The sequence below is a fragment of the Anomaloglossus baeobatrachus genome, chromosome 1 (assembly GCF_048569485.1).
Source record: "Anomaloglossus baeobatrachus isolate aAnoBae1 chromosome 1, aAnoBae1.hap1, whole genome shotgun sequence".
Taxonomy (NCBI): domain Eukaryota; kingdom Metazoa; phylum Chordata; class Amphibia; order Anura; family Aromobatidae; genus Anomaloglossus; species Anomaloglossus baeobatrachus.
The window spans coordinates 945604990-945666553 of record NC_134353.1 but is presented as its reverse complement, the minus strand read 5'-3'; the positions used below and the strand labels follow the sequence as shown (position 1 = coordinate 945666553).

Below are 61564 nucleotides of genomic sequence, written 5' to 3'. Positions count from 1 at the left end.
TTCCTTCTAGAGAAGCCCGCAGCACTTAATTTAGGCAGCGCTTACAGATGCAGCCAGTCCGGGGTTTTGTAAATAACAATCCCATTATGCTCGGCACAATCCCGCAGAACGCATTTACCGATGGGAATCCTGCTGTACACATGATGTGATTTTTCTCTCCCGCTGCTGTAACATCTGCTACATTTTTATTCTGTGGCGCCCCTGAGGCTTCCGTCGCCACAGGAACATTGCACCCCATCCAGGGGTGTGGTGTCCCATCCTGGGTAAGGAAAGGGGTGAACGCCGGTCCACAGGCAAATTTCCACTACACCATTATTAGGTACACACAGGGACCAGGGACAGTGGCAGCTACCCTCCCATGCTGCATGCTGGGAGGGGCCGTAAGACCCATCCATGCTCCCGTAGGGTGGTAGTTTAGCAACTGGGGGGTGGGAGGAGCTACCCGAGAGCAGAGTAGAAAGGAAGGTCAGAGTTTAGGCAGATGAAGTTGGAGAGAGAAGGAAGGAGTGTGAGGAGGTCTGCGGGAGGCAGAGGAGAAGGAGAGACAGTAGGAAAGAGCTCTAGTCAGTCAGGAGCAAGAGAAAGAAAGCGACGCTTCCTGGTGAAGACCCTGGGGCCCAGTAGGTCCAGGTGACACCAAGCACGACAGAAGGGATTCCAGGGCCACAGACAGCTTTCAGGCTAGTGGCCCGTTCCACAAAGTAAACAGGTGGAGGGATCAGGCCGCACACAGGGGACGGTCCCTAGAAGCTGGAGGACACAAAGTCAGATCCAAAGGCAAAAACCACGGCCCAGGGTAGCTGCACGTGCCCAGGGCTACAGCCTACAGCAGAACCTCTAGAAAGGGGGTAGACTACCCACTAGGTGAGCCCCCGGCCCGGAGGCTGTAGTGGAGGCCAAGCCAGGTTCAGCCATTAAAGGCGAGGCTTAGAAGACGACCGGGAAAGAGACACAAAAGAGGGGTGTACCGGCTTTTGCCCCCAGATTTACCCAGGATCGGCGGAGGTCCCTGACAGTGGGTCTCAGCAGTCCAGAAGCACCAGTGTGCACCTACCAGGAACTGTGAGTAAACACCTTGAAATTGCACCCTCTGGAGTTGCCTCAGTTATTCCGCCGGCACTACATCGACACTTACAAGCACCAACAGTTGCCCCGGGGTACCGCTCCACCTGTGGGGAGCAGAACCATACAGCAGCGGCGGCTTAATAGCCGCAAACCACAGGTGGCGTCACCAATATAAACTTTAATAATCACCCCCACTGAAGCTGTATTAATTGACTCCTGCCAGGGTCACGGAGTCGGGCCCCGCCACCACTGACGACCCCCAGACTAGTCCGCCCGGCACCGGGTGTCCCATAGCCCTGGGGTGGGCGAGTCAACTTCCTTAGGACGTATCCTAAGGGCTTATTCACACAGATGTAATGGCCCTGTTATGATGGAGATGCCTGGTCCGACCGCTGGTCTCTTGGACAGCCTCGTAGGCACACCTAAGACCATTAGGTGAGGGCTGAATACTTGTGGCCGGGCGCCTGTTCCCGGGACCATGAAATACAACTGTGTGATTGCACCCCAGGGCGTCCATGTTTTTTTTAGGTCAAAAACAGAATTAATGAACAGATGGAAGAATGAAAGTTTTCCAAACTGATTGAGGTTTTAATCCATAACCATGGCCGTCCTGCATTGTAGTCAGTGGTGAGCGGCTTCACAGACACGTGTGGTACGTGATGGCGGCGGGTGCAATGTGCCCCCATCTCCGTGTATCTCCATATTAATGGTCCGGGCCCTGCACACCATCACACGGCCCCTTTCAGATACTGCAGGATCTTCTTGGCGTTATCGGTGCTCCATCCTTGTCCCCGCAGGGGCCCCTCACATACAGCCACATACGTGTCCAGAACCTTCTGCCCGATTTCTCTAAAGTGAAAACCTTTACTTGAAGTCTCCGGATCCTCTCTGCGCTGTGACGTCTGCGCTGCTTCCCTGCAATATCTCTGCGCCCAGTAACACATCTCCCCGCAGTACATCAGAGCCAGCACGTGGACGTCACTGAAGATCCCTGCACGTCACATGGAAGACAAGACACACAATCACTGCTGCGCGCAACGTCACCCACAATAATGAATCTGTGTTATCCTATGAGAACCGCTTTACCTTTCTCCAGCAGAGCGGCTGTGTTTACGTCCTGACATATAACCTTGTCATCCAGCTGGACAGGACTCCGCGTGTGCAGCAATTTCAGCAGGTAATGGACGCCATCTTCAAGACACTTGAGTAAGGGTAACAAAAAAAGAAAAAGTTATCACAGCAATTCCTTAAAGGGAAGCATCATCAGAGAGTGAGCTATCTGTAGGTTGCCCCCCCCCCTCTGGTGTTAGCCCCTCTCTCTGGGCTCAGATGTGACCGCTGTGGACAGGGATTCTCTTACTTCCGGTGATGTCAGAGGCTTCTCCTCCACTTAAAATCGTCTTGCCTGACAGCCGGCTCCCCACTGCCTATCTCCGTTATAGGAAGGTACACTGCATGAGCGGCGTGAGGAGCAGCCTCCAGTGACAGTGAATTCCCCCAAGTGCTCGGCCCTAAACCCCGGGACCTATTATGATTTATACTTTCCCTTGCTGTGGGGAGAGGAGCCGGACCATCCTGCAGAGGAGGACGAGCGCCGTCCAGCGAGCAGAGCTGCCTATAATTGTCAGCTCAGGACGGAGCAGAGCAAATATTGCAGGATCAGGCAAGGAAGCTGGGATCTGCCAGAAGCATCATCATCTACTACCCTGATGAAGGGTCACACTGAAACGTGCGTTGGGGCTTGGCGCTGAACCAGCAGGCTGTGTGTATGCTTTATATACTCTATTCATACACTTTGTTCGCTCTTGCACATATACTTAACATGTTCGTGCTGTCACCAGACTCTCGGTGTCTTTCCTGCCCGTGTGTGCGTAATTTCTGGAATTTGCCATATATTTGACTTCTACTATTGCATTCTCCTGCTGGATTGTGTCGCCCTCTAGTGTCTCTTCCACACATATACGTTTCTATTTTAATACCAATTTTTTGTGTTTGATATCCATTAATAAACTATAATCGTATTTAACCGTTGTGGCTTTATAGGTTTATTCAGCATCACTGACCCCAGTAGATTAGTGTTGTGTTTGGAGGTGACGGTTCCGGTCAGAGTCGTATCGTGACACAGTGACCATGAACGGGGACAAGTCACAAACTCCAGATAATGGCGTGTCTGTGCCCCTGCCTCTCACTGCTTGTGTCCCGAGTGGTAATACCTGGTGGAAGGTTTCGGGGTGCTGCAGCGCCCAGCTCTCCCGCTCCCCCACGGTGTGGCAGTACATGTAGAGCAGCGCTCCTCGCCTCCAGTGCAGACACTCCTGAACTTCTGGGTCAAGAACCACGTTCTGGAAAAAGGAGAATTCATTCTCTGGTCACACACAGGACGTGATGACCTCAGATACAGGAGGACGGGCTCCGGTGCTGCCGCCATTACTGGCATACGGCGCTGTGCCCGGTGTCAGTGCAGGACCGCAGCTCTGCATTAACCTGTGCAGCTGTTGTCACACTACAACTCCCATCATGCCCAGCGGGGAGTGGTCCACAGATCACAGCACTTAGATAACATATGTCTACAAATGACCTGCTGGGGGTGCTCCAGCTCTGACAACAGCCGCTCCAGGTCTCTCACTGTCTGCAGGGAATCATCTCCGGGGAATTCTGCCTCCACCAGACGGCTCTCTTCACAATAAGTGACGTCCAATAAGGCCTGAAAAAAAAAGCCAAAATCAGCACCAGGATTGTGTCATGAACGGGTCACACAACACGCGGCCACCACCCGGGGTCACACGCGGCTGTCCCCCCTGGAGTCACATGCAACCATCACCCAGGCTAACTCACGGCCGCCCACCGGGGTCACGCGGCCACCACCGCGGGATAACAGGCAAACTACGGGGCTGTTCACACCCAGCAGAATAACTGCAGGAATTTTATACTGATCTGTTCTGAGCTTCCAGAAATCCATTCTCCATGGTGGAAGATTGTGCAATGTGAATGAGCATCTGTGCGGACCACTCAGACCTCTCCTGTGCGGACCACTTAGACCTCTCCTGTGCGGAACCGATGTACCTCTTCAGTGCAGATCTCCCCTGTTCGGACCCTCCTGGACCTGTACACCACTCGGACCCCCACGAACCTGTCCTACTTGGAGCCCCCCTGAACTTGTTCTGCTCGGACCCCCCTGGACCTGTCCTGCTCAGAACCCCCCAGGACCTTTCCTGCTCGAACCCCCCCCCCCCCCAGGACCTTTCCAGCTTGGACCCCCCCAGACCTGTCCTGCTCGGACCCCCCCCGGACCTGTCCTGCTCGGATCTCCCGGACCTGTCCTACTCGGAGCCCCCCAGGATCTGTCCTGCCTGGATCCCCTGGACCTGTCCTACTCAGAGCCCCCCAGGACCTTTCCTGCTCGGACCCCCCTGGACCTGTCCTACTCGGAGCACCCAGGATCTATCCTGCCCGGATCCCCTGGACCTGTCCTACTCAGAGCCCCCCCAGGACCTTTCCAGCTCGGACCCCCCCAGACCTGTCCTGCTCGGACCCCCCCGGACCTGTCCTGCTCGGATCCCCCGGACCTGTCCTACTCGGAGCCCCCCAGGATCTGTCCTGCCCGGATCCCCTGGACCTGTCCTACTCAGAGCCCCCCAGGACCTTTCCTGCTCGGACCCCCCTGGACCTGTCCTACTCGAAGCCCCCCAGGATCTATCCTGCCCGGACCCCTGGACCTCTCCTGCTCGGACCCCCCCAGACCTGTCCTGTTTGAACCCCCCGGACCTGTCCTACTTGGACCCCCTTGACCTGTCCTATTTGAAGCCCCCCTGGACCTGTCCTGCTCAGAACCCCCCAGACCTGTCCTGCTCGGACCCCCCCATTATCTAGACCTGCCCGGCCCCCCCCGGACCTGTCCTACTCAGAGGCCCCCAAGGACCTATCCTGCTCACAACCACTCCCCCTCCCTGTCCTGCTTGGACCCCCCCAGACCTGTCCTACTTGAAGCCCCCAGGATCTATCCTGTCCGGATCCCCTGGATCTATCCTGCCCGGACCTGTACCACTCAGAGCCCCCCGAGGACCTATCCTGCTCGGACCCCCATTGTTCGGACTTCCCCCCTGTTCGGGACCTTTCCTTTGCAGATTTTACTGTTCATCCTGGCTGAGAAGCATTAACCCCCTGTGCCACTGACAGAAAAGGGCCCTGTGCAGGAACAATATATGGACCTTTAAAGTCCAATATCTCATCAACAATTCCACTTGTTTTGGGGGTAGAAATGACCCCTGACATATTGGGCCCCTGTAAGGCTGCACCAATGATATGTCCGCCCTGCCCTGGGGTACTACCTGGGTGTACAGCGCCAGACACTCCGCCTCCTCCGCGCTCGGCCACGCCTCCTGCTCTGGCCCCACCTCCTCCGCGCTCGGCCCCGCCTCCTGCTTTGGCCCCGCCTCCTCGCACCGCTCGCTCAGTCTCTGCAGGGCAGTGAGGGCCTTAAGTAAAGCGGCATCTAAAGAGGAAACACAGAGGACGCCGTGAGCTGCGCCCACAAACACCTGCGGGGTCACGTGATGCAGGCGGGTGTAGCGCTGTGTGTACACAGTGACCCCGGTATTTCCGGCTCCGACCCTCCCCCAGCTCGGGGGTCTCACCGTCCCCTCCTCCATGTTGCAGCCCCTCCAGTCTCCGCCGCAGCCGCCCCGCTCTGATCCTGCACTCCCGACTGCAGCAGGAGGACGCCATAGAGACAGCAGGGTCACATGACAGATGGGCGGAGTTATCCCTCCTTTCCTCCTGTTTTCACTGGTGTCACTGGCCCTATACTGGTGTCACTGACCCTATACTGGTGTCACTGGCCCCATACTGGTGTCACTGGCCCTATACTGGTGTCACTGGCCCTATACTGGTGTCACTGGCCCTATACTGGTGTCACTGATCCTATACTGGTGTCACTGGCCCTATACTGGTGTCACTGATCCTCTACTGGTGTCACTGATCCTATACTGGTGTCACTGGCCCTATACTGGTGTCACTGGCCCTATACTGGTGTCACTGATCCTATACTGGTGTCACTGGCCCTATACTGGTGTCACTGATCCTATACTGGTGTCACTGACCCTATACTGGTGTCACTGATCCTATACTGGTGTCACTGATCCTATACTGGTGTCACTGATCCTATACTGGTGTCACTGGCCCTATACTGGTGTCACTGATCCTATACTGGTGTCACTGGCCCTATACTGGTGTCACTGATCCTATACTGGTGTCACTGGCCCTATACTGGTGTCACTGGCCCTATACTGGTGTCACTGATCCTATACTGGTGTCACTGATCCTATACTGGTGTCACTGGCCCTATACTGGTGTCACTGGTCCTATACTGGTGTCACTGGTCCTATACTGGTGTCACTGGCCCTATACTGGTGTCACTGATCCTATACTGGTGTCACTGACCCTATACTGGTGTCACTGATCCTATACTGGTGTCACTGATCCTATACTGGTGTCACTGATCCTATACTGGTGTCACTGGCCCTATACTGGTGTCACTGATCCTATACTGGTGTCACTGGCCCTATACTGGTGTCACTGGCCCTATACTGGTGTCACTGGCCCTATACTGGTGTCACTGGCCCTATACTGGTGTCACTGATCCTATACTGGTGTCACTGACCCTATACTGGTGTCACTGATCCTATACTGGTGTCACTGATCCTATACTGGTGTCACTGATCCTATACTGGTGTCACTGGCCCTATACTGGTGTCACTGATCCTATACTGGTGTCACTGATCCTATACTGGTGTCACTGATCCTATACTGGTGTCACTGGTTCTATACTGGTGTCACTGATCCTATACTGGTGTCACTGATCCTATACTGGTGTCACTGGTTCTATACTGGTGTCACTGATCCTATACTGGTGTCACTGGCCCTATACTGGTGTCACTGATCCTATACTGGTGTCACTGGCCCTATACTGGTGTCACTGATCCTATACTGGTGTCACTGACCCTATACTGGTGTCACTGATCCTATACTGGTGTCACTGATCCTATACTGGTGTCACTGATCCTATACTGGTGTCACTGACCCTATACTGGTGTCACTGATCCTATACTGGTGTCACTGATCCTATACTGGTGTCACTGATCCTATACTGGTGTCACTGGTTCTATACTGGTGTCACTAGCCCTATACTGGTGTCACTGGCCCTATACTGGTGTCACTGACCCTATACTGGTGTCACTGATCCTATACTGGTGTCACTGATCCTATACTGGTGTCACTGATCCTATACTGGTGTCACTAGCCCTATACTGGTGTCACTGGTCCTATACTGGTGTCACTGATCCTATACTGGTGTCACTGGTCCTATACTGGTGTCACTAGCCCTATACTGGTGTCACTGATCCTATACTGGTGTCACTGATCCTATACTGGTGTCACTGATCCTATACTGGTGTCACTGGCCCTATACTGGTGTCACTGATCCTATACTGGTGTCACTGATCCTATACTGGTGTCACTCATCCTATACTGGTGTCACTGGACTGGCCCTATACTGGTGTCACTGGCCCTATACTGGTGTCACTGATCCTATACTGGTGTCACTGATCCTATACTGGTGTCACTGATCCTATACTGGTGTCACTGGCCCTATACTGGTGTCACTGATCCTATACTGGTGTCACTGGCCCTATACTGGTGTCACTGACCCTATACTAGTGTCACTGATCCTATACTGGTGTCACTGATCCTATACTGGTGTCACTGATCCTATACTGGTGTCACTGGCCCTATACTGGTGTCACTGATCCTATACTGGTGTCACTGGCCCTATACTGGTGTCACTGACCCTATACTAGTGTCACTGATCCTATACTGGTGTCACTGATCCTATACTGGTGTCACTGACCCTATACTAGTGTCACTGATCCTATACTGGTGTCACTGGTCCTATACTGGTGTCACTGATCCTATACTGGTGTCACTGGCCCTATACTGGTGTCACTGGCCCCATACTGGTGTCACTGGCCCTATACTGGTGTCACTGATCCTATACTGGTGTCACTGATCCTATACTGGTGTCACTGGTCCTATACTGGTGTCACTGGCCCTATACTGGTGTCACTGGCCCTATACTGGTGTCACTGGTCCTATACTGGTGTCACTGATCCTATACTGGTGTCACTGGTCCTATACTGGTGTCACTGATCCTATACTGGTGTCACTGATCCTATACTGGTGTCACTGGCCCTATACTGGTGTCACTGGCCCCATACTGGTGTCACTGGCCCCATACTGGTGTCACTGGCCCTATACTAGTGTCACTGATCCTATACTGGTGTCACTGGTCCTATACTGGTGTCACTGGCCCTATACTGGTGTCACTGGCCCTATACTGGTGTCACTGATCCTATACTGGTGTCACTGGCCCTATACTGGTGTCACTGATCCTATACTGGTGTCACTGACCCTATACTGGTGTCACTAATCCTATACTGGTGTCACTGGCCCTATACTGGTGTCACTGATCCTATACTGGTGTCACTGGCCCTATACTGGTGTCACTGGCCCTATACTGGTGTCACTGATCCTATACTGGTGTCACTGACCCTATACTGGTGTCACTGATCCTATACTGGTGTCACTGGCCCTATACTGGTGTCACTGATCCTATACTGGTGTCACTGGCCCTATACTGGTGTCACTGATCCTATACTGGTGTCACTGACCCTATACTGGTGTCACTGATCCTATACTGGTGTCACTGATCCTATACTGGTGTCACTGATCCTATACTGGTGTCACTGACCCTATACTGGTGTCACTGGCCCTATACTGGTGTCACTGATCCTATACTGGTGTCACTGGCCCTATACTGGTGTCACTGACCCTATACTGGTGTCACTGATCCTATACTGGTGTCACTGATCCTATACTGGTGTCACTGATCCTATACTGGTGTCACTGGCCCTATACTGGTGTCACTGACCCTATACTGGTGTCACTGGCCCTATACTGGTGTCACTGATCCTATACTGGTGTCACTGGTCCTATACTGGTGTCACTGATCCTATACTGGTGTCACTGGCCCTATACTGGTGTCACTGATCCTATACTGGTGTCACTGGTCCTATACTGGTGTCACTGATCCTATACTGGTGTCACTGGCCCCATACTAGTGTCACTGGCCCTATACTGGTGTCACTGATCCTATACTGGTGTCACTGGTCCTATACTGGTGTCACTGGCCCTATACTGGTGTCACTGGCCCTATACTGGTGTCACTGGTCCTATACTGGTGTCACTGATCCTATACTGGTGTCACTGATCCTATACTGGTGTCACTGGCCCTATACTGGTGTCACTGGCCCCATACTGGTGTCACTGGCCCCATACTGGTGTCACTGATCCTATACTGGTGTCACTGGTCCTATACTGGTGTCACTGGCCCTATACTGGTGTCACTGGCCCTATACTGGTGTCACTGATCCTATACTGGTGTCACTGATCCTATACTGGTGTCACTGGTCCTATACTGGTGTCACTGGCCCTATACTGGTGTCACTGATCCTATACTGGTGTCACTGGCCCTATACTGGTGTCACTGATCCTATACTGGTGTCACTGACCCTATACTGGTGTCACTGACCCTATACTGGTGTCACTGATCCTATACTGGTGTCACTGGCCCTATACTAGTGTCACTGATCCTATACTGGTGTCACTGGCCCTATACTGGTGTCACTGGCCCTATACTGGTGTCACTGATCCTATACTGGTGTCACTGACCCTATACTGGTGTCACTGATCCTATACTGGTGTCACTGGCCCTATACTGGTGTCACTGATCCTATACTGGTGTCACTGGCCCTATACTGGTGTCACTGATCCTATACTGGTGTCACTGACCCTATACTGGTGTCACTGATCCTATACTGGTGTCACTGATCCTATACTGGTGTCACTGATCCTATACTGGTGTCACTGGCCCTATACTGGTGTCACTGACCCTATACTGGTGTCACTGGCCCTATACTGGTGTCACTGATCCTATACTGGTGTCACACTGGCCCTATACTGGTGTCACTGACCCTATACTGTGTCACTGATCCTATACTGGTGTCACTGATCCTATACTGGTGTCACTGATCCTATACTGGTGTCACTGGCCCTATACTGGTGTCACTGACCCTATACTGGTGTCACTGGCCCTATACTGGTGTCACTGATCCTATACTGGTGTCACTGGTCCTATACTGGTGTCACTGATCCTATACTGGTGTCACTGGCCCTATACTGGTGTCACTGATCCTATACTGGTGTCACTGGCCCTATACTGGTGTCACTGATCCTATACTGGTGTCACTGATCCTATACTGGTGTCACTGGCCCTATACTGGTGTCACTGATCCTATACTGGTGTCACTGATCCTATACTGGTGTCACTGGCCCTATACTGGTGTCACTGATCCTATACTGGTGTCACTGGCCCTATACTGGTGTCACTGATCCTATACTGGTGTCACTGGCCCTATACTGGTGTCACTGATCCTATACTGTGTCACTGGCCCTATACTGGTGTCACTGATCCTATACTGGTGTCACTGATCCTATACTGGTGTCACTGATCCTATACTGGAGTCACTGGTCCTATACTGGTGTCACTGGTCCTATACTGGTGTCACTGATCCTATACTGGTGTCACTGATCCTATACTGGTGTCACTGATCCTATACCGGTGTCACTGATCCTATACCGGTGTCACTGATCCTATACTGGTGTCACTGATCCTATACTGGTGTCACTGATCCTATACTGGAGTCACTGATCCTATACTGGTGTCACTGATCCTATACTGGTGTCACTGATCCTATACTAAGTGTCACTGATCCTATACTGGTGTCACTGGCCCTATACTGGTGTCACTGGCCCTATACTGGTGTCACTGATCCTATACTGGTGTCACTGATCCTATACTGGTGTCACTGACCCTATACTGGAGTCACTGATCCTATACTGGTGTCACTGATCCCTATACTGGTGTCACTGATCCTATACTGGTGTCACTGATCCTATACTGGAGTCACTGATCCTATACTGGTGTCACTGATCCTATACTGGTGTCACTGATCCTATACAGGTGTCACTGGTCCTATACTGGTGTCACTGATCCTATACTGGTGTCACTGGCCCTATACTGGTGTCACTGATCCTATACTGGTGTCACTGATCTTATACTGGTGTCACTGGCCCTATACTGGTGTCACTGATCCTTACTGTGTCACTGATCCTATACTGGTGTCACTGGCCCTATACTGGTGTCACTGGACTGGCCCTATACTGGTGTCACTGGCCCTATACTGGTGTCACCTGGCCCCTATACTGGTGTCACTGGCCCTATACTGGTGTCACTGATCCTCATACTAGTGTCACTGATCCTATACTGGTGTCACTGGATGGCCCTATACTGGTGTCACTGATCCTATACTGGTGTCACTGGCCCTATACTGGTGTCACTGATCCTATACTGGTGTCACTGGCCCTATACTGGTGTCACTGATCCTATACTGGTGTCACTGATCCTATACTGGTGTCACTGGCCCTATACTGGTGTCACTGATCCCTATACTGGTGTCACTGGTCCTATACTGGTGTCACTGATCCTATACTGGTGTCACTGGCCCTATACTGGTGTCACTGATCCTATACTGGTGTCACTGATCCTATACCGGTGTCACTGACCCTATACTGGTGTCACTGATCCTATACTGGTGTCACTGGCCCTATACTGGTGTCACTGATCCTATACTGGTGTCCACTGGCCCTATACTGGTGTCACTGGCCCTATACTGGTGTCACTGGCCCTATACAGGTGTCACTGATCCTATACTGGTGTCAACTGATCCTATACTGGTGTCACTGGCCCTATACTGGTGTCACTGGCCCTATACTGGTGTCAACTGATCCTATACTGGTGTCACTGATCCTATACTGGTGTCACTGGCCTCTATACTGGTGTCACTGATCCTATACTGGTGTCACTGGTCCTATACTGGTGTCACTGATCCTATACTGGTGTCACTGGCCCTATACTGGTGTCACTGGCCCTATACTGGTGTCACTGGCCCTATACTGGTGTCACTGATCCTATACTGGTGTCACTGATCCTATACTGGTGTCACTGGCCCTATACTGGTGTCACTGATCCTATACCGGTGTCACTGATCCTATACCTGGTGTCACTGATCCTATACTGGTGTCACTGGTCCTATACTGGTGTCACTGGCCCTATACTGGTGTCACTGGTTCCTCTATACTGGTGTCACTGATCCTATACTGGTGTCACTGATCCTATACTGGTGTCACTGGCCCTATACTGGTGTCACTGGCCCTATACTGGTGTCACTGGTTCCTATACTGGTGTCACTGATCCTATACTGGTGTCACTGGCCCTATACTGTGTCACTGGCCCTATAACTGAGCCTATACTGGTGTCACTGATCCTATACTGGTGTCACTGATCCTATACTGGTGTCACTGGTTCTATACTGGTGTCACTGATCCTATACTGGTGTCACTGGTTCTATACTGGTGTCACTGATCCTATACTGGTGTCACTGATCCTATACTGGTGTCACTGGCCCTATACTGGTGTCACTGGCCTATACTGGTGTCACTGATCCTATACTGGTGTCACTGATCCTATACTGGTGTCACTGGCCTATACTGGTGTCACTGATCCTATACTGGTGTCACTGGCCCTATACTGGTGTCACTGATCCTATACTGGTGTCACTGATCCTATACTGGTGTCACTGGCCCTATACTGGTGTCACTGATCCTATACTGGTGTCACTGGTCCTATACTGGTGTCACTGATCCTATACTGGTGTCACTGATCCTATACTGGTGTCACTGGCCCTATACTGGTGTCACTGATCCTATGATCCTATACTGGTGTCACTGATCCTATACTGGTGTCACTAGCCCTATACTGGTGTCACTGATCCTATACTGGTGTCACTGGTCCTATACTGGTGTCACTGATCTATACTGGTGTCACTGATCCTATACTGGTGTCACTGGCCCTATACTGGTGTCACTGGCCCTATACTGGTGTCACTGATCCTATACTGGTGTCACTGATCCCTATACTGGTGTCACTGACCCTATACTGGTGTCACTGGCCCTATACTGGTGTCACTGATCCTATACTGGTGTCACTGATCCTATACTGGTGTGCACTGGCCCTATACTGGTGTCACTGATCCTATACTGGTGTCGACTGATCCTATACTGGTGTCACTGATCCTATACTGGTGTCACTGGTCTATACTGGTGTCACTGATCCTATACTGGTGTCACTGGCCCTATACTGGTGTCACTGATCCTATACTGGTGTCACTGGCCCTATACTGGTGTCACTGGCCCTATACTGGTGTCACTGATCCTATACTGGTGTCACTGATCCTATACTGGTGTCACTGATCCTATACTGGTGTCACTGGCCCTATACTGGTGTCACTGAGCCTATACTGGTGTCACTGATCCTATACTGGTGTCACTGGCCCTATACTGGTGTCACTGAGTCCTATACTGGTGTCACTGGCCCTATACTGGTGTCACTGATCCTATACTGGTGTCACTGGACCCTATACTGGTGTCACTGATCCTATACTGGTGTCACTGATCCTATACTGGTGTCACTCATCCTATACTGGTGTCACTGCATCCTATACTGGTGTCACTGGCCCTATACTGGTGTCACTGATCCTATACTGGTGTCACTGGCCTCTATGTTCACTGATCTATACTGGTGCATGCCTATACTGGTAGTCTACTGGTGTCACTGGCCCTATACTGGTGTCACTGATCCTATACTGGTGTCACTGATCCTATACTGGTGTCACTGATCCTATACTGGTGTCACTGGCCCTATACTGGTGTCACTGGCCCTATACTGGTGTCACTGATCCTATACTGGTGTCACTGGTTCTATACTGGTGTCACTGATCCCTATACTGGTGTCACTGGCTCCTATACTGGTGTCACTGATCCTATACTGGTGTCACTGATCCTATACTGGTGTCACTGGTCCTATACTGGTGTCACTGGCCCTATACTGGTGTCACTGATCCTATACTGGTGTCACTGATCCTATACTGGTGTCACTGGCCCTATACTGGTGTCACTGATCCTATACTGGTGTCACTGGCCCTATACTGGTGTCACTGGTCCTATACTGGTGTCACTGGTCCTATACTGGTGTCACTGATCCTATACTGGTGTCACTGATCCTATACTGGTGTCACTGGCACCTATACTGGTGTCACTGGCCTATACTGGTGTCACTGATCCTATACTGGTGTCACTGATCCTATACTGGTGTCACTGGCCCTATACTGGTGTCACTGGCCCTATACTGGTGTCGCTGATCCTATACTGGTGTCACTGATCCTATACTGGTGTCACTGGCCCTATACTGGTGTCACTGATCCTATACTGGTGTCACTGGTTCCTATACTGGTGTCACTGATCCTATACTGGTGTCACTGGTCTATACTGGTGTCACTGAGTCCTATACTGGTGTCACTGATCCTATACTGGTGTCACTGGCCCTATACTGGTGTCACTGGCCCTATACTGGTGTCACTGGTTCTATACTGGTGTCACTGATCCTATACTGGTGTCACTGGCCTATACTGGTGTCACTGGCCCTATACTGGTGTCACTGATCCTATACTGGTGTCACTGATCCTATACTGGTGTCTGGTCTACTGGTGTCCTGATCTGATATACTGGTGTCACTGGTTCCTATACTGGTGTCATGATCTAAGGTGTCAGTCCTATACTGGTGTCACTGGCCTATACTGGTGTCATGGCCTATGGTGTCACTGATCCTATACTGGTGTCACTGATCTATACTGGTGTCACTGATCCTATACTGGTGTCACTGGCTCCTATACTGGTGTCACTGGCCCTATACTGGTGTCACTGATCCTATACTGGTGTCACTGAGCCTATACTGGTGTCACTGATCCTATACTGGTGTCACTGACCTACTGGTGTCCTGGCTATACTGGTGTCACTGGCCTATACTGGTGTCTGATCCTATACTGGTGTCACTGATCCTATACTGGTGTCACTGGCCCTATACTGGTGTCACTGATCCTATACTGGTGTCACTGGTTCCTATACTGGTGTCACTGATCCTATACTGGTCACTGGTCCTATACTGGTGTCACTGATCCTATACTGGTGTCACTGGCCCTATACTGGTGTCACTGGCCTATACTGGGGTCACTGATCCTATACTGGTGTCACTGATCCTATACTGGTGTCACTGGCCCTATACTGGTGTCACTGGCCCTATACTGGTGTCACTGATCTATACTGGTGTCACTGATCCTATACTGGTGTCACTGAGCCTATACTGGTGTCACTGATCCTATACTGGTGTCACTGCGCCTATAGGTGTGTCACTGGCCCTATACTGGTGCACTGTCCTATACTGGTGTCACTGATCCTATACTGGTGTCACTGGCCCTATACTGGTGTCACTGAGCCTATACTTGGTGTCACTGGCTCCTTATACTGGTGTCACTGATCCCTATACTGGTGTCACTGATCCTATACTGGTGTCACTGGCCCTATACTGGTGTCACTGGCCCTATACCCTATACTGGTGTCACTGGCCCTATACTGGTGTCGCTGATCCTATACTGGTGTCACTGATCCTATACTGGTGTCACTGGCCCTATACTGGTGTCACTGATCCTATACTGGTGTCACTGGTTCTATACTGGTGTCACTGATCCTATACTGGTGTCACTGGTTCTATACTGGTGTCACTGATCCTATACTGGTGTCACTGATCCTATACTGGTGTCACTGGCCCTATACTGGTGTCACTGGCCCTATACTGGTGTCACTGGTTCTATACTGGTGTCACTGATCCTATACTGGTGTCACTGGCCCTATACTGGTGTCACTGGCCCTATACTGGTGTCACTGATCCTATACTGGTGTCACTGATCCTATACTGGTGTCACTGATCCTATACTGGTGTCACTGGTTCTATACTGGTGTCACTGATCCTATACTGGTGTCACTGGTTCTATACTGGTGTCACTGATCCTATACTGGTGTCACTGATCCTATACTGGTGTCACTGGCCCTATACTGGTGTCACTGGCCCTATACTGGTGTCACTGATCCTATACTGGTGTCACTGATCTTATACTGGTGTCACTGATCCTATACTGGTGTCACTGGCCCTATACTGGTGTCACTGGCCCTATACTGGTGTCACTGATCCTATACTGGTGTCACTGGCCCTATACTGGTGTCACTGATCCTATACTGGTGTCACTGATCCTATACTGGTGTCACTGATCCTATACTGGTGTCACTCATCCTATACTGGTGTCACTGATCCTATACTGGTGTCACTCATCCTATACTGGTGTCACTGGCCCTATACTGGTGTCACTGATCCTATACTGGTGTCACTGGCCCTATACTGGTGTCACTGATCCTATACTGGTGTCACTGATCCTATACTGGTGTCACTGGCCCTATACTGGTGTCACTGGCCCTATACTGGTGTCACTGATCCTATACTGGTGTCACTGATCCTATACTGGTGTCACTGATCCTATACTGGTGTCACTGGCCCTATACTGGTGTCACTGGCCCTATACTGGTGTCACTGATCCTATACTGGTGTCACTGGTTCTATACTGGTGTCACTGATCCTATACTGGTGTCACTGGTTCTATACTGGTGTCACTGATCCTATACTGGTGTCACTGATCCTATACTGGTGTCACTGGCCCTATACTGGTGTCACTGGCCCTATACTGGTGTCACTGGTTCTATACTGGTGTCACTGATCCTATACTGGTGTCACTGGCCCTATACTGGTGTCACTGGCCCTATACTGGTGTCACTGATCCTATACTGGTGTCACTGATCCTATACTGGTGTCACTGATCCTATACTGGTGTCACTGGTTCTATACTGGTGTCACTGATCCTATACTGGTGTCACTGGTTCTATACTGGTGTCACTGATCCTATACTGGTGTCACTGATCCTATACTGGTGTCACTGGCCCTATACTGGTGTCACTGGCCCTATACTGGTGTCACTGATCCTATACTGGTGTCACTGATCCTATACTGGTGTCACTGATCCTATACTGGTGTCACTGGCCCTATACTGGTGTCACTGGCCCTATACTGGTGTCACTGATCCTATACTGGTGTCACTGGCCCTATACTGGTGTCACTGATCCTATACTGGTGTCACTGGCCCTATACTGGTGTCACTGATCCTATACTGGTGTCACTGGCCCTATACTGGTGTCACTGATCCTATACTGGTGTCACTGATCCTATACTGGTGTCACTGATCCTATACTGGTGTCACTCATCCTATACTGGTGTCACTGGCCCTATACTGGTGTCACTGATCCTATACTGGTGTCACTGGCCCTATACTGGTGTCACTGATCCTATACTGGTGTCACTGATCCTATACTGGTGTCACTGGCCCTATACTGGTGTCACTGATCCTATACTGGTGTCACTGATCCTATACTGGTGTCACTGATCCTATACTGGTGTCACTGGCCCTATACTGGTGTCACTGGCCCTATACTGGTGTCACTAGTTCTATACTGGTGTCACTGATCCTATACTGGTGTCACTGGTTCTATACTGGTGTCACTGATCCTATACTGGTGTCACTGGTTCTATACTGGTGTCACTGATCCTATACTGGTGTCACTGGCCCTATACTGGTGTCACTGGCCCTATACTGGTGTCACTGATCCTATACTGGTGTCACTGATCCTATACTGGTGTCACTGGCCCTATACTGGTGTCACTGATCCTATACTGGTGTCACTGGCCCTATACTGGTGTCACTGGCCCTATACTGGTGTCACTGATCCTATACTGGTGTCACTGGCCCTATACTGGTGTCACTGATCCTATACTGGTGTCACTGGCCCTATACTGGTGTCACTGATCCTATACTGGTGTCACTGGCCCTATACTGGTGTCACTGATCCTATACTGGTGTCACTGATCCTATACTGGTGTCACTGGCCCTATACTGGTGTCACTGATCCTATACTGGTGTCACTGATCCTATACTGGTGTCACTGGCCCTATACTGGTGTCACTGATCCTATACTGGTGTCACTGGCCCTATACTGGTGTCACTGGCCCTATACTGGTGTCACTGGTCCTATACTGGTGTCACTGATCCTATACTGGTGTCACTGATCCTATACTGGTGTCACTGGCCCTATACTGGTGTCACTGATCCTATACTGGTGTCACTGGCCCTATACTGGTGTCACTGATCCTATACTGGTGTCACTGGCCCTATACTGGTGTCACTGGCCCTATACTGGTGTCACTGATCCTATACTGGTGTCACTGGTTCTATACTGGTGTCACTGATCCTATACTGGTGTCACTGGTTCTATACTGGTGTCACTGATCCTATACTGGTGTCACTGATCCTATACTGGTGTCACTGGCCCTATACTGGTGTCACTGGCCCTTTACTGGTGTCACTGGTTCTATACTGGTGTCACTGATCCTATACTGGTGTCACTGGCCCTATACTGGTGTCACTGATCCTATACTGGTGTCACTGATCCTATACTGGTGTCACTGATCCTATACTGGTGTCACTGATCCTATACTGGTGTCACTGGTTCTATACTGGTGTCACTGATCCTATACTGGTGTCACTGATCCTATACTGGTGTCACTGGTTCTATACTGGTGTCACTGATCCTATACTGGTGTCACTGGCCCTATACTGGTGTCACTGGCCCTATACTGGTGTCACTGATCCTATACTGGTGTCACTGATCCTATACTGGTGTCACTGGCCCTATACTGGTGTCACTGATCCTATACTGGTGTCACTGGCCCTATACTGGTGTCACTGGCCCTATACTGGTGTCACTGATCCTATACTGGTGTCACTGGCCCTATACTGGTGTCACTGGTCCTATACTGGTGTCACTGATCCTATACTGGTGTCACTGACCCTATACTGGTGTCACTGATCCTATACTGGTGTCACTGATCCTATACTGGTGTCACTGGCCCTATACTGGTGTCACTGGCCCTATACTGGTGTCACTGGCCCTATACTGGTGTCACTGACCCTATACTGGTGTCACTGGTCCTATACTGGTGTCACTGATCCTATACTGGTGTCACTGGCCCTATACTGGTGTCACTGACCCTATACTGGTGTCACTGGCCCTATACTGGTGTCACTGGCCCTATACTGGTGTCACTGGCCCTATACTGGTGTCACTGGTCCTATACTGGTGTCACTGGTCCTATACTGGTGTCACTGGCCCTATACTGGTGTCACTGGTCCTATACTGGTGTCACTGATCCTATACTGGTGTCACTGACCCTATACTGGTGTCACTGGCCCTATACTGGTGTCACTGATCCTATACTGGTGTCACTGATCCTATACTGGTGTCACTGATCCTATACTGGTGTCACTGGTTCTATACTGGTGTCACTGATCCTATACTGGTGTCACTGATCCTATACTGGTGTCACTGGCCCCATACTGGTGTCACTGATCCTATACTGGTGTCACAGGCCCTATACTGGTGTCACTGATCCTATACTGGTGTCACTGATCCTATACTGGTGTCACTGGCCCTATACTGGTGTCACTGATCCTATACTGGTTTCACAGGCCCTATACTGATTTCACTGGCCCTATACTGGTTTCACTGGCCCTATACTGGTGTCACTGGCCCTATACTTGTGTATCTGGTCCTGTACTGGTGTCTGCCACTATTACTGGTGTTACTGGTGCTATACTGCTATTTTTGCCTCTATTATTGGTGTTACTGGTCCTTTACTGGTGAAAGATGTCACTATTACTGGTATCAGTGGTCCTGTACTGGTGAAAGTTGCCACTATTACTGGTGTCACTGGCCCTGTACTAGGAGAACTCTGCCTATGTAGAATGTCTCTGAGTCAATCCAGATAAAAGGATCTGTAGGGGCCTTTTTTCATTATTGTTGCTGTGCAGGGGAATGCTGGTAATGTTGGCTGTGAGGGTCAACCAGGTAAAGAGGGGGACATTTGTTAAACGTCTTGCTCTGTGTGGGAACTCTGGAAATCTTAGCTGTGTGGGCCAACTGTCTAAAATGGGATTGTTGGGGCCTATATTTTAAATTTGGGCTTTGTGGGGGATCTCTGGCGGTCCTGCGGTGTCTTGCCTTTGTGGGTGAACTGAGAATACAGGGTAAAGAGGGAGTACTTGTTAAACTGTGGGGCCTAATGGCAGACCACCTGCTCGATCCCAAATCCAACAATGAACTTTTTAGCTGCAGCAGAGCAGACCCGGCAGCTTGAGGATGAAGTGGAGACACAGACCCGGGAGCTTGAGGATGAAGTGGAGACACAGACCCGGCAGCTTGAGGATGAAGTGGAGACACAGACCCGGCAGCTTAAGGATGAAGTGGAGACACAGACCCGGCAGCTTAAGGATGAAGCGCAGACACAGGCCCGGCAGCTTAAGGATGAAGTGGAGACACAGACCCAGAAGCTTAAGGATGAAGTGGAGACACAGACCCGGGAGCTTGAGGATGAAGTGGAGACACAGACCCGGGAGCTTGAGGATGAAGTGGAGACACAGACCCGGCAGCTTAAGGATGAAGTGGAGACACAGACCCGGAAGCTTAAGGATGAAGTGGAGACACAGACCCGGCAGCTTATGGACGAAGCGGAGACACAGACCCAGCAGCTTTAGGATGAAGCGGAGACACAGACCCGGCAGCTTGAGGATGAAGTGGAGACACAGACCCGGCAGCTTAAGGATGAAGTGGAGACACAGACCCGGGAGCTTGAGGATGAAGTGGAGACACAGACCCGGCAGCTTAAGGATGAAGCGGAGACACAGACCCGGCAGCTGGAGGATGAAGCGGAGACACAGACCCGGCAGCTTATGGACGAAGCGGAGACACAGACCCGGTAGCTTTAGGATGAAGCGGAGACACAGACCCGGCAGCTTGAGGATGAAGTGGAGACACAGACCCGGCAGCTTAAGGATGAAGTGGAGACACAGACCCGGGAGCTTGAGGATGAAGTGGAGACACAGACCCGGCAGCTTAAGGATGAAGCGGAGACACAGACCCGGCAGCTGGAGGATGAAGTGGAGACACAGACCCGGCAGCTTGAGTATGAAGCAGAGACACAGACCCTGCAGCCTGCGGACGACGCGGAGACAGACCCGGCAGCTTGAGAATGAAGTGGAGACACAGACCCGGCAGCTGGAGGATGAATGAGAGATACAGACCTGGCAGCTTGTTGACAAAGCAGAGATACAGACCCGGCAGCTTGAGGATGAAGCGGAGACACAGACCCGGAAGCTTGAGGATGAAGTGGAGACGGAGACCCAGCAGCTTGAGGATGAAGCAGAGATACAGACCCGACCACTTGAGGACGAAGCGGAGACACAAATCGAAAAGGTAAAACAGTCAGTAAGCCTGACCCCCATAGCAGGAAAAAGCAGGATCCAGGGGATTACAGGCTGGTAAACCTGACCTCCATAGCAGGAAAAAGCAGGATCCAGGGGATTACAGGTCAGTAAGCCTGACCCTCATAGCAGGAAAAAGCAGGATCCAGGGGATTACAGGCTTGTAAACCTGACCCCATAGCAGGAAAAAGTAGGATCCAGGGGATTACAGGCCAGTAAGCCTGACCCCCATAGCAGGAAAAAGCAGGATCCAGGGGATTACAGGCCAGTAAGCCTGACCCCCATAGCAGGAAAAAGCAGGATCCAGGGGATTACAGGCCAGTAAGCCTGACCTCCATTGCAGGAAAAATCTTCGAACAAATTGTCAAACATTTACTTAGGTACCTGAATGGGAAGGCATTAATCAACCAGAGCCAGCATGGCTTTATGACCAATAAATCTTGTCAGACCAACCTGATTTCCTTCTACAACAAAGTCACTGAATGGTTGGACCAGGGGAACGCTGTGGATATAGTATACCTTGACTTCAGTAAGGCATTCGATAAAGTATCACATGACATCCTCATTGAAAAAATGATCAAGTATGGAATTGACAAAAAAATCAGATAGATTCACAATTGGCTTACTGATCAGGCGCAATGAGTAATACTAAATGGCTACACATCAACCTGGAGGAAAGTCAAAAGCGGGGGCCACAAGGCTCTGTCCTGGGCCCAGTGCTGTGTAATATCCGCAAGGCTCTGTCCTGGGCCCAGTGCTGTGTAATATCCGCAAGGCTCTGTCCTGGGCCCAGTGCTGTGTAATATCCGCAAGGCTCTGTCCTGGGCCCAGTGCTGTGTAATATCCGCAAGGCTCTGTCCTGGGCCCAGTGCTGTGTAATAAGAATGGCTAAAAGAACTAGGGATGTTTAGTTTGAAAAAGAGAAGGCTGAGAGGAGACTTAATAGTGGTCTACAAATATCTGAAAGGTGGTCACAGTGCAGAGGGAACTACCCTATTCTCATTAGCACAAGGAAGTACAAGAAGCAATGGGAGGAAACTACAAGGAAGGAGATTCAGATTAGACATTAGGAAAACGTTTCTGACAGTGAGGGCAGTCAGGGAGTGGATCAGGCTACCATGGGAGGTGGTGAGCCCTCCATCAATGGAAATCTTCAAGCGGAAACTGGATAAACATATAGCTGGGATGGTTTAGGAACACTCAGGGGGTTGGACCCGATGGTCCTTGAGGTCCCTTCCAACTCTTCCATTCTATGATTCTATGAAGTGTCACCACATTACCACTAGATGGCAGCATACACTTACTCCTGAGCTGTAGATCCTCCTGATATACAGTATACATGTTAGATGTGGTGTATATCTGTATGAGCGCCTGTAGGGTAATAATGATAATGCCACATACATCTGGGTTACATTTGGGGATGGGGAGATTTCTGTGATCTCTCTTGTGTCTGGTTTGGTGTTTATGATGGGATTGGAGACATTTCACAGATAATGACATTGATGTCTTCCAGGCCTGAGATCTGTGCAGAAAATGATGAAGAAGGTGAAGGGTCAAGGAAGAAGCAGAAGAAGAGCTGAACCGGATCATCAACACCACCTGATAATGACTACAACTGTCATCTGTGTGATCTGTACAGCAAGAAGCATCCATCACTTACCGAACCAACCACAACCCCCAACATAAACCAACCACTACTCCCAACATAAACTGACCACAACCCCCAACATAAACTGACCACAACCCCCAACATAAACTGACCACAACCCCCAACATAAACCGACCCCAACTCCCAACATAAACTGACCACAACCCCCAACATAAACTGACCACAACCCCCAACATAAACCGACCACAACCTGCAACATAAACTGACCACAACCCCCAACATAAACCGACCACAACCCCCAACATAAACCAACCACAACCCCCAACATAAACCGACCACTACCCCCAACATAAACCAACCACTACTCCCAACATAAACTGACCACAACCCACAACATAAACCGACCACAACCCCCAACATAAACCGACCACAACCCCCAACATAAACTGACCACAACCCCCAACATAAACCGACCACTACCCCCAACATAAACTGACCACAACCCCCAACATAAACCGACCACTACCCCCAACATAAACCGACCACAACCCCCAACATAAACCAACCACTACTCCCAACATAAACTGACCACAACCCCCAACATAAACCGACCACAAGCCCCAACATAAACCGACCACTACCCCCAACATAAACCGACCCCAACTCCCAACATAAACTGACCACAACCCCCAACATAAACTGACCACAACCCCCAACATAAACTGACCACAACCCCCAACATAAACCGACCACAACCTGCAACATAAACTGACCACAACCCCCAACATAAACCGACCACAACCCCCAACATAAACCGACCACTACCCCCAACATAAACTGACCACTACCCCCAACATAAATTGACCACTACCCCTGGTGTATAACATCCAGCTGTCGCGGGCGGCGGGGCGCTGCGCTCGCTAACGCTCGGGTCCGGCGCCGCTGCTGCTGCTGCTCGGTGGCTCGAGCGGTGGGCCGGATCCGGGGACTCGAGCGGCGCTCCTCACCCGTGAGTGAAAGGGGTAGTTTGGTTTGGGGATTTAGTCCGTGACGCCACCCACGGGTTGTGGTGAGGTTGGGCACCACCGCTGCTGGTGACGGGGATCCCGGGAGCGATGGTAGGGAGCAGCTGGGATGTTGTTTTCCCCCTCCGTGGGTAGGGGTTGGTGGTCCCGGGGCCCGGTGAGGTGATGGGGAGGCAGGGTTGGCGAGGTGCAGGGTTGCCTGGACTGCGCAGCGCGGTGCTGGATGTCACGGTTGTACTCACTCGGTCACAAATGTACGCAGAGTCTCTGGTAAACCAAACGGCTGGATGGACGGGTCCCGCAGCCGGCTGCTGTAGCTTCTCCCGGACGGTTGGTGGTGGCTGCCTTTCCCTGCATCTTTGTGTATGTTCGGCTCCGATGGCTTCCCACCGGTAGCCCGCTCCCCAGCGTATATATGTGCCGGAGGAGCCCTTTTGCCCGCAGGCTCTGGCCCTTGGAACTCTAGCTGTGGCGGTAGCTGTATTTCCTTCTGCTGGTTGGACGGTTGCCTTCAATCGGGTCTTGGCTGTTAGGAAACCCCTGGGGTTTCGGTCACTGACGGATTTGACCTCTAATGGCGACTCCAAGCCTGGTCGGGGTACGTAGGCCCTGCCTGTGTGTGCTGGCTTCCCTTCGCTCCCCGGTTCGGTACCGGCGGGCCACCGCCCGTCCCCGGTCCTACGGTTTGCGTTGATCTGCCTCTCCTGCAGACGGCCACCACCGTCTGCCAACCTTGCTCTTAGTGCCCGGGCCACACACCCGGACACGGTCAGTTTTCTCCTCCACTACTACATCACTCCTCTCTCCTTCACTTCCCTAACTGTTCTGACTTCCTTTTCCCGCTTCCAGGACTGTGAACTTCTCAGTGGGTGGGGCCAACCGCCTGGCTCCACCCCACCTGGTGTGGACATCAGCCCCTGGAGGGAGGCAACAAGGATTTTGTGTCTGGCTGATGTGCCTGTCTCGGGGTGGGGGTGTGTGTTGCAGTACCTGTGACGACCTGGCTAGTCCAGGGCGCCACATTCCCCCTTGGTTAAATGCAGACCGTCCGCGGGCTGCCCGTCCACCACCGGTTTTATTTTGCAAACTGTAAAAAGAATAAATAACATGTAACGGTAAACATTAAGCATACTTCAGGTCATCTTGAACGTTGCAAAACACATATATATACATTTTTAATAACAACGGACGGACGGCTTCCGTTCTCCCACCCAAGCAACCTAGCCCTGATGCAGCCCCTAAGAAGTGGGCAGCACCCCTTGACCCCAGTCCAGATCAAGGCTGCCCGAGCGGGAACGGGTACAGTGACTCGCACCCGGCTGTCACTTCAGGGGACTCCACGGCCATGGGGACCCCTGACCCCCGGAGGATCGCCACCGGTTGCGGTAGTGGCGGGCCTTGGCCCTTCCTCCAAACCTGCCTCTCCGGAGGCGGCAACGGCAATGTAAACATACCCCCAACATATTTACAATCCCACAAGTTCGTGGGTGCCCTTCAAGTTCTCAGGCATGTCCATGAAGAGTTCCTCATGCCAACGGTAGCAAAGGGTCCCTACGGGGACAACTTGCCGGCAACGGCCGGGTCAATCACGGTGTCAATCAGGTTATTCACTCGGTTTGATTCATTCATTTACTTATTTACACACTCAACGTATCACACCCCTAAATGGTAGTTTCCCTGTACCTAAGCGGGGGTCGGCCTAGGTTGGGGCGCGTGGACCTTCGGGGCCCAATGTCAGTGGTGACAGGCAGTGGGGCAGAGGAAACAATTGGTTCCCCTTCCCGGCTATCGTATGGGGCAGGCGGAGACATAGGGGGGCTGGGTACAGGTGCATCCCTGGGCACTAGTTCATTGGCGGCTACTTCCATCTCTTTTTCCTCCACAGGTTGTGGGAACAGTATCACTGGGAGAATCACTGCGCCGTTCTGCGTATGCCAATCTGCCGGGAAATCGCCCATCATGGTGTGGATTACCTCTTTTTCTTTCTCCCCAGCCGGTCTGGGGGCCGGGACTTCAGTTGCCACCCTCAACGGTGGTGGGCACCTCTTCAGGTGGTCCCTGGAAACCGTGGCCGAAGTCTTCCCCTGGTCACGACTGATCTGGTAGGCCTTCCCATTCTCCCATTCAGTGGGTTGTATAACATATGGGGTCTTCTCCCATTGGTCATCCAGCTTATTGGTTCTTCTCTTTCGCTTCAGCACTACATCTCCAGCTGAAAGGGACCTGCAGGAGCCTCCCTGTTGAAGCACTGCTCCTGCTGTCCCCGGCTCCGGCACAAGTTCTTTTCTATGTATTCTTGTCGGTACTGCGCCCTCCGCCGAGTGTCCCATCCAGCAGTCGAAGGGAGGGTTTCTGGGGCTTCCAAACCCATTTCTAGGTCTACTGGTAGCCGACCGGGCCGAGCCCTCATCAGGTACGCCGGTGTGCATTTGGTAGAGCTGGAAGGGATGTTATTGTACATATCGACCAGGTCAGGCAGCTTTTCTGGCCACAGGTTCCGCTCTTCTAGCGGTAATGTCTTGAGGAGACCCAGGACCAGATGGTTCATCTTTTCACACATGCCATTGGTCTAGGCATGGTAAGGCGTGGTCCGAATTTTCTTGCAGCTGTACAACTGGCAGAATTCTTGAAACACCTCCGCTTCAAAAGCTGGCCCCCGGTCAGTAAGCACCCTCTCCGGGTACCCGTGCGGTCGGCAGAAATAGGCCTGGAATGCTCGAGCGGCGGTACGGCCGGTCAGGTCCTTGACTGGGACAACCACCATAAATCTTGAGTAGTGGTCTACAATGGTCAGAGCGTAGGTGTACCCACTTCGGCTAGGGGTGAGTTTCACATGGTCGAGGGCGACCAGCTCCAGCGGCTGATGCGTAATGATTGGGCGCAAAGGGGCCTTCTGGCTGACCTCGTCCCTCCTTCTCAGTGCACAGGGACCACATTCTCGGCACCAGGCCTCCACAGACTCCTACATCCCACTCCAATAGACTCGCTCCCTCAACAGCATCTCCAGCTTCTTCCACCCAAAGTGCCCGGCACCGTCATGGTTGGCCTGCAGAACAGTGGGCACGTTAGTCTGGGGAATCACCAGCTGGAAAACCTTCTCATGGGTCTTCGGGTTGATCAATTCCCGATACAGCTTCCCCTGGTGCAGGTACAGCCGGGCTCGTTCCCTCCACAGTCGTTAGGCCTCGGTGGGGGCGGCAGGGTCTATTCCGGCAGAGCCTTGTTCCACCAGGGTCTTGACCAAGCGGACAGCAGGTGCCTGATCCTGGGCTTCTTGCCACCCCTGGCTGGGCAGCGGATCTAAGTTCACTTGTTGTTGATGGACATGCAACTTCTCGGCTGGCGGCCGGTGGAACGCAGGCAACTCGATTTCTTCGAGGTCATCATCGTCCGGCCCCTCTCCCAACAGGTGGGGCATCCAGGAGAGTGCGTCTGCATTAGCATTTTTACGGCCGGCTCGGTACTTGATGGTGAAGTCATGATTAGCCAACCTGGCCACCCACCGCTGCTCCAATGCACCCAGCTTAGCTGTATCCAGATAGGTTAGCGGGTTATTGTCCGTATAAGCGGTGAACTTCGCTGCCGCTAGGTAATGGCGGAATCGCTCGGTGATGGCCCACACCAGTGCTAAGAGCTCAAGCTTGAAAGAGCTGTAGTTCTCAGGGTTCCTTTCCGTAGGTCGGAGTTTCCGGCTAGCATAAGCGATCACCTTCTCACTTCCGTCCTGGACCTGGGATAAGACTGCTCCCAAGCCTACATTACTGGCATCGGTGTAGAGGATGAATGGGAGACTGTAGTCGGGGTACGCCAGGATTTCTTCCCCGGTCAAGGCTGTCTTCAGCTGGCGGAAGGACTCTTCATGCTTTTCTTCCCACGCCAACGGGGTTCCAGGGGACCTGCCACCCTTGGTCTGTCCCACGAGGAGGTCTTACATGGGGGCGGCCATCTTCGTGTATCCCTTAATGAAGCGGCGGTAGTAGTGTGGCGCCCTGGACAAGCCAGGACGTCACAAGTACTACACCAACACACCACACACCCCGGTCAGGCACACCAAAGTCAAACACAAACCCTTGTTGCCTCCCTCCAGGGGCTGATATCCACACCAGGGGGTGGGCCAGGTGGTTGGTCCCGCCCACTGAGGAGTTCACAGTCCTGGAGGCGGGAAAATTAGTTTAGTTTAGTTTGGAGTTCAGGAGAAGTGGTAAAGGAGCAAACTGACAGCGTCCGGGTGTGTGGCCCGGACAGTACAGCAAGGTTGGCAGACGGTGGTGAACGTCTGCAGGAGAGGTCTATTGGAGCAAGCCGTAAGGACCGTGGACGGGTGGTGGCCCGACGGTACTGGACCGGTACGCAAAGAGAAGCCAGCACCAACCGGCAGGGCTTACGGACCCCGAAAAGGCTAGGAGTCGCCGCTGAAATTGTCAAATCCGTTAGCGAAGGGAACCTCCGGGGTTTCCCAGCAGCCAAGTCCCGATTGAAGGCAACAGTCCAACCGATAGAGGGAAACACAGTCACCGCCAAGGCTACAGTTCCCAGGGCCAGAGCCTGCGGGCAAAAGGGGCTCCTTCAGCAACCTTCAAAGCTGGGGAGCGGGTTACCGGTGGGAACCCATTGGAGCCGTCTACACTACACAGGTGCAGGGAAAGGAAGTCACCATCAACCTGCCGGGAGGAGAAACACCGCAGCCGTCTGTGGGACCCGTCCATCCAACCGTTTGTTTTACCGGAGACTTTGTGTTCATGATTGGCTGAGTGAGTACCACCGTGCCGTGCGGCACAGCGCTGCCCCCGCGACCCTGCACCTCACCAGGCCCCGTAGCCCGCCTGCCATCCATCCCTACCCCTCACCGGGCCCCGGGACAACCAAACCCCCTACCCACGGAGGGGAGAACCAACATCCAAGCTGCTCCCTGTCATCGCTCCCGGGATCCCCGTCCAGAGCAGCGGTGGTGTCACAACCTCACCACTACCGTGGGTGGCGTTACGGACAATACCCCTAAACCAACCCAAACCACCCCCTTTCACTCACGGGCGAGGAATGCCGCTCGAGTCCCCGGGATCCGGCCCACCGCTCGAGCCACCACCGAGCAGCAGCAGCAGCAGCAGCCGGACCCGAGCAGTGGGAGAGCGCAGCGTCCCCTCCTCCGCCCGCGACAGTAGCCCACCAGACCCAGGAACTGTCTCACCTCTCTCACCGTGGTCGGCCTCGGCCAGTCCTGAATAGCAGTGATCTTTTCGGGATCTGGGGCGACGCCCTCCGCGCCCACCACATGTCCGAGGTACTACTTCCTGGGCTTCAATAGATGGCACTTGGAGGGCTTCAATTTCATTCCGTACTTGGCAAGGGACGCGAACACCTCAGCCAGGTGCTCCAGGTGGGCTTCATACGTCTGTGAGTATACAATTACATCGTCCAGGTACAGCAAGACGGTCTCAAAATTCAGATGTCCCAGACAGCATTCCATCAGCCGTTGGAAGGTTCCAGGGGCGTTGCACAGCCCGAACGGCATGCTGTTGAACTCACAGAGTCCCATGGGTGTAGCGAAGGCAGTCTTCTCATGGTCTTCAGGCGCCATGGCCACCTGCCAGTATCCACTGGTGAGGTCAAGGGTAGAGAAGTAGTTAGCGGTTCTCAGCGTGGCCAGGGACTCTTCAATACGGGGCAGAGGATAGGCATCTTTATGCGTTATCTGGTTAATCTTCCGGTAATCCACACACATCCTCATGGTGCCATCCTTCTTCTTTACCAGCACCAGTGGGGTGGCCCAGGGACTGCAGCTATCCCGAATAACCCCCGCCTCCTTCATGTTCCTCAACATGTCTTTGGCGCATTGGTAGTGAGCGGGTGGGATAGGTCTGTATCTCTCTTTAATGGGGGGATGCTCGCCGGTGGGGATGTGGTGTTGGACCCCTTTAATCCGCCCAAAATCTAGTGAATGTTTGCTGAAAACCTGCTCATACTCCTGTACCACCCTGTATACCCCTTCTTTGTGATGTGTGGGGGTATCATCAGTGCCTACATGTAACTCTTGACACCACTCATCTAACCGCTCCGGGGATGGGTGGTGACTGGCAGAAGACAGTGAGGTCGGGGGAACGGCATCCTGGATGGTGTGGGGATCTAGAGTAAGCAGCTTGGCAAGGGTAGCGTACCGGGGAAGCCTAACCTCTTCCTCCCCACAGTTCAGCACTCGTACGGGAACTCTCCCCTTCTTGACGTCTACCACCCCTCGGGCGGCCATTAATTTGGGCCAGTGTTCGGAGGGCATGGGCTCTACCATGGCTGGGTAATCACGCCCCTGGGGACCTACCGCTGCCCTGCACCAAATCATCATCTCACTCCTGGGAGGCACAATCAAAGGGGCCGCATCCATCACTCACACTCCACCAATCTCCCCTCCTGTTGAGTTCACTTGATGCCGATAAATTAAGGCCCGGATCTCACGCTGCACAGCCCTCTGTCGGCCTCCTGCTGCGGTGGCGGCCAGCTGCCGCAGTAGGGTCAGCACCTCACTCATGCAGTGCTCCATCACATAAGTCCCTAGCACTACCTTCGGGTTATGGTCGCTGGGTTCATTCATTATCACAATCATTCCCTGGTGCTGCAGCTCAGCCCGTCCTACGGTCATGGCCACTTGTTTGTACCCCACTTGGGTCAAGGGGAGTCCATCGGCTGCGACCAGTGTCATGCTACCATCTGGAGGGGCAAGTTCATCATTCCCCCAATACCGCTGATACAGTGTGTAGGGTATCGTGGTTACCTGTGGATCCAGTGTCCAGGAGTGCCATCAGCAGGATGCCATCCACTGCCAGAGGGATGATGGGCTGGGCTCCGATGTACCGGTCCCGCCAGTCTGGGGGGCCACTGGGTTCTACTCCTGAGGATTGGCCCTTGGCCCCAGGGGTTGCTCGTTTAACGGACACCGTCGGGAGTAGCGGCCGGACTTGCTGCACCTGTAACAAATTGGAGGTCCATACCGTGAGTCATTGACCCTTCTCCGCTGCATCCAGGGGACGTCCTCCGGGCTGTCGGCGAGCTGCATCCTCCCCGGGGGCTTGGATCTCGTCGGGGGCTGGAGTGCGGCGAGGATCTTGGCAAGTTCTCCATCCATGCGACGGACCTGAGCAGCCAGCTCCTCCATCATTCCACCAGGGGCTGCAGGGGCCGAGGGAGCTGGGAGAGGAGGGGCTACCAAGATGGGAGCCGTCTCAGCTGGCCATGGGGCCACTTCAGGGACGTCAGCCCCTGGGGGCTGCAGAGCTTTGATGACCCGTTCTTTCAGCACGGCAAAGTCCACGTTAGGGTGTTCTAGGGCCCACAGCCGGAGCTGCTTGCGGTCCTCCGGGGATCCCAGCCCCTGCACGAACTGCTCGACTAACATTTTGTTGCTGTCCGCATCATTAATGGTATCCACCCGCTTCAGTGTACGGAGGGAAGTTTGCAGGCGCAAGGCATAGTCTCTAATACTATCTGCAGGCCGCTGGCGACATTGATAAAACTGCATCCGCAGCTCGGCTTCGGTGCGGGTCTCGAAGGCAATCTGCAGTTTTTCAAAGATAGTGGCCACGGAGGACCAGTCCCCCTCGGTCCAGGTCTCCGTCTCCTGCTCAGCCGTGCCTGTTAGCTGCCCCAGCACTACCGCTGCACGTTGCTTATCGGTCAGGGGATACAGTTCAAGGACCGGGTTAAGCTTCTTCCGGAAGACCTGTAAAGTGCCAGGTTTCCCGTCGTACTGCGGCAGCCAGGTAGCTCCGGGCACATAGGGCAAGGAGTACTGTGGCGCCCCTGAGGCTTCCGTCGCCACAGGAACATTGCACCCCATCCAGCGGTGTGATGTCCCATCCTGGGTAAGGAAAGGAGTGAACGCCGGTCCACAGGCAAATTCACACTACACCCATTGTTAGGTACACACAGGGACCAGGGACAGTGGCAGCAACCCTCCCATGCTGCATGCTGGGAGGGGCCGTAAGACCCATCCCTGCTCCCATAGGGTGGTAGCTTAGCAACTGGGGGGTGGGAGGAGCCAGCCGAGGGTAGAGTAGACAAGGAAGGTCAAGTTTAGTGAGTCTGTCTGTCAGGAGGCAGAGAAGTGAGAAGTGAGAGTCTGCAGAGAGAGCTGAAAGAAGAAGTGCTCTAGTCAGTCAGGAGCAAGAGAAGAAAGTGACGCTTCCTGGTGAAGACCCTGGGACTCAGAGGGTCCAGGTGACACCAAGTAGAGAAGAGAAGGGATTCCAGGGCCACAGATAGCTTTCAGACTCGTGGCCTGTTCCACAGGAACATCGGTGGAGGGATCAAGCTGCACACAGGGGACGGTCCCTAGAAACTGGAGGAGGAAAAGTCATCTCCAAAAGTAAAAACCGAGGCCCAGGGAAAGCTGCAAGCTCCCCGGGCCACAGCCCACAGCAGAACTTCTAGAAAGGGGGTAAATTACCGACAGGCAAGCCCCTGGCCCGGAGGCTGTAGTGGAGGCCGAGCCAGGTTCAGCCAACAAGGGCAAGGCTTAAGGAGTCAGCTGAAGAAAGGAACACATAGAGGGGTGCACCGGCTTTCATTCCAGGATCTACTCAGGATCGGCGGAGGTCCCTGACAGTGGGTTCCAGCAGTCCAAAGGCACCAGTGTGCTGCAGCCCAGGAACTGTGAGTAAACATCTTGAAATTGCACCCCCTGGTGTTGTCTCTGTTATTTCATCTGCATAGACTTCCATCACTGCATAGACACTTACAAGCACCAACTGTGCCCCGGGGCACCGCTCCACCTGTGGGGAGCAGGACCATCCAAGCTGCCATTACATCAGCCCCGGAGGCCCCATACAGCAGCGGCGGCTTAATAGCCGCAAACCACAGGTGGCGTCACGAATATAAACTTTAATAATCATCCCCACTGAAGCCATATTAATTGTCCCCACCAGGGTACGGAGTCGAGCCCAGCCACCACTGACGACCCCCTGGACTTGTCCGGCCCGGCACCGGGTGTCCCATAGCCCTGGGGTGGGCGAGTCAGAACGGCATCACCTGAGCAATGGCGGGGGCCACGGCCTCCCCTGCTCGTGTGGCCGGAGCACGGGCAGGCCCATTTCCATCCATGGGTACCGCTGCGGCTGCGACCGCCGCTCCTCCAGCGGCTCCGTCGGGCGCAGACATCTGGTTGCTGCCCCCCTTGGTCTTTTCTCAGCACCTCCTCTTCAGGGGTGGGGCATCGGCTTTCGCGCCTCCACTGCTCGAGAAGACACTTGAGCGGGAAAATCTTCGCGCTCAGTGGCTCAAGCAGTGGGCCGGATCCGGGGACTCGAGCGGCGCTCCTTGCCCGTGAGTGAAAGGGGTAGTTTGGTTTGGGGATTTAGTCCGTGACGCCACCCACGGGTTGTGGTGAGGTTGGGCACCATCACTGCTGGTGACGGGGATCCCGGGAGCGATGGTAGGGAGCAGCTGGGATGTTGTTTTCCCCCTCCGTGGGTAGGGGTTGGTGGTCCCGGGGCCCGTTGAGGTGATGGGGAGGCAGGGTTGGCGAGGTGCAGGGTCGCCTGGACTGCGCAGCGCGGTGCTGGATGGCACGGTTGTACTCACTCGGTCACAAATGTACGCAGAGTCTCTGGTAAACCAAACGGCTGGATGGACGGGTCCCGCAGCTGGCTTCTGTAGCTTCTCCCGGACGGTTGGTGGTGGCTGCCTTTCCCTGCACCTTTGTGTATGTTCGGCTCCGATGGCTTCCCACCGGTAGCCCGCTCCCCAGCGTATATATGTGCCGGAGGAGCCCTTTTGCCCGCAGGCTCTGGCCCTTGGAACTCTAGCTGTGGCGGTAGCTGTATTTCCTTCTGCTGGTTGGACGGTTGCCTTCAATCGGGTCTTGGCTGTTAGGAAACCCCTGGGGTTCCGGTCACTGACGGATTTGACCTCTAATGGCGACTCCAAGCCTGGTCGGGGTCCGTAGGCCCTGCCTGTGTGTGCTGGCTTCACTTCGCTCCCCGGTTCGGTACCGGCGGGCCACTGCCCGTCCCCGCTCCTACGGTTCCACGTTGATCTGCCTCTCCTGCAGACGGCCACCACCGTCTGCCAACCTTGCTCTTAGTGCCCGGGTCATACACCCGGACACGGTCAGTTTACTCCTCCACTACTACTTCACTCCTCTCTCCTTCACTTCCCTAACTGTTCTGACTTCCTTTTCCCGCCTCCAGGACTGTGAACTCCTCAGTGGGTGGGGCCAACTGCCTGGCTCCACCCCACCTGGTGTGGACATCAGCCCCTGGAGGGAGGCAACAAGGATTTTGTGTCTGGCTGATGTGCCTGTCTCGGGGTGGGGGTGTGTGTTGCAGTACCTGTGACGACCTGGCTAGTCCAGGGCGCCACACAGCCCCATCACCCCTGGTGTATAACATCCGGCCCCATCACCCCCGGTGTATAACATCCGGCCCCATCACCCCCGGTGTATAACATCCAGCCCCATCACTCCCAGTGTATAACATCCAGCCCCATCACCCCCAGTGTATAACATCCGGCCCCATCACCCCCGGTGTATAACATCCGGCCCCATCACCCCGGGTGTATAACATCCGGCCCCATCACCCCCGGTGTATAACATCCGGCCCCATCACCCCCGGTGTATAACATCCAGCCCCATCACCCCCAGTGTATAACATCCGGCCCCATCACCCCCGGTGTATAACATCCGGCCCCATCACCCCGGGTGTATAACATCCGGCCCCATCACCCCCGGTGTATAACATCCGGCCCCATCACCCCCGGTGTATAACATCCAGCCCCATCACCCCCAGTGTATAACATCCGGCCCCATCACCCCCGGTGTATAACATCCAGCCCCATCACCCCCAGTGTATAACATCCGGCCCCATCACCCCCGGTGTATAACATCCGGCCCCATCACCCCCGGTGTATAACATCCGGCCCCATCACCCCCAGTGTATAACATCCGGCCCCATCACCCCCGGTGTATAACATCCGGCCCCATCACCCCGGGTGTATAACATCCGGCCCCATCACCCCCGGTGTATAACATCCGGCCCCATCACCCCCGGTGTATAACATCCAGCCCCATCACCCCCAGTGTATAACATCCAGCCCCATCACCCCCAGTGTATAACATCCAGCCCCATCACCCCCAGTGTATAACATCCGGCCCCATCACCCCCAGTGTATAACATCCGGCCCCATCACCCCCAGTGTATAACATCCAGCCCCATCACCCCCGGTGTATAACATCCAGCCCCATCACCCCCAGTGTATAACATCCGGCCCCATCACCCCCAGTGTATAACATCCAGCCCCATCACCTCCAGTGTATAACATCCAGCCCCATCACCTCCAGTGTATAACATCCGGCCCCATCACCCCCAGTGTATAACATCCGGCCCCATCACCCCCGGTGTATAACATCCAGCCCCATCACCCCCAGTGTATAACATCCAGCCCCATCACCCCCAGTGTATAACATCCGGCCCCATCACCTCCGGTGTATAACATCTGGCCCCATCACCCCCAGTGTATAACATCCGGCCCCATCACCCACAGAGCGGCTGGTGGTGTGGCGCTCACTGATACCAGTGCAGTCCTGTAGTAGCAGTCACCGGGGTAAAAAGTCCTTTCCTGCCATTTCTTCTTCCTGAATATCCTCCATCATGTGAGTCATATTATTGAGAAGGGGAAGGAATCGCAGCAGCTCAGCATGAAGTGAAGACCCCGTAACGTTATTGTGCCCTCAGGTGTGTACCCGTTCATGTGGTCGACCTGCCCAGCTACCCCGGCCCAAACCTTCCTCAGGAAACTCCTGACCACAGACACCATCACCCCAGGCTTGTGTCTTCGCTCATCATGACCAATCATCGGATCATCAGAGAGTAGCATCTCCTCCGTCCTTAATGGAAGTGACCCAATAAAACGTTAAATATCATGAGGACCCCCGTTCTAGTATTTGGTGAGGCCCCCTGCGATCAGACACTAAACCTGTGGTGACGTCTATTGAGGAAAGTCCTAACAAGATGAAATTGTGGCAGCCACCACTAGGGGGAGCTTATGACGCTGTATAGCCAGCAGACTCCTGAGCTCCCCCTAGTGGTGGCTGCAGGTACAGAGAACTCTTGTCTTTCTATGATTGTGCTGAGGGTTTGTGCCTCTGAATCAGAAAAACTGAGCTCCAAAGTCTATAAAGAAATATGAAGAAATGTCTCCAGCACAAAATGTGAGCGTGTAGGATCAGAGTAAGGTCTGGTGTCCATCACTGAGCGCCTTACCCCAGATTCTGACCTCTCGTTCAACCCAATCATCATAGGACTACGGGATATCCTATTAATAATATGTAAGAGGTGAAGTCCGCCCCATATGAGAGCCAGACCCCCGGGTGGAGGGCGGTGATTTCGGTAAACAGGATACAGATAGGGGGTAATCTCCGGGCGGCAGAGGAGCTGGACATTCCCAGGCTGAACTTCCACTGCGGCTGCCAGAGGGTCCCCGAGGGAGGAAGACCTCCAGATATGAAGGTAAGACCCCGGAATCATCATGTGCCATAATCCCAGGACATGAAGGGAACTGGGGAAAGTGAATCAGTATAACCTGCAGTCCTATGTAAAAGGAAAAATCACACATTGTAGGTTTGAACGCAGTGGCAAACTCAACTCTGCTATGTTACATTCATTTCTGCATTGTGTTAATGGCTTATGACGTGTAAACTGTCAATGCTGCCGCCTGAGATGGTACCTGCAGTCCCATGTAAAACAAGAAATCGCACATTATAGCACTGAGCGCAGTGACAAATTCAGCTCTGCTTCGTTACATTCATCTCTTGTTTGTGTTAATGGCTTATGACTTTTAAACTGCCAATTCAGTCGCCTGGGAAGGTACCTGCAGTCCCATGTAAAACGAGAAATAGCACATTGTAGCACTGAGCACAGTGACAAACTCAGCTCTGCTACGTGACATTCATTTCTGCATTGTGTTAATGGCTTATGACTTGTAAACTGTCAATGCTGCCGCCGGTGATGATACCTGCAGTCCCATGTAAAACAAGAAATTGCACATTTTAGCACTGAGCACAGTGATAAACTCAGCTCTGCTACACTGCATTCATTTCTACAGTGTGTTAATTGATTATGATTTGTGAACTGTTAATGCAGCAGGATGTGATGATACCTGCAGTCCCATGTAAAACAAGAAAATGCACATTATAGCACTGAGACCAGTGACAGACTCAGCTCTGGTGCATTCATTTCGGAATTGTGTTAATGGGATTGGGTTATGACTTGTAAACTGTCAATGCAGCCGCCTGTGATGATACCTGCAGTCCTATGTAAACTGAACCACTCTGCCACTTCTGATACATGATCTGTAAATACAAATGATCAAGATTCAAAGTGGTCTCCGCCCCATACCGCAAAGGATAAAAATCCATCCTGATCTAATGCTTCTCACAGCTGAGGGTTTGTTACAATTGTATCCAATGTGGACAATCGCATGTGAGATAAATATCCAAGTCTCCACACCACAATTACCTGCACTGATACATTGTAACAAACTATATGGTCAGGAGATTTGTTCTGCTCTACTGTCCTCCCCTACAGAGGATTGTCTGCAACTGCACCAAACCCTCAGCTGTGAGAAGCATTACAGGGATTCAGTCACCAGGTTTCTGCAGCATTTCAAGCCCTGCTTCATTTATCAAAACAAATCGCTGTAATCAGGGTATTTGCCCCTACATCATGCTGCTCTGCGGACAGATTCATTGTATATGCACAGTTTATGTATAGCAAAGTGTCTTTTTCCCCACAGGATTTTTTCATCACTAGTGATATATCTTGTCATGATGTAGTGCCTCTCCTCTATCTGTAGGTGGCACTGTTATTCCTAATATTCATGGTACAAATACAAGTGAAATATATCTTTGTACCGAAGAGACCTGAGTTGTCTCGAAAACTGCAATTATTACCATCTTTTCAGTTAGCCATTAAAAGGTATCAACCACTGAGGACTCTTTGGTACAAATACAGTCCTTCAGGCCATGGGCAGAATTCCGACCCCAAAGATGTTGTCTGAGTTTACGACGAAAGATAAAATATATAAATCTAAATAAAAGTAGAATTAGTAATAGTAAATCAATGCAGATATAATGTACTAAACAGACGCCAATATGCCAAATATTACCATTTAAAAGGGACACCTGCAACATGACCAGACCACATATTACCACCACAAATCTTACCATGTATCTCTCCCTCTAGTGGTAGCTGCAGACAGGATCTTATCATGTATCTCTGTATACAGGGAGCTCCCCCTAGTGGTGACTGCAGACAGAATCTTATCATGTATCTCTGTATACAGGGAGCTCCCCCTAGTGGTGGCTGCAGACAGGATTTTATCATGTATCTCTGTATACAGGGAGTTCCCCCTAGTGGTGACTGCAGACAAAAATCTTATCATGTATCTCTGTATACAGGGAGCTCCCCCTAGTGGTGGCTGCAGACAGAATTTTATCATGTATCTCTGTATACAGGGAGCTCCCCCTAGTGGTGGCTGCAGACAGGATCTTATTATGTATCTCTGTATACAGGGAGCTCCCCCTAGTGGTGACTGCAGACAGGATCTTACCAAGTATCTCTATACAGGGAGCTCCCTCTAGTGGTGACTGCAGACAGGATCTTATCATGTATCTCTGTATACAGGGAGCTCCCCCTAGTGGTGGCTGCAGACAGAATCGTATCATGTATCTCTGTATACAGGGAGCTCCCCCTAGTGGTGGCTGCAGACAGAATCTTATCATGTATCTCTGTATACAGGGAGCTCCCCCTAGTGGTGGCTGCAGACAGGATCTTATCATGTATCTCTGTATACAGGGAGCTCCCCCTAGTGGTGGCTGCAGACAGAATTTTATCATGTATCTCTGTATACAGGGAGCTCCACCTAGTGGTGGCTGCAGACAGGATCTTATTATGTATCTCTGTATACAGGGAGCTCCCCAAAGTGGTGACTGCAGACAGGATCTTACCAAGTATCTCTATACAGGGAGCTCCCTCTAGTGGTGACTGCAGACAGGATCTTATTATGTATCTCTGTATACAGGGAGCTCCCTCTAGTGGTGACTGCAGACAGGATCTTATTATGTATCTCTGTATACAGGGAGCTCCCCAAAGTGGTGACTGCAGACAGGATCTTATCATGTATCTCTGTATACAGGGAGCTCCCCCTAGTGGTGGCTGCAGACAGGATCTTATTATGTATCTCTGTATACAGGGAGCTCCCTCTAGTGGTGACTGCAGACAGGATCTTATCATGTATCTCTGTATACAGGGAGCTCCCCCTAGTGGTGACTGCAAGCGGAATCTTATCATGTATCTCTGTATACAGGGAGCTCCCCCTAGTGGTGGCTGTAGACAGGATCTTATTATGTATCTCTATACAGGGAGCTCCCCCTAGTGGTGGCCGCAGACAGGATCTTATCATGTATCTCTGTATACAGGGAGCTCCCCCTAGTGGTGGCTGCAGACAGGATCTTATCATGTATCTCTGTATACAGGGAGCTCCCCCTAGTGGTGGCTGCAGACAGAATCTTATCATGTATCTCTGTATACAGGGAGCTCACGCTAGTGGTGGCTGCAGACAGGATCTTATCATGTATCTCTGTATACAGGGAGCTCCCCCTAGGGGTGACTGCAGACAGAATCTTATCATGTATCTCTGTATACAGGGAGCTCCCCCTAGTGGTGGCTGCAGACAGGATCTTATCATGTATCTCTGTATACAGGGAGCTCCCCCTAGTGGTGGCTGCAGACAGAATCTTATCATGTATCTCTGTATACAGGGAGCTCACCCTAGTGGTGGCTGTAGACAGGATCTTATCATGTATCTCTGTATACAGGGAGCTCCCTCTAGTGGTGGCTGCAGACAGAATCTTATCATGTATCTCTGTATACAGGGAGCTCCCCCTAGTGGTGGCTGCAGACAGGATCTTATCATGTATCTCTGTATACAGGGAGCTCCCCCTATTGGTGGCTGCAGACAGGGTCTTATCATGTATCTCTGTATACAGGGAGCTCCCCCTAGTGGTGGCTGCAGACAGAATCTTATCATGTATCTCTGTATACAGGGAGCTCCCTCTAGTGTTGGCTGCAGACAGAATGTTATCATGTATCTCTGTATACAGGGAGCTCCCCCTAGTGGTGGCTGCAGACAGGATCTTATCATGTATCTCTGTATACAGGGAGCTCCCCCTAGTGGTGGCTGCAGACAGGATCTTATCATGTATCTCTGTATACAGGGAGCTCCCTCTAGTGGTGGCTGCAGACAGAATCTTATCATGTATCTCTGTATACAGGGAGCTCCCCCTAGTGGTGGCTGCAGACAGGATCTTATCATGTATCTCTGTATACAGGGAGCTCCCCCTAGTGGTGGCTGCAGATTGAATCATATCATGTATCTCTGTATACAGGGAGCTCCCCCTAGTGGTGGCTGCAGACAGGATCTTATCATGTATCTCTGTATACAGGGAGCTCCCCCTAGTGGTGGCTGCAGATTGAATCATATCATGTATCTCTGTATACAGGGAGCTCCCCCTAGTGGTGGCTGCAGACAGGATCTTATCATGTATCTCTGTATACAGGGAGCTCCCTCTAGTGGTGACTGCAGACAGGATCTTATCATGTATCTCTGTATACAGGGAGCTCCCCCTAGTGGTGGCTGCAGACAGGATCTTATCATGTATCTCTGTATACAGGGAGCTCCCCCTAGTGGTGGCTGCAGATTGAATCATATCATGTATATGTACATAGAGATTTCAAGATACTCTGTAGAAAGAGTAATGTATATTTTTTGTTTATTTCTAGAATTATTTGCTCTTGTTTGTGCTGATCTTGGAGATTAGGGAAGGCGTTAGTTTCTTTCCAAGGTAAGAATAAATATACATTTTATATAGATTCATAAAATGTAAAGCACTAAGTTTTCAGGTAAAGTCAGATTTTCTTCTTTCCTTTGGAAGCCGCAGGAGAGATTTTTCAGATGTTTGTGGAAATATATTAAAGTCTTCATTCCTGGGTGTTGGGTGGAGGAGGGGCAGTGACAACTATTTCTTATTTAGATTAGCGGTTGTCAGTGTTTTGATTATTGTTATTGTGTATCCCTCCTTTTCTGATTCCATTTCTAAAGTAGGGTGGGACTTGTGCCATAAAGGGAGCGCTCCCGGTGGGTTTTTACTCTGGGACATTTACTACAAAGTTGGATTTAACTGCAAATACTTGGTATAGAAAATGTAAGAAAATCACAATAAAAAAAAAAAGAATTACATTTAATACATTAAAAAAGGCAATAAAATAGAAATAGCCGACATCCGACCGCTGCTGTGCTGGCGTTGGCTTCTGATAATTGCTTGAGTACCAGGTTTCTTGTTTGCACATTAGCAATAGATGTAATTAGATAATAATTAGCCGCTAATGATGATTAGTGTGGAGTATGACGAGGCGCTCGGTGCCCAGAGTCATCACACGTGGTAGCAGGATCGCTGCACTGGGTGCTGCCACCTGCGATCTGTGCCACGTTTAAATCTCCAAAAGTCAATGGAAGTGTCCCTGCAGCACCGGCACATGGCGCAGCGGACACTGAACTATGCCGGTCATTTTAATGACTAATAGTAATCAATTTTATATATATATATATATATATATATATATATATATATACACATATATATATATATATATATATATATATATATACTAGCTGTAGCACCCGGCGCTGCCCGGGATAGTAACTGTCTCTCTGTTTCTCTCCCATTCTCTGTCTGTCTCCCCCTCTGTATATATCTCTCTGTCTCTCTCTTTGTCTGTCTGTCTCTTTCCCTGTCTGTCTCTGACTGTCTCTGTCTCTTTCTCAGTCTGTCTCAGTCTCTTTCCCTGTCTGTCTATCTATCTCTGTCATTTTCCCTGTCTGTCTCTTTCCCTCTCTTTCCCTGTCTGTCTCTTTCCCAATCTTTCCGTCTGTCTCTTTGTCTCTTTCCCTCTGTCTCTTTCCCTGTGTCTGTCTCTTTGTCTCTTTACCTGTCTTTGTCTGTCTCTTACCCTGTCTGTCTCTTTCCCTCTCTTTCCCTGTCTGTCTTTTCCCTGTGTCTGTCTCTGTCTCTTTGTCTGCGTCTGTCTCTTAACCTGTCTCTCTCTTTCCCTCTCTTTCCCAGTGTGAGTGTGCAAAATTTTGTGGCTGTAGCTGCGACGGTGCAGATGCCAATCCCGGACATACACACACACACACACACACACACACACACACACACAAACACACATACATACACACATACATACACACATTCAGCTTTATATATATATTATATATATATATATATGTACTCATAGTATCCTTGTGTACTGTAACACTGATATATTATATATTATAGAGGTGCGGCAAAAGTGAACTGCAGATGGGGCTCCTTTGGGCCGTGGTCCGAATGTGATGGTTGCTCCAAGACCCAGGTACGTCACCTCTCCACCTATATCTGGTAGCACACGGGTACGTCTATGTCTTGCACACAGTACAAGGCACCATTTTTAAGGTTTTTTTTTCTGGATCTGTAGTAGTATATCATCCTCATTGAACCCATAGATCTACGTCCAGTAGATGGCGCTGATGCAGGAGCTGTGCCATCATTAGTGGGTGTTGTCTGTATCATACAGCTGCTAAAACTGGTCCGGGTCCTCAGAGAGATTGGGAAACTTTCCCTTGAGCCTGTGCGACAAGCTGCGGGGGGCGGCACCAATGACGCTTTTTGGGGAGGAGTGACAGCGTCGAGAGGTCTCTTAAAGGGGGATACTCATTTTTCCACAGGAGGGGGCCAGCAGTCAGGGGGCAGCATCCACATTCGGGCTGCAGTGCCCCACATTCTCAACATCAGGATGATTAACCCCTTCAGATGCTGCGATCAATACTCACCGCAGCATCTAAGGAGTCTGATGCCGATAAGGGATATCCACTGTGGACCATTCACAGGGATGTTACCATTGCAGGAAGGGGACCCCATGTCCACCACAGGTGAAAAACTATTGAGTTATGCCAAAATTCAGCAAAGTTTAAAGCGCACCAATCACCAGGATTTTACTATATAACCTAAAGCCAGTGCTATACTGGCACTATCAGGCTGATTCTATACATACCTTTACTTGTCAGCTCAGATGTAAAGGTTTGAAACACAAGGAAGTAAAGTTTGTAAAATCTGCAGCTTTTTGAGTGGCAGCAGCTGCCTATCAGCTAATAGCTAGGATGGGTTTTGATAGTGATTCCCACCTTCTTCCTGCTGTTCCTCCCCCTTTCCGTTATTTATGCTATTTATATTATAGAATCGTTTTACTAAGTGTCTAGAAGGACCTGTGCTGATGTCATACACATGTGACCAGAAGGGGCGGGGCCTCAGCCAACATAGCTGATACCAGGAAGCAACTTTATTTTTCTGTTGGCTGAGGCCCTGCCCATTCTGGTCACATGGGTATGACATCAGCACAGGTCCTTCTAGCCACTTAGTAAAACGATTCTATAATATAATTAGTATAAATAACGGATAGGGGGAGGGCGGACAGGCAGGGGGGCAGGAATCACTATGACAACCCACCCCAGCTATCAGCTAATTGGCAGCTTCTGTCATTCAAAAAGCTGCTCATTTTTCAAACTTTACTTGCTTGTGTTCCAAAACGTATACATCCGAGCTGACAGCTAAAGGTATGTATAGAATCAGCCTGATAGTGCCACTGGCTTTAGGTTATATAGGAAAATCTTGGTGTTTGGTGCGCTTTAATAAAAAAGTCTACTTTACCACCTCAACAAAATATGTTATTTAGTATAAAGGACAGAAAACCTTTTTTAATCCTCGTTCACTGTGTCAAATATAACAGCAGTGACTGAAGTGCCCTCCGTATTTCTCATCTAGATCCGCAGACGGACCGTTGAGGTTTTTGCCCAGTTTGGTGGCATTGAATGCAGTGGAAATTCTTATGAGACCCAGTCTTGTGTTCCCACCAAGGGATGTCCGATAGAGGACGGCTGTGGAGACCGCTTCCGATGCGCTTCAGGTAATGATTTTATGATTTATAGCAAACAATAATAAACGTTCTGTGAAGATCAATCCTGAGGAAGGACAATCTGGGCAATCAACACCCCGGTCCTTTCTACCCCAGTCATTAGGGTGTATGTGGGACCAGATTCCCAGTGCATGACTAATATATAGGCAGCAAAAAAAAATAAAATTAATATATATATATATATACATGGACCACACCCGGAGGTGGAGATATGGTGAACAGCCGTCCCACCCATCTCTTTAGCTGTTCACAAAAACCCGGCCCTGTTAAAAGCCGTTTAAGTATCTCAGCACCTTGCATACCAGAGAATATATCCGGGTTTACATCACTGAGGCTAAAAATCTCAGTGATACACATCTCCCCTCTTATATTTTACCATTGACCTCATTACAATGGTGGTACTGGGCTCAACTTGCAAAAAATAAGAAAACTTTCCTCCGACTTTTTGCAGTTTTGTGGAGGGTCTTACATTCCTTAGGTAGACCATCTGAATATAGAATCTTATTCGCAATGCCCCATGGGAAAGTATACAAATTACCTAAGAGTTTATCCAACTTTTCTGAAAATCTAAGTTCCTATCCAACACACTTTTGTATAGATGAAAGATATCACCTGTCCTCCTCCATGTAATATGGGATGGGTGAGTGATTGTCCACATTTCCATGTGTTTCAGGTCAGTGTATCGGTAAATCCCTGGTGTGTAACGGCGATCATGATTGTGAGGCAGACAGCCATGATGAGGCCAACTGTGAGGCGCGACACAAAGTGTGCGACATTGATGAGCCTCCCCCCAACACAGAACTGACCGGCGTGGGGTAAGAAGAAAGGATACCGACCTTCATTGTTTATTACACCTCAGATGTTGCTCAGGACAGTGGGGCCCCTGTGTATGGCGTTGTGTGGGGTCTGGGATGTGTTATTTTTAACAAGGTGGAAAGATGTCACTGCTGTACACACAACAGGGATTCAGGGACAGGAAGACTGAGATACAGGGGGATCTGTGGGGAAAAGGTCTAGTTTATGGGGGCATCTGTTGGGGCTGGCACTATGTTTCAGGGGGTCTATGGGTAATGGGTGGCACTAAGTTACAGAGAGATCTGTGGGGGAGGGGTCTAAATTACAGGGGGATCTGTGGGGGGTGGGTCTAAATTATAGGGGGATCTGTGGGGGAGGGTAATATGTTATTGGAGGATCTGTGGGTAAAGGAGGTCTCTAGGTAACGGGTTGACCTGTGTGGGAGGGGTCTAGATTACTGTGGTTCTGTGGGGAAAGATTCTACGTTACAGGGGATCTGTAGGGTAGGGCACTATGTTGCAGGGGAATCTGTGGGTAAAAAAGGGCATTAGGTTACAGGGGATCTGTGGGGAAGGCACTATGTTACAGGGGATCTGTTGGTATGTTGGTAAAGGAGGGCATTAGGTTACAGGGATCTATTGGGGAGAAACAGGGGGATCTGTAGAGGAGGGCTCTAAGTTACAGGGATCTGTGAGGGATGGCTCTCAGTTACAGGGGATCTGTGGGGGAGGGCACTATGTTACAGCGGAATGTGTTGGTAAAGGAGGGCATTAGGTTACAGGGAATCTGTTGGGGATGGAGGGCTGGCTCTAAGTTACAGGAGATTTGTGGGGAAGAGGAGACTTTAGGTTGCAGGTGAATTTGTGGCAGAGAAAGGACAGTAGGTTCCAGGGGTAACTTTGGCTAAGGGCAGACATAAAGTTAAAGGGAAATCTGTGAGGGAGGGGAGAAGGCAAATTTAGGTTGGGAAGACACAATCTGGCAATGGGTCTGTGGAGGAGGTGATACACAAAGTAGGAGGATCTGTGGGGGAGGGGTGACGCCAGGTTACATGAGAATATGTGGATGATGGCAGACCTTAGGGTACAGGGGACCTGTGAGGGAGGTGAGATACCCCAATGGTTATGATAATCTCCCTTCACCCATTAGGGAAATCAGCATTAACGCCACCACGGCAGTGACCTTGGTGCACATTGTGACGCCACCCACAATGGAGTCTTATAGACAATTCACCACAGGTGGATGGTCTCCGCTCCTTCTGACATCACTGATCGTGTTCTGACATTTTATTGAGGACATGGATTGTATCAGATGCATTTTATTCTCTCTTTGGTTTGTTGTCTCCAGTTTCAATGTGGCCACTCAGCAGATGAGGAGTCCGGTCATTCACACTAAGAGCTTTGGAGGGAAATGTCGTAAAGTGTTCAGCGGTGACGGCAGAAAGTTCTACAGACTCAGTGACAACGTCCTCACCTACACCTTTAAGGTGATGACGGAGTTTCTTCTAGCTAACGTCCTCCGCCGACTCCTGTGCTGTATCTAGCCCTGTGTGTCTATGGAAAGGGGCAACGTCCAGTCACCATCTTCTATCCTCTCACTAACGGTAGCTCAGATGGGACCAATTCCACATCTGAAGCGTGACAGACACATTAAATATATGGTCAAATGTATGTGAATGTCCAAACTGTCACCTGACAGCAGATCTTAGGGAGAAAAAGGATCTACCTTCATGATCCTTTGCTCCTGTGGGAAATAAAACTTGTCACAAGTGTCTCTGGTGCTTGAGAGACTTGTGACCTCTCTGGGACATTAGCTTCACATTGCGCTGAGATTTTAAATTTGTTTTGCTTTCTTTTGGTGCAGCAAGGGTTAATGAAATTTTCCTTGCTAGCAGCTCCTGGTTAGTTCTCCTCAGGTGCAGCTGGTTTGTGACCACTCTCATCTTCTTTAAATAGTCAGATGATCCATCACCTGATACCGGTAATAGAATCTCATTCTATTTCTGACCATCGTGAAGAGAAGAAGTTTTCGTGGAGCTTCTGGTGATATGCTCCTTAAGCTTAGCTGTTGCAGTGCTACATTTTGGAGCTTAGTTGTCTGCAGCCTTGGTGTCTGGCTGCAGCAGTGAAGCTTATTTGTATATCCTTTTGTCTATACTCCCCTGTTTGTCCTCCTTCCCCTGTGTGTTGTTACAGTAGTGGTGATATGAGTGAGGGACAGTAACGGACTAGGCATGTGACGGCAATGAGGGCAGGACTTGTATAGGGACATTAGGAGAGCTCAGGGACCAGACACACATTAGTGTCAGGAGGTGGCCCATCCCCCGCTCTTCCTTCACTTTACCATCCCTGTTGACACCTGTGTATTTCACCGTACATCTGTCCATGCATATCTGTACCGTCACGTGTCAGACACTTGCCAGTCCGAGGGTGACAAGATTAGAGTAGTAGAGTCTGGAGGAGAAAAACAACATCTGGAAGGGACATAGGAATTTGGAGATGGACAGAGGAGTCTGGAAAGGACAGAGGAGTCGTAAAAGATAAAGAAGATTCTGGAGGAGGAGGAGCAGTCTGGAGGAGAAGACAAGGGAGTCTGGATGAGGACAAAGAAGTCTGGAGGAGAAGAACAGAGGATTTTGGAAGGGAAACAGGAAGCTCTTGGTAGGACAAAGGAGTCATAAAAGATGAAGAGTATTCTGGAGGAGAAAGTTGTCTGGAGGCTTGAGACAAAGGAGTCTAAAGGCTTGAGACAAAGTAGTCTGGAGGCTTGAGACAAAGGAGTCTGGAGGACTGAGACAAAGGAGTCTGGAGGCTTGAGACAAAGGAGTCTGGAGGACTGAGACAAAGGAGTCTGGAGGCTTGAGACAAAGGAGTCTAAAGGCTTGAGACAAGGTAGTCTGGAGGCTTGAGACAAAGGAGTCTGGAGGACTGAGACAAAGGAGTCTGGAGGCTTGAGACAAAGGAGTCTGGAGGACTGAGACAAAGGAGTCTGGAGGCTTGAGACAAAGGAGTCTAAAGGCTTGAGACAAAGTAGTCTGGAGGCTTGAGACAAAGGAGTCTGGAGGACTGAGACAAAGGAGTCTGGAGGCTTGAGACAAAGGAGTCTAAAGGCTTGAGACAAAGTAGTCTGAAGGCTTGAGACAAAGGAGTCTAAAGACTTGAGACAAAGGAGTCTAAAGGCTTGAGACAAAGGAGTCTGGAGGCTTGAGACAAAGGAGTCTAAAGGCTTGAGACAAAGGAGTCTGGAGGCTTGAGACAAAGGAGTCTGGAGGACTGAGACAAAGGAGTCTAAAGGCTTGAGACAAAGTAGTCTGGAGGCTTGAGACAAAGTAGTCTGGAGGCTTGAGACAAAGGAGTCTGGAGGCTTGAGACAAAGGAGTCTGGAGGCTTGAGACAAAGGAGTCTAAAGGCTTGAGACAAAGGAGTCTGGAGGCTTGAGACAAAGGAGTCTGGAAGACTAAGACAGAGGAGTCTGAAAAAATATTGAAGAGTTTGGTAGAGAAAGAGCAGTCTGGAGGTGGGCTGAGGTGTCTGAAGAGATAAAGAGGAGTCTGTACTGGGGAAAAGGGTCTGGAGAGTGCAGAGGAGTCTAGAGTGAACAGAGGAGTATGGAGGAGAACAGAGGACTATGAATGTGACTGAAGAGCCTTGAAGGGGACAGAAGAGTTAGAAAAGATAAAGTAAAGTTTCTTTGAGAAAGAGGACGCTATAGGAGAACAAAGGAGTCTGGAAGAGGGGAAGGGGGATTGAGGTGGACAGTGGGGTCTCGAGGCGAACAGAGGGGTCTGGATTTAAAAGAGATGTTTGAAGAGGGTGATATAGTAGGAGTCTAGAGGGGCCAGATGGATCTGGATGAGACAGGACAGTCTGTCAGGAACAGAGGAGACAGGAAATAGCTCAGAAGGTTCCAGGAAGTGGCATCGGGGAGATTTTTAAAAATTGAAGTCTGGTAATTTTTCCACCTTATGACCTTCTAATTTACATAGAACATACATTGTGATTTGAAAAACGTCCTGCCCAAGATGAAAAACCATCCCCTAAAATAACTTCCTTACATAAAGATCAAAACCTTATTACGTTCTAAAGTTCTAGTTCTAAATTACCTTCTAATGTTCTCCAGACCCTATAAATTCAGATTCCTGTTCCAGACCCCTAAATTAATACAGACCAGACCCAGTAGCTTCTTATGTTCTTCACTCCTTGGAGCTGAAGATAAAGGTCTCACACCAGCCCTGACATCAGGACCTTATCTGTGTCAGCGCACAGGAGGACTGCAGAGCGGCCAGAAGTGAGGACGCACAACCAGGGAACCGGGGAGATCCACCCTTGGCCCGTGATGGAGTCAATGGAGTGGGCCTCAGTTGACCTCCCCCTTTGGACACTTTCTATTGTATTTATGGCCAGATACAGTTTTGTGAGTGGAGCCACCATGCCATACAACTGCTAAATCCATCCCTAATCATGGCTCAGTGCATTCATCTCTGGTATAAACCTATATCTTCTATATATACTTATTAATACATATTTTTTGCTTCGCAGGTAGAAGCTAAGAATGATTTCAGCTATGATTTCTATAACAGCAGCTGGTCATATGTGAAAACCACTGAGGAGCAAGTCAGGTCCAACTATGCTGGAAACAGGGACACAACACGGACCGTCTACAACACAAAAGAAAAGGTAAAACTGACCTTGAGCGTCCAAGATCTGGTTCTACATAACGTGTGTCCATATATTTATATACTGGTAGTCATATGAATGTCATAACATTGGGGGCAAATAAGTTTGGTGTCTGTTTTGCATCCTTCTGCCTTTTTAATATGGAGCATCAGCCCATCAAATGTTACAAACACCTAGAAAAAATAAAACTGCAGCTCCATCCCCCTCCTCCCCTTCCCATGTGCTCTATCTACATAGGCATTAAATTCCAGGATACCTCGATTGCAAGAGAGTGTGAGTCCATGCAAGGTGATGCAACGCGAGACTCGCGCGAGATACATGCGAGGCACTCGCAAGTGTGACACAGGCCTAAGACTGGAATCGCTGGTGATGAGGAACCAGATCCAGCACCTTATTAAAGGTGGAGGCGGCTGTGAGTGGTCAGAGTAACCTGAGCTCCTAGCAGCAGTTTACAAGCCAGCCAGCAGGGTGACACCGGCCTTAGCATGTGATCCACTTACTGATGATTTGTTGAATGATATTTGGTGTGGTTTGGAAATATCCTCGTTGTCAGTTTAGTTCCTCCCTATATCTTATTTCTTCCTGGGCACGTATTGTCTCTCCCCTGTGTCTAATTGCAGTGTGTATGTGTTTTGGTTCTCCCGTCTGCGTTATTTGCAGAGTTTGATACTTCGGTCCTGGCCTTCCCCAGGGGGTATTAGACCAAAGTATGGACAGGAGTTAGGGTCACGCTGGTGGCCCAGACCTCACTACCATCGAGCGTACCTCTGGGATAAGGGACAGCATAGGGTCCCCAGTCTGAGGGCTAGTCTAGGTGCCGTGATATGAACGTGAATAACCTATCTGTGTTCTTCCTCTTAGAGTTACCAATATTTGGTTATCAAGAATCACGTGGAAGTGGCGCAGTTTATCAATGATCATCCGGAACATTTAGTGCTGGCGGAGTCATTCTGGAGACAGCTCTTCTACCTGCCATCCGTCTACGAGTACACGACCTACCGCAAGCTCATCGAGGATTACGGAACGCATTTTTTAATCTCGGGATCTCTGGGAGGCACATATGAATTCCGGTTTCATCTTGATACTGAAAAAGTGACTAAATACGGTAAATAATGTTACATCCATAATTATATCACTCCCTTATTGTAGCTCATGAGGAAGGAAAATTTGGCGAAACACGGGCCAGAGAATTGTCTAAATAATGGTAGAAAGTATGGAAATATTCATATGTCTCCATGGATGGGTCCAGGGATTAGAACTATATATTGACACCAAGAATAAGTCATGGTATATGATGAAGACCAGTGGTCTCTATATTTTGGCTTCACAGTTGTTACAAAACTACAACTCTCAACATCCCCCGACAGTCAAATAGAGAATAGAGCACCCGCATCTTCACAATTCTTTATCAGTCTTCACCATTTACTACTAAGCTTAAGAATATCCACTTTAGACAGTTCCTCCTTGTAAGAAACGTCTCTTGACAATAAGATGACAGCAAAGTGTTCTCCTGGTGGGTTCTCCAGTGATCCATTGTATTAGGAAACTGTCACGCTAGGTACGGGGAAGTACCAAGCGAATGGCGAAAAGGAAGGGAAACCCTGTGACTAGGGAAAGGAAAGTTGGTCACCTCTGACCGAATCTACTGCTGGTCCCTAGGGTCCCTCACCCCCCTAGATAGGTTCCGCACCTATGTGCCAAGGTATCCCTAGTGCTGGACTCTAAATAGGGAACGGATGGGATAAGCTCTTCATCAACCTCACTAAACACACAGGGGAAAAAGCATGAACTACTTATCATTAGGTGACTCAGGTAGAAGTTCAGCAAAGTTTCAGCAATGATACCACAGAGGAGTACAAGCCACCTGCTTGCAACCAGAGCTTGAATGAACTGAAAAATATTACCAGCACCAGTCCAAGGAAGGAAGGGGTATTTAAGCACCAAGATAATGCTGATGATCAGCAGCTGGGTGGAAGGCGAGCTCCTGCTGGATCCAAAAGGGAGGGAGATGAATCCAGCAGGAAAGCTACCTATACCAATGAATGGAAAGTCAGGGAGCATTCTGCACAGCCAAATGCTGTGACCTTCTGTGGCCCAAAACCACATGACTGTCTGTCACCTGTGACACCCCCATGACAGAAACCTAGTTTCTTTGTAGCACCCCAACAGGTGATGTGAAGTATTACACCGCGTCCATCCGTATAAGTGAGTTTTGTGTAATACAGGACAGGATGGGTCCTCCAGGTAGAAAGACCCTCCTTATAACCGCACTGCAACCAAGACATAAGGATCCCGAAAGGAGGACCCCTCTAATACCTCCCGGGGAAGGGGTTTTTATAAAATGTGCAAATCAATTCCTTAATAACATCATTTTTTTTTGTAGATGGATCCAAGTCAAATTTCGAGCAGTGCACGTCCTCCAGTTCGGGATTTCTTTTCATCAAGTCATCAAAAACTGAATGCAAAAAGTTGTTTGAAGCAATAAAATCATCTGAAGGTGGGTACTGTTCAATACAAGGAGCGGATATATACACAGGGTGGTCCAAACGTAGGTGGACAGTATGTGTAATAGGGTTATCAAACATGGTGTAAAGTGAAACTGACTCAGTTGCCCTTAGGAACCAATCAGATTCCACCTTTCATTCTTCACAGACTCTTTGGAAAATGAAAGGTGAAATCTGATTGGTTGCTAAGGGCAACTGAGTCAGTTTCACTTTACACTATGTTTGATAACCCTATTACACATACTGATACTGTCCACTTACTTTTGGACCACCCTGTATATATATATATATATATATATATATATATATATATATACAGACACACACACAGACACACACACACAGACACACACACACACACACACACAGACATACACACACACACATACACACACACAGACACACACACACACACACAGACACACACACACACACACACACACAGACACACACACACACAGACACACACACACAGACACACACACACACAGACACACACACACAGACACACACAGACACACACATTATACACACACATACTCCTATACACACTGACCAGTGATCAGGCATTTTTTGGATTGGAGAGAGCAAATTCACCCAAACTTTAACCATGGTGGACATAAGCACTCCAAGCATACATTGCTAATTGAGCCACTGTGCTGCGCCACAATTTGTCCCTCCCAAAAAAAAATCGAGGGAGAAAATTGGCTGTTGTCGGCCACCCTGTGGTCTCAGAGGTAATGAGCGTGAGGCATAAGTGGGCTCTCTGCTTTACTGCTCTGAAGCTCGCTGAATCCTTCCGGTCTCCGTGTCCCTGCGATCCTCAGAGGAAAAGTTGTTTTTGCTTACAGCATGGGCGAGTGTGCTGTTCAAATATCACGCCGCAGCATACACACACTTAGCATGTAGCATAACAAAGGGTAACAAAGGTAAAGAAGGAAGGTCCTAACAATAAGGAGAGGGTAGAGGGGGCGCCTCCTGCAACTCGCCTGAGTCTGTACCCTATGCTCCCTAACGTCCCTATATGGGTACTTTCCCCTGTTGCCATCACATGCCTAGGCCCCTGCTTGCCCTGAACTCACCCTGGCTAGTGAGAAGGCCGGCAAGAACACTAGTCTCACCACTGTAATAATACAACACAAGGTAAGTGAGGCTGATAGAGGGAAATAGACAAAAAAAGGAAAACACTTCAAGCTCTTCTAATGCAGCTAAACACCACCTCTGCAATAGTCATGACTCTTCAGCTTCTTCAAGAGACAAACTCCTTCCAAAGAGGTCAGCATAAGAATGAGAATCTATAGCCAGCATCAGATGGTAAGACATGTGACTATTTATAGCAAAGGGGAGTTATCACAAAAGAGCTGCACCTGAGATTAAGGATACAAAGGACAGTCAGATAGGAAAGAGTCCTTAACCCCTACAGCACTAAAAGAAAAGTAGATAAATACAAGTTAAAGACTTTGTTGTGTCCTTCTGGCCCCAAACTCACCAGAGGTCTCCCCAGAACATGACACACTCACGATATCAGACCAGTGGTGCTGTCTGCCAGAATTATCAATCTGCAGGAGCAAGGAGGGAGCAGACACAGGGAGCGGTGCGCTCCTGAAGAAAAGTCATTGAGACAATCCCTTTAATTGGTGCCATATATACCATATAATATATAAAGCTGAATGTGTGTGTATGTATGTGTGTGTGTATGTCCGGGATGGGCATCTGCACCGTCGCAGCTACAGCCACAAAATTTTGCACACTCACACGTCTGGACCCCGAGAGCGTCATAGGCTATGTTGTGAGGCGAAATTTTAACCCCGCTCGTTCAAATTTACCAATCAATTTTGCCCCTATCTACATAATGGGGAAAAAGTGAAACGAAAAGTGTTGGAGGCAAATTGACAGCTGCCAGATGTGAACAAGGGGGGCTTAAAGAATGAGAGCGATGGCGCCACCGAGTATATACCGTACAGTTGCTAAGGTGGGGCCCCGACATGGGATACTCACCAAACTCGGGGATATGAACACACACACAAAATGCGCCACACACTACCATGTGCCTGAACACACATACCACCCTCATCACACATTTCACCACACATACACCAACCTCACCACATAATCGCCCTAAACACACACAAGTCTGGGATTATCCTTCAAAAATAAAAATCTGATTAATAAGCAGCCAAACTACAAGAACAACAAATGTACCACATAGGAAATACGGCAGCTGTCAGTCACATGACCTGTCTATATGTGTATGTGTGAGCTAATATATACTGTCAGGGGGGAGGGCTTTCTGTTGCCTGGGGATTTAGCAGGCTGCCAATAGCAACCAATCACAGCTCAGCTTCTATTTTGCTACAGTTAATCTGAGCTCTGATTGGTTAATATATGCAACAAAGGACATTCTCAGTATAACAAAGCTGTGTGAGGTAATAGGATGTCAGTTAGGGTGAGTTGGTGGAAAGGCTGATGTTAGTCACATTACCTCTATGTGAGAGGATATAGAAGCTGTCAGTTACAGACTATTTTTACCACAATAATGCCTCATAAGAAAAGGAATTCCTTGGCAAGAATGTCAGCTGATGCGAAAAGAAAAGCTGCATTACGGGCCAATGAAAAACGTGAAGACCGAGAAACAAGGCTGACCCACATGAGAACAGCATCTGCTTCCTCAAGAGCCAATGAACTTTCTGAGGAGAGGGATGCGAGGCTTACAGATATGAAAACAAGAGCTGCTTCCTCAAGAGCCAAAGAACTTTCTGAGGAGAGGGATGCGAGGCTTACAGATATGAAAACAAGAGCTGCTTCCTCAAGAGCCAAAGAACTTTCTGAGGAGAGGGATGCGAGGCTTACAGATATGAAAACAAGAGCTGCTTCCTCAAGAGCCAATGAACTTTCCCAGGAGAGGGATGCGAGGCTTGCAGACAAGAGAACAAGAACTGCTTCCTCAAGAGCCAATGAACTTTGAGGAGATGGATGCGAGGCTTGCAGACATGAAAATAAGAACTGTTTTACGGGGAGCTGTCTGATAACCTAAAGGAGTATCAGACAGTCAGGGTCCACCGTGCAAAGACTCTGCTGCAGACTATGGCAGAGTGCAATTCCTCTGTTAACTCACAGAAGGATATAATAAGTAAGTAAAGCAATTCCTCCCTTACTTGGAGGGTGTGTGGAATGATCTCTGTTAATAATCACAGAGACAAAGGCAATGTGTGCGAAATGGCACCTACCTAGGTCCGCTCTTCTAGTGGTGCAAAAGAGACGAACAGCAGCGTAAGCCGCACAAAGCTCCTACCTGCGTTCGCTCCACTAGTGTGCGAGGACACGAACCACTAGATATGGCACCTGCCTAGGTCCGCTCTTCTAGTGGTGCAAAAGAGACGAACAGCAGCGTAAGCCGCACAAAGCTCCTACCTCTGTTCGCTCCCCTAGTGTGTGAGGATACGAACAACTGCCAGACGCAGTATAAGGAACGTTACCCTAGCGGCAACGTCCACCTACGAGTCGAACCACAAGGCCCAGCCAGACCATGTGCCTCAGGCACCTGCCTATGTCCGCTCCCCTAAGAGGTAAGGATACGGACAGCAGCCGAAGCTGTAAGGTATAAGAACGCTACCCTGCCGGTAGCGCTCACCTAGCATAGACAGAGGAATGCCTAGAGGAACGCGCACAGAGCGTCTACTCTTATGCATGAACCAAGAGGACTGAGCGCCATGCGGCGTGTGTCAGGGTCTTATATAGACTCTGTGCCTCATCCAAGATGGAGGACACCAGAGCCAATCCGCTGCCAGAACGACAGGAGTGACGTCATGCTGGCCTATCACCGAGCAAGGCATCACAAGCACATGACCAGCGACCAATCGGCATAGAAGGTGTCAGAGACATGTGACCTCGTGTCAGCGATGATGTCACCCGCACATGTGCAATGGCTCCAAGATAGGACTTAGTCTCCGGCGCTCGCACATGTGCAGTAGCAAGAAATCTGGACTTAGTCTCCAGCGCTCGCACATGTGCAGTAGCAAGAAATCTGGACTTAGTCTCCAGCGCTCGCACATGTGCAGTAGCAAGAAATCTGGACTTAGTCTCCAGCGCTCGCACATGTGCAGTAGTAAGAAATCTGGACTTAGTCTCCAGTGCTCGCAGCAACCGTAACAAACTGCTTCCTCAAGAGCCAATTAAGTTTCTGAGGAGAGGGATGCGAGGCTTGCAGACAAGAGAACAAGAACTGCTTCCTCAAGGGACAATGAACTTTCTGAGGAGATGGATGCGAGGCTTGCAGACATGAAAACAAGAGCTGCTTCCTCAAGAGCCAATGAACTTTCTGAGGAGAGGGAAGCAAGGCTTTCAGACATGAAAACAAGAGCTGCTTCCTCAAGAGCCAATGAACTTTCTGAGGAGAGGGATGTGAGGCTTGCAGACAAGAAAACAAGAGCTGCTTCCTCAAGAGCCAATGAACTTTCTGAAGAGATGGATGCGAGGCTTGCAGACATGAAAACAAGAGCTGCTTCCTCAAGAGCCAATGAACTTTATGAGGAGAGGGAAGCAAGGCTTGCAGACATGAAAACAAGAGCTGCTTCCTCAAGAGCCAATGAACTTTCTGAGGAGAGGGAAGCAAGGCTTGCAGACATGAAAACAAGAGCTGCTTCCTCAGGAGCCAATGAACTTTCTGAGGAGAGGGATGCGAGGCTTGCAGACAAGAGAACAAGAACTGCTTCCTCAAGGGCCAATTAACTTTCTGAGGAGAGGGAAGCGAGGCTTGCAGACATGAAAACAAGAGCTGCTTCCTCAAGAGCCAATGAACTTTCTGATGAGAGGGATGCATGGCTTGCAGACATGAAAACAAGAGCTGCTTCCTCAAGAGCCAATGAAGTTTCTGAGGAGAGGGAAGCAAGGCTTGCCGACATGAAAACAAGAGCTGCTTCCTAAAGAGCCAATGAACTTTCTGAGGAGACGGATGCGAGGCTTGCAAACATGAAAACAAGAGCTGCTTCCTCAAGAGCCAATGAAGTTTCTGAGGAGAGGGAAACAAGACTTGCAGACATGAAAACAAGAGCTGCTTCCTCAAGAGCCAATGAACTTTCTGAGGAGAGGAAAGCAAGGCTTGCAGACATGAAAACAAGAGCTGCTTCCTCAAGAGCCAATTAACTTTCTGGGGAGAGGGATGCGAGGCTTGCAGACATGAAAACAAGAGCTGCTTCCTCAAGAGCCAATGAACTTTCTGACGAGAGGGAAGCAAGGCTTGCAGACATGAAAACAAGAGCTGCTTCCTCAAGAGCCAATGAACTTTCTGAGGAGAGGGATGCGTGGCTTGCAGACATGAAAACAAGAGCTGCTTCCTCGAGAGCCAATTAACTTTATGAGGAGAGGGAAGCAAGGCTTGCGGACATGAAAACTAGAGCTGCTTCCTCGAGGGCCAATGAACTTTCTGAGGAAAGGGAAGCGAGGCTTGCAGACAAGAGAGCAAGAGCTGCTTCCTCAAGGGCCAATGAACATTCTGAGGAGAGGGAAGCAAGGCTTGCAGACATGAAAACAAGAGCTGCTTTTAATGATTACATTTCTATTTATTTGTTTTGTGGTTTTGTGTGCAGAATAAATTTTTGTTAATACATTCTATTTTGTTAACAGCAGTTATTAACCCGGGCGAAGCCGGATAGTACAGCTAGTTATTAATAAACACACACCGCTGTGATGCTGTCTGCTGGGGATGTCACATGTTTATTTTCAGGGTTCCAAAATGTTTTCTATACATTCATAATTGAAAAGTTTGTAAGTGAAGAAGAGAATTTCTAACAATGACACATTAAAGGAGAAATCTTATTTGCAGCCCGGCATCCTCGCTCACTGCTGCTGTCATATACTGATCCTTTACATTTGCAGGCGGCAGTGGGAAAGAGGTTCGAGGACAAGCAATCGTTAATGGAGGAGAAACCAAATTTATCTCTGCACTCAGCTACTTCTCCCTGGAAAACCCGGTAGCTAATGATGATCGCTACGCGTCCTGGGCAGGTTCTGTGTCCAATCTGCCAGTCGTTATAAAGTACAAGGTGAGTACATACTACATACAAAGCACAGCAGCCCTGTCTGATACAGAACCGTCTATATATCGCTGGAGAACTGACATACATGCATTTAAATAAAGGCTGTGTAATGCATCATTCCACCTGTAGGGGTGCTGTAAGAAAAGAGAAAACGTATTGTTGTGTAAAATAACACTTTTACTCACCCCTGGTGTCGCCGCTGTTCCAGCGGTGTTGATGCTGTTCCATCAGTGTTGGTGCTGTTCCAGCAATGTTGATGCTGTTCCAGCAGTGTTGGTGCTGTTCCTGCAGTGTTGGCGCTGTTTCATCGGTGTTGGTGCTTTTCCAGCAGTGTTGGTGCTGTTCCAGTGGTGTTGGTGCTGTTCCAGCAGTGTTGGTACTGTTTCATCGGTGTTGGTGCTATTCCAGTGGTGTTGGTGCTGTTCCAGCGGTGTTGCTGTTCCAACAGTGTCAACGCTGTTCCAGCGGTGTTGGTGCTGTTCCAGTGGTGTTGCTGTTCCAGCAGTGTCAGCACTGTTCCAGCGGTGTTGGTGCTTTTCCAGTGGTGTTGGTGCTGTTTCAGCAGTGTTGGTGCTGTTTCATCGGTGTTGGTGCTGTTCCAGTGGTGTTGGTTCTGTTTCAGCAATGTTGCTGTTCCAGCAGTGTCAGTGCTGTTCCAGTGGTGCTGGTGCTGTTCCAGCGGTGTTGGTGATGTTCCAGCGGTGTTGGTGCTGTTCCAGCAGTGTTGGCGCTGTTTCATTGGTGTTGGTGCTGTTCCAGTGGTGTTGGTATTGTTTCAGCGGTGTTGCTGTTCCAGCAGTTTCAGCGCTGTTCCAGTGGTGTTGGTGCTGCTGTTCAGCGGTGTTGGTGCTGTTCCAGCGGTGTCAGCATTGACTCTGCTGGGTAATGGGAGATAGTTACATCACACAATTCCTGCTGCTAATCAGTGACCTTCAGTTCTCGCTTCCTCTGGATATATGTGATTTGTTGGCAGAGAGAGTGAATCAGCCACTGATTGGCCACAGTGATCGCGAAGCATAAAAATATCATGCAATCCCTGGGAGAGGAATGCTAACACCGCTGGAACAGCGCCTGCACCGGAGGAAAGTAAAAGTGTTGTTAGTTGATCGGGGGGCAAACATGCTGATTGAGAGGGGAGTATTGGGCATGCCCTTTAAAGCTAGCACATATCATGAAAATGGTGAGTCCCTTTATATTTTTGCTTTGTGATATTTGTTACAATTATTGAGGCAAAATATCTGTCGTACATAAGATCATTTCAGGGATGATGGACAAATGAGGGACTGTGTCTGCACTGGATACTATTGTATCTCCTCGTAGGACTGTGTCTGCACTGGATACTATTGTATCTACTCGTAGGACTGTGTCTGCACCGGATACTATTGTATCTCCTCGTAGGACTGTGTCTGCACTGGATACTATTGTATCTACTCGTAGGACTGTGTCTGCACTGGATACTATTGTATCTCCTCGTAGGACTGTGTCTGCACCGGATACTATTGTATCTCCTCGTAGGACTGTGTCTGCACCGGATACTATTGTATCTACTCGTAGGACTGTGTCTGCACCGGATACTATTGTATCTCCTCGTAGGACTGTGTCTGCACCGGATACTATTGTATCTACTCGTAGGACTGTGTCTGCACCGGATACTATTGTATCTACTCGTAGGACTGTGTCTGCTCTGGATACTATTGTATCTCCTCGTAGGACTGTGTCTGCACCGGATACTATTGTATCTACTCGTAGGACTGTGTCTGCACCGGATACTATTGTATCTACACGTAGGACTGTGTCTGCACCGGATACTATTGTATCTCCTCGTAGGACTGTGTCTGCACCGGATACTATTGTATCTACTCGTAGGACTGTGTCTGCACCGGATACTATTGTATCTACACGTAGGACTGTGTCTGCACCGGATACTATTGTATCTACACGTAGGACTGTGTCTGCACCGGATACTATTGTATCTCCTCGTAGGACTGTGTCTGCACCGGATACTATTATATCTCCTCGTAGGACTGTGTCTGCACCGGATACTATTGTATCTCCTCGTAGGACTGTGTCTGCACCGGATACTATTGTATCTCCTCGTAGGACTGTGTCTGCATCGGATACTATTGTATCTCCTCGTAGGACTGTGTCTGCACCGGATATTATTGTATCCAGTCGTAGGACTGTGTCTGCACCGGATACTATTGTATCTCCTCGTAGCACTGTGTCTGCACCGGATACTATTGTATCTCCTCGTAGGACTGTGTCTGTACCGCATACTATTGTATCTACTCGTAGGACTGTGTCTGCACCGGATACTATTGTATCTCCTCGTAGGACTGTGTCTGCACCGGATACTATTGTATCTCCTCATAGGACTGTGTCTGCACCGGATACTATTGTATCTCCTCGTAGGACTGTGTCTGCACAGGATACTATTGTATCTCCTCATAGGACTGTGTCTGCACCAGATACTATTGTATCTCCTTGTAGGACTGTGTCTGCATCGGATACTATTGTATCTCCTCGTAGGACTGTGTCTGCATCGGATATTATTGTATCCAGTCGTAGGACTGTGTCTGCACCGGATACTATTGTATCTCCTCGTAGCACTGTGTCTGCACCGGATACTATTGTATCTCCTCGTAGGACTGTGTCTGTACCGCATACTATTGTATCTACTCGTAGGACTGTGTCTGCACCGGATACTATTGTATCTACTCGTAGGACTGTGTCTGCACCGGATACTATTGTATCTACTCGTAGGACTGTGTCTGCATCGGATACTATTGTATCTCCTCGTAGGACTGTGTCTGCACCGGATACTATTGTATCTCCTCGTAGGACTGTGTCTGCACCGGATACTATTGTATCTCCTCGTAGGACTGTGTCTGCACCGGATACTATTGTATCTACTCGTAGGACTGTGTCTGCACCGGATACTATTGTATCTCCTCGTAGGACTGTGTCTGCATCGGATACTATTGTATCTACTCGTAGCACTGTGTCTGCACCGGATACTATTGTATCTCCTCGTAGCACTGTGTCTGCACCGGATACTATTGTATCTACTCGTAGGACTGTGTCTGCATCGGATACTATTGTGTCTACTCGTAGCACTGTGTCTGCACCGGATACTATTGTATCTCCTCGTAGGACTGTGTCTGTACCGGATACTATTGTATCTACTCGTAGGACTGTGTCTGCACCGGATACTATTGTATCTCCTCGTAGGACTGTGTCTGCATCGGATACTATTGTATCTCCTCG

At 50.2% G+C, this 61564-nt stretch overlaps 2 protein-coding genes across 2 annotated transcripts in view; one reads left to right on the top strand and one right to left on the bottom strand.

Annotated features, from left to right (window-relative positions):
- Positions 1–1628: 1628 nt before the first annotated feature.
- Positions 1629–5806, bottom strand: RIMOC1 (RAB7A interacting MON1-CCZ1 complex subunit 1). Its single transcript, XM_075343729.1, has 6 exons — positions 5700–5806; positions 5394–5557; positions 3644–3769; positions 3279–3407; positions 2152–2266; positions 1629–2056 (listed from the first exon to the last, which is right to left on the bottom strand). Exons 1-6 carry the CDS (start codon positions 5788–5790, stop codon positions 1794–1796), a joined length of 888 nt encoding a protein of 295 aa, XP_075199844.1. The 5' UTR covers positions 5791–5806; the 3' UTR covers positions 1629–1793.
- Positions 5807–36638: 30832 nt separating this feature from the next.
- Positions 36639–61564, top strand: part of C7 (complement C7) — a 68683-nt gene continuing 43757 nt past the window's right edge. Inside the window, exons 1-10 of the mRNA XM_075343718.1 lie at positions 36639–36727; positions 41060–41121; positions 42616–42691; positions 44137–44278; positions 44961–45102; positions 46430–46568; positions 49621–49758; positions 50620–50863; positions 52142–52255; positions 58137–58303. Of these exons, the coding sequence (XP_075199833.1) occupies positions 36722–36727; positions 41060–41121; positions 42616–42691; positions 44137–44278; positions 44961–45102; positions 46430–46568; positions 49621–49758; positions 50620–50863; positions 52142–52255; positions 58137–58303 (1230 nt within the window). The 5' untranslated portion in view covers positions 36639–36721. The remainder of the gene's footprint in view (positions 36728–41059; positions 41122–42615; positions 42692–44136; positions 44279–44960; positions 45103–46429; positions 46569–49620; positions 49759–50619; positions 50864–52141; positions 52256–58136; positions 58304–61564) is intronic.

What these genes read in the sequence shown, in the direction of transcription:
- RIMOC1 (XM_075343729.1), bottom strand. Translation starts at nt 5,790, where the DNA reads ATGGCGTCCTCCTGCTGCAGTCGGGAGTGCAGGATCAGAGCGGGGCGG. An exon ending in GCAACATGGAGGAGGGGACG is followed by an intron (nt 5,558 to 5,699) that starts GTGAGACCCCCG and finishes TTTCCTCTTTAG; the next exon opens with ATGCCGCTTTACTTAAGGCC. An exon ending in GTCTGGCGCTGTACACCCAG is followed by an intron (nt 3,770 to 5,393) that starts GTAGTACCCCAG and finishes TTTTTTTTTCAG; the next exon opens with GCCTTATTGGACGTCACTTA.